The sequence below is a fragment of the Diplotaxodon limnothrissa genome, linkage group LG11, assembly GCF_057381915.1.
Source record: "Diplotaxodon limnothrissa isolate DT_005_m linkage group LG11, D_limnothrissa_male_GT1.1, whole genome shotgun sequence".
Taxonomy (NCBI): domain Eukaryota; kingdom Metazoa; phylum Chordata; class Actinopteri; order Cichliformes; family Cichlidae; genus Diplotaxodon; species Diplotaxodon limnothrissa.
This window is the reverse complement of record NC_140606.1, coordinates 32,862,489-32,924,461: the sequence shown is the minus strand read 5'-3', so window position 1 is coordinate 32,924,461 and position 61,973 is coordinate 32,862,489. Positions and strand designations below refer to the sequence as shown.

General features: G+C 39.7%; 3 protein-coding genes across 3 annotated transcripts; 1 reads left to right on the top strand and 2 right to left on the bottom strand.

Annotated features, from left to right (window-relative positions):
• Nucleotides 1-18,792: 18,792 nt before the first annotated feature.
• On the bottom strand, nucleotides 18,793-20,740 carry mcl1b (MCL1 apoptosis regulator, BCL2 family member b). The gene is made up of 3 exons (XM_085366647.1): nucleotides 20,162-20,740; nucleotides 19,685-19,935; nucleotides 18,793-19,560 (listed from the first exon to the last, which is right to left on the bottom strand). The coding sequence occupies exons 1-3, from the start codon at nucleotides 20,610-20,612 to the stop codon at nucleotides 19,444-19,446; spliced, it is 819 nt and encodes a 272-aa protein (XP_085222773.1). The 5' UTR covers nucleotides 20,613-20,740; the 3' UTR covers nucleotides 18,793-19,443.
• A 993-nt stretch (nucleotides 20,741-21,733) lies between these two features.
• ensab (endosulfine alpha b) lies at nucleotides 21,734-29,610 on the bottom strand. The gene is made up of 3 exons (XM_085366646.1): nucleotides 29,395-29,610; nucleotides 26,677-26,799; nucleotides 21,734-25,364 (listed from the first exon to the last, which is right to left on the bottom strand). Exons 1-3 carry the CDS (start codon nucleotides 29,608-29,610, stop codon nucleotides 25,194-25,196), a joined length of 510 nt encoding a protein of 169 aa, XP_085222772.1. The 3' UTR covers nucleotides 21,734-25,193.
• Nucleotides 29,611-30,341: 731 nt separating this feature from the next.
• Nucleotides 30,342-38,173, top strand: hormad1 (HORMA domain containing 1). Its single transcript, XM_085365858.1, has 14 exons — nucleotides 30,342-30,374; nucleotides 32,048-32,183; nucleotides 32,293-32,356; nucleotides 33,055-33,091; nucleotides 33,239-33,259; nucleotides 33,457-33,483; nucleotides 33,797-33,864; nucleotides 34,333-34,484; nucleotides 35,242-35,399; nucleotides 35,535-35,615; nucleotides 36,065-36,125; nucleotides 36,362-36,414; nucleotides 37,155-37,238; nucleotides 38,084-38,173. Exons 1-14 carry the CDS (start codon nucleotides 30,342-30,344, stop codon nucleotides 38,171-38,173), a joined length of 1,065 nt encoding a protein of 354 aa, XP_085221984.1.
• Nucleotides 38,174-61,973: the final 23,800 nt, after the last annotated feature.

The following is a 61,973-nucleotide window of genomic DNA, read 5'->3' as shown; positions in this document are numbered from 1 at the left end:
AGTGGCAACCATCTGCCGGATAACTGGAGGGAAACAGAACAAAAGATAACTATGTAAAAGAGGCAGAGATTATAATAACCAATTAAATGCAGAGTGGGATATAAACACACACGGGAGAGAGAAAATAAGTAGGACGTGAAGAAGGAACGCTTGGTGCATCATGGGAAGCACGCAAAACCCTAGGCCTAATGCAGTATAACAAATGATCAGATGATTCAGGATCACCTGATCCAGCCCCGACTATGTGTTTCATCAAAAAGGAAAGTTTTAAGCTTCAGCTTAAAAGTGCAGAGAGAGTGCATGTCCAGCCAGCTTCCAGTTTGTCCAAATTCAAACTGGAAGCTGAAAGCTGAAGCATTTGCCTTCCATTCTACTTTTAAATATCTTAGGAACCACAAGTAAGCCCACAGTCTGAGAGCATCGTGCTCTATTGGGGAACAATGCGGTCTTTAAGATAAGATGGGGCCTGATCATTTTTAAAAACATGTGCTTGTACAATGAATACTGAACTTGAGCTGACTGTTACTGTGATTTGGTGCTATATGAATAAAACTGAATTGCATTGAGCTGGCATTAGAACCTGGTTAGCTTTGTCTTCTTTAGCTGATGTGAGAGGAGAATAGCAAGAATTTTCACAGTTCACCAAAATTAGACCACAGAAGATATTTTCTTGGCACAAAACTACATCATTTACACACCATCGGCTACCTCTGACCATGTCTATGACTTTATGACCACAGTCAAAGCAGCCATCTTCTGATGGCTAATTTCAGCATTGTGATGTACCAGGTCACAAAGCTCAAATTATACAAGACTTGCTCCTTAAATGAGGTTATTGTACTCAAATGGCCTCCACACTGATCAGATTTCAGACAGAGTATCTGTGGAATGTGGTGGAATGGAAGATTTGTAACACAGATGTGCAGCCGACAGATCTGCAGCAATGACGTGAAGTTATCGTGTAAATATGGGAAAAGATCTGAGGAATGTTTCAAGCACTTTGTTAAATCTATGCCACGAAGAACGCAGTACTAAAGACAACAAGAACTCCAACCTGGATAAACAAACATGGTGTAACCAAGTGAAGTGTCTCTTACATTTTATTGTGGCAGCAGCCTCTCTTGGACAAGGTGAATGTTGTGTATGTCAACCATCTACCAAACATGGATTAGAACTTTCCTTTCAAACCTATAGTTAATATTATTTTTGCTATGAACATTCTGCCTTATTAGTCTAACCAAAGTTCTTCTGTATATTCCAGGGTGCCGTTTTCAAGATTGTAGATTGTGGTGGGTTAAATATCACACGTGAAAATGTTGCCCTTCTCATTAAAGAGGCACATTTCCTAAATGTGAACCTTTTCATTCAAGGCTGAGCTCATTGTTGAAGCAAACAAATATAGAACTGCAAACAGCGTCTGCACAAACACCACGATCAGATGACATATAATATAGCCCATGGCAAACAAGTGGCATGTGTATATGCACATTTCGCGCTGGTGTATACCTGATATCGCCTGAGTTTTCAATGCTTTTCTTTCTCCATTACTGTTCATTAGATACGCAATGAAATCAATCATGGTCAGGCCAGGTCCTGTGTCCTTGGTTTTATGAAGTGCTTTTTAAAGACAGAAAAGCTTAAATGTTAACCTGGTAAACATAATCAACTTGCTTTATATTCAGACTTTAGACCTTCATTGCAATCTTAAGGTTTGCTTGTGGTAACACATGAATTACCACAACTTCCCGATAAAGAAATTATTCACAGTACTTTTTGAAAAATGTGTTTTTCTAAAAAAAAAATATCTCCTCTTTTTTGGTGAAAGTGTATAATAAAGTAAAGACCAATCTTTAGCAGCAAGTCAGTGGTGGTATTGACATATTGTTCCACTGTTATTGGCTTACATTTGCTTAGTATTATAATCACACCACCCACGCAGTAATTTCCGTTTGATGCCACGCTTACCCAATCTATCAGATTTCTATCTTGATAAGTTTCTACCTTATTTAGCAAAGCATTTTTAAGAAAGATTTAAGCAAACACCTTCCCAGCTACATTTGGCCATTCAAATGAAGTGTAGCAAATATAACACTGTATTCTCGTTGCTTGGACAGAGGCGAGTGATAAAGTAATTTTGAACTGCAAAACCAGTACAAGCAACCTGATGCCTGGCACTGGCCACTGTATTGCAAGCGTGACATGCAGCAAATTAAAGTTGAGCTGGCCTTAACATTTTCAGCTCTGCAATGATGCAGTAAAGCATCAACCATATGTTCATATGTTTGTGCACACAATGTAGCTGGCCACACTCTGCTGTTGTGTGCAGTACAGGAGCTTAGCCTAAACCAGTCTTGTACAGTCTAGCTAAAGTTGACATTCATGACCAACGGTGGTAAGGAGCTGGATGGACACAGATCAAGTGTCCTCAAGTCTGCTACCAAGGTACGTAAGCAATGCCTCCATGAGTGGTCTCAACTGACCGCCAATGTTCCCAGACAAACAAGACCACGGGTGATGTCAAAAAAGACTTAGCAACAGTGTAGCCACACTTGGCTTAATAAGCTTTCAGACTGCAGTAAACAATAGATTTGCTGGGGACTATCTTCAGCTGTGGATTATTACATGTTTCATGAGTCAAAGTAAACTACACTAAGTGTTTGTGCGTCACCTATTATAACATTGTGGACGTCTGATGAATTAAAAGTTTGGAACATTGATGAGAATCTGTTGCAAAGAATGAGATGATATGCATCAGTTTGGTCAGGTTACTGCTGGTTGTACTCTTCTTATGGAATTTTGTAATAATTGGGAAAATATCCCCAACTCAGTTCTGATTAGAAGAAACTTCATACAGTTCACGTTGTTGTTTATGAACACATTTGATCTTCAGCTAAACCGCTTTTCTGGTTTGGACTTTGATTGAATTCGTAGGATTTGTATAGTAAAACTGGATTAAGGCATTGGAGGAATGCGCATGTATATATAAAAATTCTTAAATCAATTTGATAAGCATTCATGGCAGAATTAAGCGGATTATGTTTTTAAATTGTGTTTTCCACAACACAATGACCAATCTTTTCTTTGTCTTTATGAAATGACAGCCTACCAACACAGGGATCAACACTTTACCAAGCAGCTTTTTTCTGGTAATGTGAAGGCGACAGGCTCGAGCTAGCAGACCTCTCTTTTTGTCTTTGGTTATCAGCTGAGCTTGTATTTTGTCTGTGAAGTAATCCCTCGTATCGTCATGTATGGGGGAGGATGAAAGACTTTAGACCTGACCCAAATTCACAGAAAGTCCTTGAGACATAACAATGGCAAAGCCTACAGCAAAAGCCCCTAATTATCGTTTTTGTAAGTGCGTAGGTATTCTCTGAGGCATGTAACTGGGGAACTATGCACTGAAAACAGTAATTTAATTCTCTTAGTAAAACATTTAACAGAACTTGGACTCTAACTATTTTATATGCTACAACTACTAAGTTATTTAAACCCCATGTTGTTCTGTATACTATAAACTTTATTTAAAAAAAACAAAAACAAATAAAACCTCCACAACTTTAAGGTTAAAAGTAGAGAGGGTGTCCAACTCCTGAATACAAATTGGGGGTTGGTTCAAGAGCAGAAGCACCTGATAGCTGAAGGCTCTGCCTCCGATTCTACTTTTGTAAACTCCAGAAACCGCAAGTAAGCCTGCAATCTGGGAGCAAAGTGTTCTGATGGGATAATATGATACTATGTAGTAGAGCTGGGCGATATGAGATTTTTTCATATCACGATATGTTTTTTTCATTTCAGGCGATAACGATATCTTTAACGATATAAGCCAAATAACTATATTTGTAAGATTTAAATGTGCCGTTGCTCACAAGTAAAATGTGAAATAATCAGCAGCTTGTTTTTATTTAAATATTTATTTCCCATAATAAGTTCAACAGGGTAGATGTACTTAAGGAACGTGAGACTTTTTCAGATAAATAAAGGCAAATATTGCAAACTACACAAAAGGCAGCCGCTAAAGCGTTTAAGTTTCAAAATAGAACAAACGAAACAGACTACTAAATTGTCAATTCCACTTAGAAACAAAATATTAATTCTAAAAATAAATCTTAGTTTGTTTTAAAGAAGAACAGACAAAACTGACTAACTTTTGTCAATATCAAATAAACTGAGAACTAAAAGGAAATTCTCAATCTCTCCTTGTTGTATAGCTTAGCTTTTCAAACAGTTTTAACAGTTACTTTAGTCTGACAAAAGCCGAATGACGAATTAGCGCTTCCAGTCAGAGACTGAGGCTACGTCCACATGTACACGGGTATTTTTGAAAACGGAGATTTTCCGTTTTCGTTTTAAAAAATAATCCCGTCCACACATAAAGGCAGAAATTAAGGAAAACGCTGCTATGAACATGCCAAAGCAGCAGGTGGCGCTAGATTCCTAACCGTGCAGAAATGTTGGCCAATCAGAAGTCTAGAAGCCTCGGTGGGAAAAAGTAAACAAAGCTGGGGCATAGAAGCAGAACCGAGTCGTATGTGTGGAGGGACAGTAACTGTGTGTATATGTAAGCATTTAAACACTGCAGAGAGTAGAATTAACAGTATTGTAGAAATTCATTTCACCGAAACAATAACGTGGCGCACAGTGTGACGCATGCACCAGTTTATTGTATTTCCAGACTTGCTTTCGGCACAATTTACAGTGCACGCTACTCTGTTTTTTGTCAGACTTGAAATAGCCGAAATACCTTCACACTACGGAACTTCTATGGCTCTTCCGTTCGACAATCTCTCCGGCATTGGAACCATCATCTGTTTTTTCTTCGGTCACGCTCGGTTGATTTTTCTAGTCGGCACACTCATTTCCTCCATTACGCGCTGGCTCCATTACCTGCTGGCTGCTTCCCAAACAAACACACGTGCGGCTTGGCACTTGTGCTGTACGTAACAAGTCACGCGACGTGACGCTGCGGCTGCGATTAGTTCGGCTCTGCGCTACTTAATTTGGATTGGCTGACCTTTTTTTTTTTTTTTTTTTTTAAGAGGACAAGAGCGGCGAGGTCTATCGCGATAGCTTAATTTCTCTATCGAGTAAAAGTTATATCGCGATACATATCGTTATCGTTCTATCGCCCAGCTCTACTATGCGTGATCATTCAAAAAGTGGATTTAACAGGGAGCTAATGAAGTGAAACTAATAGTACCAACACAAAGTCATTTTAATGATTTCTGCTTATCTTGACTTTGATTGCCCCATATTTTAGCTGCAAAGTTCAGCTTATTCCAGTACACAAGTTGCATGCATCTTTTCACTGAAACTTCAAACATACCCTCTTGTCTTTAAGTTAAATTACAGGTGAACTGAGAAAATGAAAGACTCTTTGGTAAAGAAACTTCTATTACTTACACTTTATCTTTGCTTAAAAACAGTCACTCTAAGCAATCTAACACACCCTAACCTCAGAATTATCTTAGTTGTTAGTCTTCAAGGATAAGTTATATAGTGGGTAATATAAGTGGACAATATAAGGTTTCAGAAAAATGTGTGGAATCATATTACAGTACTCTTACTAGTAAACATATCTAATGTTGCAAAGGAATGAAGGCATAACACTTCTGTTTTTAAACCTGTCCTGTTGCAATAGGGCTAGTTTAAGATGCTGTGGTGTTAAGAGAGGCATTGGGCTACCAACATATAGTGACTTAGCTAGAACTGTAGTCACAACCAGTGGTAATTTAGCACATACAATAGACTACTTGATACTCTAGCATCATATATTTCAACCTTTCCCCATGGGTGCGTCCAAATAAAAAAACGTTACTGTTAGGTAATGCACAACTCAGATCTCTGGAGGACATTGCAGTGAATTAATTCCTGCTACAGATATGCAAAAGAAACCGCGTAATGAGAAAATTTACTGTCTCTAGTACAGAATATTGGACAACATCTACAATTTCTTTTTGTTTCTATGAGAAGTTACACAGCAGATTTAAAAAAAAAAAAAAAAAAAAATAGGCAACACTGAATTTGGGAGTCTCCAAATCTTCTAGGAAAAGGTTAAGAAAATATATAAAAGTAATGTTATTCGTTATAGCCTAGCTAAATACACTTCATTTTGAACACCATGATTTCATTATCAGTTAGAACCCATTAACCAACTTCCACATATCAAAGTCAAATTAGTGGTTGGGCTGGAGCCTATCACAGTTACCATTGGGCAAAAGGCAGATCACAGTCCTGACAGGCCGACAGTCTTCAGCAGGGTTAACACAGAGAGGCAGAAAACTCTTCACATTCTAGAATTATCGACTGAAAAGGCTAGCTCCCACACCACCACACCAAAAACAAATAGATGACAAAGAATCTATGGATTTCCTTCTTAACAATTGGCCAAAAAAAAAAAAAGAAGTATCTATGAGTATGCCTACTAGTGAAAAACGGAACAATCCAGACTGCCACAGTCATAGGCCAGCTGATACTATTGAGACAAGGGACTTTATAAAACATTATAGAAGTGAGAAATACCTTCCATACTTAAAATTCTAAGTAAACTACACAAATATGGTACTAGAAATCTACCAGGAAGCTTACATGTAGCTCTTGTGCTAAGCCTTCTGCCCAGACTGCCCTATTGTGCCATATGACTGGGACCACTAATGAATGAATGATGCGTCAGTCAAGCTTAGCTCATGACATTAAAGTATGACTCATTTTTGTCTCCTATGCAGCAGTAATATTTGCTAGTCCAACTGAAAATCTGTGGGTTTGCTTGAGAAGTAAATTTAAATCTCAGACACCGGAGATTCATTTGCAAAGGGTCTGTGTTGAATCTTTTTGCTGACCAAGTGCTGAAACAAGAAAAGTGGATGTATAAATCCTGCTGACAAAAGAGACACGTGTTTCAAAGCACTCATCCTTTCAGCAAGAAGAATCATGGAAAAAAAATTCATGTGATACAAAGACGCATGATCCCATATTTTCAGTGGTGAAATGGTAGTAAGTCATATGAATTATGTTCAGCACAGAGGTTCTCGAAAATGACCACATAAATGGATAACTATCAGGAGCATACTGTGTTTTTTTTTAATAAACACAATAACCTCCATTCATCTGGGATCAGTGGCTTTTAAACATTGAGCTCCAGAGATTGTTGTGAGGAATGTTAAAAGCTGCAGATCTCAATAAACAACCAGCGGCAAACATGCAGTTTCCCAAAAAAAGGTGAAGGCAGGGTGGGGGCGCCAACAACCTGTAACCAACACTGACCACCTGACCTCCACCCACCAGTGATATCATCATCACACCTTGGAACATTCAGGTTAAACAAGTTCAGACATGTCACAGTTTGACCCCAAAATACCAGAAGTCAATGGAAAGAGACGCCTTGCAGCCAAGTCACGATGCTTCTGAAAACAGAATGCAGGGCAAAATCTACTTCTGCCACAGGTCATAAGAGTTCAGTGACTAAGAAGGAAACATGATGCAATTCTCAGGTGGCTGTCACCCCCTGTTATTTTTCCCTTACAACTGTATCATCAACACAAACACAGAAAACATCATGAAAGTAACCGATAACATAAAAACTGCATGTATGAAGGTTCTCAGTCATCCAGGTCATCGTAATTTAAGGAGCTTGGAAAGAAAAGCGCTGGTCTGCTTTAAGTTTCCTTGAAGACGTTTCACCTCTCATCCGAGAAGTTTATTCAGTTCTAAGAGCAATTGGTGGAGAATCCCAGATTTTAAGCCCTATGGGAGTGTCCCCAAGAGGGTCATAGACCCCTTATTGATATTGATCCTCTAATTTACTGAGTAAATCACATGATAGGGTGAGACTAGGCTTCACAATGGGTTCAAGTGAAACCTTGGCTGATTGTGACCCAAACCCGTTTTCACACCTTGGCTCGTGTGATTAGGTAGAGGCTCAACAGGGGATCCATGACCCTCTTGGGGACACTTCCATAGGGCTTAAAATCTGGGACAATCCACCAATTGCTCTTAGAACTGAAGAAGCTTCTTGGATGAGAGGAGAAACATCTTTAAGTCCACACACTTTTCTTTCCAGGCTCCTTATAAAAACTAAATCCAAAACCAGATTTTATCAGGTGACACCAATCTGCACTTAAGAGTCTTTAGATTTATTATATCCCCTCACTGTCCAAACTCTTACGATAAATCTTCTGTTTATTATGATTATAACGTAATTTAGTTTTGCTTTCATTTTCATTCTGACTTTGAACTTGAATATTTTGCATGAATGCAGAGCTGGACGGGATTGCATTTTCTCGTTCTCTTTGCAAAATGTCATTGTAAGAATATAGATCATTGTACATTCTTCCTAGACCAGGTTCCCAACCAGACAATATCACCAACTTACATGGAGCCCCCAAAAGCTTCCACGAATTACTTTTTTTCTAGACTAACTGCATGTTTTTTCTGTCAATTTACAACTTTAAATATTCTTTATTGACTAAGATAGTTCCTGCATCATGTGTTAGGTTTGTGTGTGTATCTTATAGGCAGGCTGGCTCTGTGTCAATATCCAGCTGAATAGCTATGCTCAAATGGTACATGTTAAAAAATAAAGTTGTTTTTTGTGAAATTACCATATATGGAGATAAATGTTGACATAATTCCAGTATTGTACTTACAGTTCTAAACTCAGATGACTGCACAGAGTTGGGAGTCAGTAAGGACATAGTTGGAAATTTTGACCTTGGGCCACACTGATGGGTTAATCTAACCACTTCCATTTCTCAGGTCACTTTATTGTGTCAAACTTACGAAATCATGTTACTATAGAACTCCAACGTAACCCATGTCTCAACAGCATATTTGTACATTGGGCTACCAGACTATATCACAGCAGAAGACAAACTGTAACTTCAAAAAAGCAGTCAGAAAGTTATTTTTCTGCCTTTGTGCTCCTTTAAGCCCGTGCAAAGTAAATTCAGAGTAAAGTTTTTGTTGTTAAAAAAATATAAGAAGTATAAGAAAAGACACTGCCATCTCAAGGCTTAATAAATAGTTACTGATTGACAAGCACAGGCTTCTGTGGCTTGCTATTTATTCCTCAATGCGCTGCAATTTCCTTCCTGTTGGTAACATGCTGGGAACATTGCTGGGAACATCCCACCCTTCCAGACAGAATGTGACTCTTGTTACCAAACTGTTCTATCCTTGGAATAGAACAAAACACAACAAGCTTCCAATGACTTCACTCAGGGTCAAAGACTGGCTGTAGAGTACAAAATGTGCTGAGAAAAAGCCTAGAGTTAAGCTTCAGCTTGAGGAAATAAATGAAAATGTGCCACAACCAGCCAATAGCACGTTGTTGTTGGTTTTTTCTTTTTCTTAAAGGACTATTTATCTTTAAAGACGCATTATCTGTGCTCACAGGATTTCCTTCAGGCAGAATAAAGAATAAAGTCTTAAGAGGTTATTCCATTGACAGTTATCACACGTGTGTTTGCATCAAGGTCCCTGATGAAGGCCAATAGCTGGTGATTTGAACTAATTCAGACACCTTGGAAGTAGTTGAAGTTAAGCTAGAAACTTCTACACAGTTCCAAAAACAAAGAACAGGCTTCATACACCTTTTTCAGGGTCAAATTCAAGCACTTCTTAAGCACTTTCAAGGTCCCTTTGCAAGCTTTTCCAGCACATTGATGCTTCTTTCCTGTGTGACAAGAAATAGGAGATGTTTGTTTTTTAAGTTAATTCCCAATTAAACCGTTTTATTGCTAACTACATTGCTGTCTGTATTATTGCTGAAGTCCTAAATGATCACCTTTAAAGTGTTTGTGCTAATAACATCATGTACAGTCAGACAGGCATGGAGAACAGCACTGACTGGGAGAGGCTTTGAATAGATCACATCGTTCAATTCAACATATAAGACTTTAAGAAAATTTACAAGTATCTACTTAAAATCTATTGAATTTATCATCCGTCATATTATCACGTACAATTCCAATGTATTTTGTTCATCTCCCTTAAATAAACAGGCAGCTTTAAAGTATGAAATATTCATATACAAATACACATAAATGTGGGGCTGATTGTGCCCCACAGGCTTCAGTGTGAGCTTGAAGACATTCATAATGTTTAAGTAGTTTAATGTGTAGGTGCTGGCCAGAAACACATTTTGAATGAAAGCCGGGGAACTTTGGTAGCACAGAAACAAGTGGCTATTCTTTGTGACCATATGGATCGGTCCCTCATATTACCATTATTTCACCCAAAGGCACCAAGTTAATACTCAAAAAAGCTGCAGCAATACACACAAATATAAACAGTACTTGGTGACAACTTTGCTTTTAGCCTTTAACCCTCTGGGGTCCAGGGTATAATTGGCCGTTTTTGACTATATTTCATCTTTGGCAAGATAGAGTTTTTAATCTGTTATTTTCTCATTTCGACATACTGTATCAGCACAATTTATCTAAATTCAGACAATTTAAAATACGAGTAGAAAGTGATATTTTTGACTGTAAAAACCACAAGCATGTTTAACACATCATTTTCATAAATTCAAATGCAAACAGAAATTGTACATTTTTAAATAAATTGTCAGTTTTGCAAACAACAAAGTTATATGGTACTATTTACCTAAAAATGCAGCCAAGGCTCAGTTTTTTACAACTACTTAAAACTACTTTACAAAAGAAGCAGCTGTTCTGCATCAGATAAGAAGGCACAAAAATTATTTATGCAACTCCAAAAAAATAGTTTGTGTTCACTATAATACAGATGAGAACAGCACAGGGATAAACCTGCAGGTCTGACAGCAGGTGTGTCACTCAGCGTTTACACTGCAATCTGCTTTTGGTGGCTTTTTTGCAGCAACTGTGACGTTCACTAGTAGAACTGACACAAAAAACAAAACACGACTACACTACACACTAACTACACAAGACAACACACTAACTTGAGACTCCAAACACGGCAAACCTCACAAAATCACATATCAAAACTCTCTCTCTCTCTTTCGCTCACTCACCCTCTCTCGCTGGTCACTCCTAAAACTTCCCCCTCTTCCCAAACAACCAGATGCCACATGTTGCCATATCATTTTTTGATTGGTCGACATCAATCAGGATGGAGTGTTTTTTCTTTTTTCACTCACAGGCAAAACGTGTTTGCTAGCGCTCTCCTTAGAAAATATGTTTTTACCGTTTCTTCCCGGAGTAAACGCCACTGTTTTATTCAGAAAAAACCAAACACCGGTTTTACGTGGCCTATGAACACAATTTAACAACTGGTATACAGTTTGAAGTTCGCACTTTCAACCCAAGTTGAAATGGAGACTCTGGGTCCGTCGACCCCAGAGGGTTAATTAGAAAGCCTAAGTTGGCCAGTTATGTATCGGGCTAATGTTTAAAGCTTTCACTTGAGTAAATTAACTCATATCACTGCTAAGTAATGTTAGCTAAGTTCACAGCGTATTCCATAACAGCGCTGCCATACTGCATCACACTAAGTGTATTTCAATCATTTCTACAGCGAGTTTGATAGCAAAATAATAATCATAATTTAAAAAAAAAATATAGCATGTGTAACGTACGCGTACTGGAAAATTATTTACTAGCACTCACCTATCATGCGACTGGAGAGCGCAAACTCCGCCATTATCGTTTTCTGACATCACAACAGCAACCTACAGCTATGTTAGCGCACTCATCCCCGACTGGCCGAGGGAGGGGCGGGGTCACACGTTGAAACAGACACAAGGCAGCCAGGCGGGGAAAATTTCCTTTTACATTTTGCGACTCATTTTATATCTATCTGATTAGGGCTGGGTATCGTCACTGATTTCTAGAATCGATTCAATTCCGATTCACAAGGTCCCGAATCGATTCGATCCACGATTCGATTTAATTCGATTTAATTCGATTCGATTTAAATCTGGGAAATTTTGACAGTCAGAAATATTATAATTCAGATCAGTACATTTACATATTTTTGTATCTATAAAAAGGAAGCTGACACTCGCAAGACTTTATCAAAGGTGTGAGCATCACAGCAGATGCTTTTGTGTCAAAGTAGCTGAAGATAAAACACAGAAAAACATGAAGGTGGTTTTCCTGGCCTGGGATTTTATAAAAATATTCTGCAGTACATCAAAAACGAAAGAAAACCATTAATCAACATATGAACATCACCTCTGAAGTTACAGCGGTTTTATTAGAGACACGGTTAAGCGTTTTGCATTTTGAATAATTTTAAAAAGTTTAAATTTATTCAGTATTGAACAGCAGAAATGAGGTTTTCTTTTCGGAAGAATGTAAAAGGGAAAAAAACAGCGGCTGACAGCGCTGTAAACAACAGTAGACTTGTGTAACAAGCAAGCGAATAATGAAGAAAGGGAAACTGTTCTTGAAGTACAGAGAGAGAGAGAGAGAGAGGGAGGGAGAGAGAGAGAGCGGTGGAAGCAAAACAGTAAAAGTCAGAGTGAATTCATGACGATGTTTATGTGAAGCGTTTGGATCTTCTTCTGCTGCTGGTTCGGTCAATATTGTTTGGAGAGAGATCAAACTAACAGCTTTAGAATCGGCTCATAAAGGGCGTGAACACAAAGCGCGGACCCGCCGACAGATCAGAATCAGCGAGCTGTCGGCTTTCAGCCCCGACCGTGAGAAAGGCGACATCTCACTGATTCTGATCCGCAGGTCGCGCTGTGTGTTTAAGTCTATGTGCAGAATCCGTGTACCTGCTCTCATTTACTGTCTTAACTGTTTGGTGGTTCTTGAAATTTTGTGAGATGTCACCAGAGATTCTGGCATTTCGGGCAAAATAAATTTATATTAAAAAAATCGATTCAGGATTTTAATGAATCGATTTTACGTTATCCAAGCCAGAATCGATTTTAATCGATGAATCGATTATAAAAACCCACCCCTATATCTGATAGGAAAACTATTAAATCAGATAGTTGTTTGTGGTGAATGAAATACAGCTACACTTTCAAGCACTTTTAAGCACCACATCTGAAATTCAAGCACTTTTCATACCTTGAAAAGACAACATTAACAACATTTTCAAGGATTTCAAGCACCCGTACGAACCCTGAAAGAAACCTGTATGAGCCGATAAAGTTAGATGTTCAGTGCTGTTCCCAAAGCAAGTTGTAAGATGTTTAATTTAAATGCTACTTAATATTACTAACAAAGAAAACTGACACTAAGAGCTGTTACAATTTGAAAAGTCGATGCAAATCTTATTGCTAGCAAATAGTGAAGTTGGGTAATACCAAATGCTTTTGTTACATTCTGGAAAATCAGACAACTAATCAGGTTAATTGACAATAGGTTTGCAATGTGATTGGGTATTGGATAGTCAATCGTCAGTAGCACTTCAGTGTAAAATTACACAGAAATGGCAGCCAAACTATTGCTGAAGAAATTATAAGAAAGCTTGATTACAGTATTAGAGTTGAGGCTGTGCTGAAGAATGAAGATGGTCAGATGTTGACTTTCAAGTTTGTTAGAGTTGTACAAATTCTGTTTTAGGCTTATATACTGCATTTCCATGTAAATTTCAGTCAATCACACCCCATTTCCCTAGCAAAATATAAAGAGGGCTGGCACAAAACATGTGCACAGTATTGTGTATAAACAAGATCTAGGATCACTGGTGCCTTCTCTGGGCCTGAACTCATTTAAGATGGCGTTAATGAAGTGGAAAACTATCTCAGTTTTTTGATCTTGATCAGAACTGAAGAAGCTTCTCGGATGAGAGGTGAAACGTCTTCAAGCAACTTAAAGAAGTCCAGACACTTTTCTTTGCAAGCTCCTTTGACTATCTCAGTTTTGTTAACAGCATCTTAACGAGCAGAGAGACAAGGGACAATGTGTTCTGTTTAGAAGCTAACATCAAATAATAGCATCCATAATGATGGGGCACTAGTACACATTGCACAAGCAACTTAAACATCTTAATGCTGAGTAGCACATACAGGATTTAAGAGGAATGCATACTGCCATCTTCCTTACATCTTGTTCAAGGAAGGCCTTACTTATTTCAGCAAGATGTTCTACATCTACATGTTACAACAGCTTTGCTCCATAAGGTAATACCGTGTGGTTGCTAAACCGGCCTGCCTGTAGTCCAAACTTCTCACGCACTGGAAACATATGACCAAAGTAGGTGACACAAAATATTACTGTTGTGCAAGTGACATCCAATATAAAGCAAGAATGGGAAAAGAAATACAAGAAATGGTCAGTTCACAAATGACTTTTGTCAAAAGAAGAAGTGATGCAACACGATGGGAAATGCTCATCTCCATGATTGGACTTTTGTTTTTAAAATGTGCATATATTAAACAAACCACAGTAATTCAGATTAAAAATTTTATATGATTACCGACCCTTTCTCCGACTTTTGCTACACTACATGTCACATGTCTAATTTTTCTGAGTAGTGTATGAAGAAATGAAGGATGGATAAGACTTTTGCACATTACTGTAGAAGTGACTCCAAATGTTAAGCAGTCTTCCAGCTTCTCCACAGCAGCCATCGTGGACATTTTTCACAATGTTATGATGCTTATTGCTTACAAATGAAACCAAGAAAAACTAATAAAAATAATAATAATTATTATTATAAGACTTTGTGTGAACAGCCTACAATAAGCTATCTTAAAGCAAACACTCACTAAAAGAGAAGAGTGCATTTATTTCTATGGAGAATCCTAAACTTGCTTGGCAACTTAATTTGGAAACAAATGCATCATTTTCCTGTAGTTTGCATATCTTTGCGTACTAGACAGTGGTAGGCCTTAGCTATTTATAACATCACAAACTAGACGCCTATATCAAAATTACAGAGAACCTAGGCAGAGAACTAAAACTGATCCTGAAGTGATCTAGTCTGCCAAACAATATAAAATTTACTAATTTAAATAAATGTCATTAATAAGACTACTATAATAAGTGTTTTTTGTTTGTTTTTTTAAAGAAAAAGGTATGAACACAGTTTAAACGTACAGGGTGTCAAAAGAAAACTGAGGACTGCAGTAGAAACTGACAAGAGTCCAGCCTGTATGTCATAACTGCCAACACGGATAAGCCGATAATACTGCACTATGGTCATCAGTCAAGTCAAAGAATAAAGTTTCAGGAGGAGAGATGACTCCACTCAGGAAGGAACATGACACGTCACCCAGTGGATCCAATTTGATCTGAGATAAGTATCACCTCACCAAGAAGAGATTGATGTTCAAAGGTTCAGGCTGAGCCATTGACGAATGCAAACCACACAACCTCTGGTCTGCAATTATTATTTAAAAACAAACACACTTCTATTTAAAGACATTGTTTCCTTTATCTACATCCCGAAATAGCCGCTTCCAACAACAATGCTAAAAAGGCTTTGGAAATGCATGGGAGCAAGACATATCTATGAACAGTTCCTACCACAGAACACACAAGTATGATTAGACAGGAGAAAAATAGAATTTTAAAGCTGAAAACCCAAAGACAAACAATATGGCAATCTGACACAGCAGTAGATGGCTCATTTATATTTGAATGCTTAATTAACAAAAAGCAACAATGGACGGAGAAATGCCAAATGGGAAGTCAGAATGAGTGGGACTTACTTCTGAACTGGAGTGGCTTTATTCTGTTTCCAGACCAGGTACACCGAATCAGCTAATTACTTAAGCTGAGCTTTACAATGGTGCATTCAGGAATACCTAGGAAGACTGAGATATTAGCCACAGGCAGGGGCTTTCACAGATTCTGATACATCCTTCAAGTTCTTTTTGTTGTTGTTGCAACTGTTGTATAGTATCTCCTCTTAACAATACCACATTAAAAAAAAGGACTGCAGCCACGTTTCTACTTTCTGACACTCAAGGTGGCAGGTATCCACTGGGTGTAAGGTGAACTGAAGTCAACCATCTTATCATAAAAAGAAGAAGAAAAAAAAAAAAGATAGTGTGATGTAGTGAAGTCCAGTATCATGGAACCATTGTGGTGCAAAACAATCGCTAATGAACAGTCATATGAATAAAGTTGTTCATAAATTTGTTAAATTTGTCTGTAAATCTATAGAACTGTAATTTGTCCTTAAAGTTTTGCAATGTCATCTAAGTAGCACTGAGTTGCAATGTGGACTATATGACACAAAGTGGTTTCAATATTTTCATGGCAGGTTTCTTGCACAACGAGCACATAACAGATCATATGTACTCTTTGCTTCTGTTTGTTTCATTTATTTTTTACAGACTGTTGACATCCATTTATAAGTAACTGAGCATGAATGAAAGGCTTGTGTGAGTTATAACAAGGACAGGTTTGTAGCTGCTTTTATCAGAGAGAATGTGCATGCACATGTCTGCTTTTTGCATAAATGGCATTCAACAGGCGTTTCTCTTCTGGGCAAACCAGTTATAGGTACAGATTCCAAAGAAGCGTGGGACACTAGTGTCAGCAGAGATAAAGGCTGTGAACGGGCCCCAGCCACCAAAAGTAACAGAGTGAATGTTTAGCTTTAATGTCTGCAAAATGTAGTGTAGAAACTAGGATTTGATCTAGCACTCAATACAGGCCATTTACATTTTATTTAAACTTGTTTAGCTCAAAGGAACTCCTGCCATTAAAGGAGAGCCATCAGCTGATACTTTGCACAGTTATTTAAACAGGTTCTCTTCAAGTCAAGCACAGACTTAGTCAAAGGTTTAATTAAAGTTTCCTCTCAAACCTTAAAGTAAACAGTGCAAGCCTCTAATTCTGCACCAGTGAAGCAGCTCTGAACTCTTGTTTTGTCTCTTTGTGGCTAGTAGGGCATGCAAGCACTTAACTTTTTAATCTAACAAATTTTGCTCCCCTTTTACGCAGTGTTAAAGCAAACTGCGAAAACTGGGCCTATCTTTGTATCTCAGGGTCAGAGTTCTCAGAATTCTACAGTGTGCAGCGTCGTTAAAGATTAACTTCTGCGTCAGCTGACTTCTCAGAAACACTGCTTATTTTAAAATCAAGGGGCGGGCTGTTGCTATGAGGAAGTAGAGCAACTTAACCAATACCATCTTTGCCAGGTCCTCAGGCTCATGTTTCAAAATTGCAAAAGAAACACTTGAGCAACTGAAATGGGTTTGACTTGAAACCAAAACTGTTTTCTGAAGTTTACTTTTGAATATCTCTGATGGGAGTTAAGGCAGACTGCCTTATCAGAGGCACTATAAAACAAAAACCTAATGAGCTGCAGACCAAAATCACTAGTTTTAAATGTCAAAGGGGGGTATATTGACTGATATCCAGAAGAGTTCTGCAGTCTGAGTAAAGACAGATTAGGCCCAACCATTTTATCTCTCTGCGTGGGTAGTTTCTGTGATGGTATGTGCAGACAAAGGTTTCTAAACCACTCCTCAAACTATCCCACGAAAGGAATTCAAGCTGATGTGTTGGAGTGAGCCTTTTCAGTTTACAGCTTCACTATTGTATCTGAACGTAACTAATGCAGCTGGAAAATTAAAAAGTTTAAGAAAAAAAAAAAACAGAAGGTATATTGTGAGACTGTCACAGAATTCATCTTACAGCTTCCCTTTGCTGCTACTGACCACCTATCCCAGTGTATAAACCACAATGACTTTGAAATTTGCAAGCGCAACACCCATTTCAGCAACTGTTTCATTTTCAGTTCAATACAAAATCTTTGTTTTTACATTTGTCTAAATTACTGGCATTTTCAGAATTGGTTTGCCAATATGTAGTGACAGTGTGCTTCCCTCTTTTTGTGCACACCACTTTTGCTCTTTTATATCAGATCTTCCACTTCTTACCGCTGGAAAACAGCTTTAGTCCTTCAGAAGGAGAAATACACACACACACACACACACACTCTCCCTCTTCCTAGTTACCAGTCTCAAGGTTGTTTAAAGATTGTGTGCGTCACACTGCAGAGCTTTCTTTTCTGCATACCCAGTCCATTCGGGTATTGCGCAAACTTCTCTATGAAATTACCTCAGCCTTAATTCCCTATTGTCTACCAGTCTGTTCTTCACAGTTAACTACAGGGGTAACCTGGGTGGTAGATAACATTAGCCACAGGAGAAGACTAGGGTAGGCCTGCTGTGGATCATCACCATGGCGAGACACACTCCATTTCTTCCTGAGACCTGAGTGAGTGTTTGTTCTGTAACCCGAGACAACAGGAGGATCTGAACAAACATGGGTGAAGCCACGCATCAGGATTGCTTTCAACAAAACAGCAGCAGAACACCGTAGAAGTCAAGTGTACTTTAGAAACCTCCTGGATGGCAAAGACTTTAAAGATGTGTGCAGTTAAAAGACAAACTAGAATAAACTGCATCAACGCATGAAAATATACCCAGACATTAAAAATGCAAAGACCCAATCAAATGTGCCATATGTGATAAGTCACTAGTCTCTAGGTAGCTAAAAACACAGGAAGTAGACAATGTTATGTAATTTCAGGATGTTATGAACTCCTTTAGCCTAGTTTCACAATCTGCTTGTTGAATTCAGTTATTGTGCACCAGCTCTTTGCAGATAATTTGCTACAGATGCACCTAGAAGTGTGGATGCAGCTGAGCACTTAGTGTGAGGAAGGTGCTGCTGCAGCCTAAAATTTCTAGGAAATGGCAGCCATTGTGCTGCATTTGGGTTGTGGTGTGACTGTATAAAGGCTAACAAATGTGTAGGTGTCAACTTTACTGCACAGGCCTAAATAAGCAGCATTAGAACTAACGAGCATAGATTTAACCAACTTCCTGCTTTTGCGAATTTCCTTTTTAAGCAAAGAGTGTGAAAAGGCCAAACTATGTAAATTAAATATCTTTAATTGATCTGTACAGGGTTGTAGCTTACAGCTGGATCATAGACTGCTTTCTGTTCAAGCACATAGCCTCAGCCTCCCCCCACCCCCCCCAACTGTTCTTAGTCCTTGTTCAGCTTTTCAACAGATTCAAAATTTCCAGAATCCTTTTACAGTCAAAAGTCCATGTTGTTGGTCTTGTCTCCTAGTGCAGTTCCAGCATTTTCATAATCAGGAAGTACTGCCACACTCATGCAAATCCACCTCCTCCAGCACTCTCTTGACTTCAGATATCCTCAAAAGATTGTAGAAGATCTGAATGGATTTTGGAAACTGGAATCATGCAGGTTTCGCTTCCTAGTTTTGATCTGGGTCATTCTTACAAACCACTGCCACCAAAGCATTATACAACAAAATATAGTGAGTAAACAATCATTTAAAAAAGACTAGCAAAAAAGGAAAAAAAATGTCTTTTTCCTTTTTATTATGACATCTTTTAGCAAAAATAGACTTCTGAATTAAATAATGTATTTCTGAAACATTTTTTCCTTTTGTCCATTCCACCTCCCGAAAGCGGTTTGAAAAGGTGTCCAATGGGGAAGGAAAAAAAAAAGAAAAAAAGAAAAGGAAAAAAAAAAAAAGGTTGCTGCTCAGTGTCCACCAAATTCACCTGATCAACAGGGCCAGTGTTGCCCCAATACCAGCAAATCCAGCAAAGGCCATGAGTGTGTGCCTGACTATCGACTCAGGGTCTGCTACTCGAAAGAACTCCACAAAGCCATCCTGGAAAGGAAAAAGAAAGATGGGGTAAGAAAGAGGCAGATTATGTTCACTGGGCACAAAATACTTTCTGGGACAATAAAAGGAAGTTATGCAGTTATTTTCCCCCAATCATGTCACTACTCACCCATGCATTGTTTTTTACAATCCAGTCTCGCTGTTCAGACAGCAGGTATGCAGAAATCTCTTGGCTCACTAGCGCCACGTAGTTGTCCCTGCCCTTTTCCTTCAGGTGCTGAGAGACCACTGCCCCGAAGGCCATAAAGCTGACAATACGACCCCAGTTGGTCGTGTGGTCTCCAAAGAGGCTCTTCGCTACAGCACCGACAAATGACATATCCTCGTCTCTTTCATCCAATGACAATTTATTAATCATTCCTGCGAAAAGAAAATTAGACTAGATCAGAAAATCGAAGTCACTTATTTTAAGTCGAAGTTTAGTGAAATGTGTAAATTCTATTTTAGTATATTAGCAGTTTGGTCTCGGTTTAAAAATTGCAAGCTTGTGGTGACTTGAAGCAGTTAAAAGGCAGCCTGTGAGTGAAGCAGACAAACGCTCTGAAAGGTCTTTGTGCAAAATCCGCACAGACTGGTTTCAACTTACCGTTGTAAGCGTATCTGTGCTTTTCTAATACGTCCGCAACAACTCTTTTCATCGTCTTTAGTGCTTTGGTTTCTTTTCGTTGAGGCTGAGAAAGTCCAATAAAGTCACCCAAAAAACTGTGAATAAGGAGTTTCGTTTCTCTCTCCAGCTGCTCGTCGGATTCACTGTCCGAATGAAACTCCGGGGTGCTCGGCAACGAACCGTCTTCCTCCCGGTCCCGGATAGCTTTTGTTTTATACCCGTTTGTTGAGGTTACCTCGAGGTTGTCCGGCCGTTTGGGGGTACCATTGGACACAATCCCATTGCTAGAGTCTTTAGAGGAGCCTGTGGCGTTCTGCGGAGAGGAATTTCCCGATCCGTAGTGCATTGGTCCCTCCAAGACTCCATTTTGAGGAATAAGATATTCCATTAAGGTGCACTGGTTCCTTTTCAACATCATATAGTTGGCCATCTTGTTAACTTCAAACGAACACCAAACTGTTACACGAAAAATACTTCGACAAGAAAATCGGCGTTAGGCTATATTTGACAAAAAGCTAGCTTCTTGCCTAACGCTTCATCTCTGGCATTTTCTCTCGAGCGGAAGTAACGCACTGAAAACGGTTGAGTCCGCCTTTTATAGTCCTCACTGACGCACGACGTAGGCGTGGAAAAATTTCCAGTTTAAACCGTGTTAGGCATTGTCATAAACACTCCCAAAATTAATTCTAAAAATTTATAATAACAATACAACTGAAAACACGCACAGAGGTTATAATTAAAACTCTGTTGTTATGTCCTCATTATTAATTATTTTCCTACGCTTGGCAACATAACAACAAAAAAAATAATAATGATAAAGCAAAGTAAAATATTTTAAACTCAAAGCAAAACACAATTTAATTTAACTAATAATAATAAAGTAGTTTAAGACTTTATGGTTAAAATATAATGTTAAAATTATAGTGTATTGGATTATCTTCTGACAGATGTGTTGCACTGTAGAGGGACATTCACCTAGGTAGGAAGTGACACCATTACACTCCTTTGATATCACTCCAACACTAATCTACCAATAAAGGAGTATAGGAAACCATCATCTTAAATCTCCGAGCTCCATAACGTGCCATTGATTTACAACAACCCTATCCTCACATAAGCAGAAGTGCATTTGATCTATGACAGAATGCCAATGTTGACACATTTCCTTAAGTTAAAGAACTGTCTTTGCTTTGCCAATGTCAAAATATATCCTAATTAGTAGCTTTCATCACCTTTCATGTTATATGCTGGTATAACAGAAACACCTAGAATTTTCCATCCTGGCTTGTCTCTCACACCTGCATGATTATGCCTCCCCCTAGTGTTAAATGAAAGCTTGCGCCTCCTATGCGTTTGTGTGTCTGAGAATGCTTCTTCCTTCTTCTGTTTTTTTTAAACCCAGAACATTCCGGGTTTTGCGCCTCATCCCAAGATTTCTTCTGTTGACCATGCAAGAAATCTTAGGATTTAATCAGCAGCTAATTCATCTGTTTAACATGTAACAAGGATGAACAACTGAACTCATAAAACAAAACCCCACAAAAGCACCTTATTAATGTAAAAGTTTATTTCAAATACTGACAAAAATCCTCTCACCTACTTCCACACAACTTAAACATTCCAAGTACCCTTGTACTTCTGAAGTCTTAAAATCATTCCTGTATTCTCCAGTCATCCTGTTTATCATGTAAACCCTTTTTTTTCTTGGAAGCAAGGGTGCATCTGATTTCCCTGCAGTCTTGGGCCAGGATGAAATATACTAATTATGCATTAAGAGAACACAAGAAAAAAAAATATTACTTGCAAAACAAGAAAACAGATAAGGTAAAAGCAGCACAAAAGTACTTCAGAGCACACAGCCTGTTAATTATTTTATACATTCTGGCACATATTTATCATAGCTGAACAAGAGACACCCTGTGTGTTGGGTATGAAACATACCCAGCTATTTCCTCTTGTTGCACTGCTCCTTGCAAAGCCAAACATCAAGTAGCATTCAAGAACATCTCTCCACTGTTGTTTCATAACATCACAGCATATTAACCTTTTCTTTATTTAACCTGGGCTTACTTCTTGAAGCAGAAATAATGTAGGCTTTTTAAACACAACACAATAGTCTGTTCTTATCAAAGTGACAAAGCAGCTCAGAATTTTAAGATCTGGCTAGACCACACATTTGTTCCAAACCAACGATGCATTTATACATACATTTTTTGGAATCTGCACTTAAGTTGAAGTTTAACATAGTTAACATGTAACCAGTTTTTGCCACAGGAGCTTTATGACTCTTGAAGTGAGATGCTTAAAGAGTCAGACTGGCAGAATCAAGAGGACAGATGTTCTTTACAGGGTATGCTCTCTTAGATTTGTCATTGACTGAATCAGCAGCATTTACACATATTTCCATTTGATACAGATTCACATAGCCTCTGCGATACAATAAGATACAGCAGAAGTAGTGTTAAACAGAAAGGAGAGAGGAACCATTGAATCAGAAATAGCTTGGGCTATGAAAGAGTGGAACGCAAGTGGGAAACAACAAAAATAATTTCCTGTTTAAGTCTATTTACAACAGCTGGAACAGAGAAAAGCAGTGCATTCATACACCACCACAACAACAAGCATATATGCACAAGTCAGTCCTCTTTCACCCACTGCAACTTTGACACATTTTAAAGTCTCATTGAAAAATAAGTGAGGTCGAGAACGTGATGGTGCATGCACCCTGTTACCTAGCCTACGTGGTGGAGTGTGCGTTTGTGAAGGTTCCCTGAAGCAGTAATTTACACTGATTCTCAGTGAGTGCCGGCATCCAGTTCAGATTCTTGACTGTGCGAAGGGCGCACATTCAAAGTATAGAGATTTAGCGATCGTTCCATTGACCTGTTTCAGAAGCTGAATCACGATAACAGGTGGGATTACCCCCTCACCATGTGTTATAAAATCTCTCTCTGCTTCGCAAGTGTTGGCGCTCCTGCAGATATGCCCTGTTCCACTTTAAGCCCGTGATGATGCGTTATAGAGCTGCACTTATCAGGTTGCCTGTCGTTTACCCTCTAACACCCCTGAGATCAAACATCCATATGAGTAGTGTGAGTTTTGGAGAGAATAAACTTCTACGACGTGCTGGTAGTAATGTAGGGCAATACTCCAGCTGAGATTTTAGTGAAGTAGTTGAACTTTTTTTAAACTAAGGTTAGTGTTTCATTATGTGAACTGCAGTGAAAGGAGGTCAGCTGTTAAGGGAACCACTATGAGATACTGTTCATTCTTAAGTATTAAAACATTCTCTTACATGAAATTAGAAATCACTGTCAGAATTAGGTTTTTTTTCATAGTCAACCCTTAAATACTAAAAAAAATTTACTTTACATATGGCCTTGAAAGACACAAGTATGACTGCAACGACTCTGGGTACTTTTTGTCATCTCAATGAGACTTTTGTGGCTGGATACAAAACCTTTAGAAGTGCTTGCATCAGTGCTTCAAAAATAGCCAGAAAGATATGTGGAAGCCACATCACTCCTTACATCTCTAGCCAGATCAGTGTGGGCTCAAAGCTGCCTCATCACATTGCAATGTAAGCAGGATGATTGGATAGTAACAGTCACATTGAAAAGACAAGTGTATCCACAGCCTCTGGGCTTGCAATGTGGAATTCGGCTCAGTTGTTAAAGCAAAGAATATCCAAGCCAGAAATCCTAGGGTGTAATCCCAACTGAGTTGATTTAGCACTACCATTTCTCTCAGGCATGCTAGCCGGTTCAGTCCTTAAAGCGCTAAGCTTATCACGAGTTACGTGCTTGTTTGAGTATTATTTACAGAAGCATATACACTATGCAGGGTGCTTCCCCCCCAACAAATCTTTTAGGCTCATAGTTAGCACATATCTTGATGCATCTCAACAGCAACCACACAAAGGCTGAGCTCATAGGCTGGCAGGGTTCCCAGCCTTTAAAAATAATACCAGGATATACTCAACTGGCTCCCACCCTGGGCAGCAAACAGGAGCGTGTGTACATGGATTGTCAGAATAGCATAAAGCAAAGCAAGTAAAGAAGTGTGACTGTGGACATTTCAGGACTTTAGGTGGTTGTTTTGATCACTTACTAAGCAGCTGCTCCACTCCTGTTACAAAAGCATGTTAATTTTTTTTTTTTTTTTTTTTGTTACATATTACAAACATGCAGCCATGTTTTTTTTAAATGAGAGAAACAGGAGCAAAAGGTGTAGGAAATAAAAGCAACAGAAGCACACAGACAGAGAAAAAAGTGTTTCAAATCCCTGCCTGGATGAGCTGCAGCAGTTGTCGTCAGATTATATTTGACTGAAGTGACTGAAGGGGTGAGATGCAAGGAAACTTCCACTCATTTCCCAATAGGGTGTTAGTGAATGCCAAGTATCCCTTAAGCTGCCCCTCACAGATTTGGTAAGCAAGCAATTATTCACATATATCTTCCAAACCCTCCCGCTGAAGCTAGCTACCAGCATAGAAAGGGAAGATGAAGCTCAAAGAACACATTGTGATCATGGTTTCTAACTCCCGTACACACATTATTTTGGTGTCATTCAGGATGCAAAAATGAAAAAAAAAAAAAAAATACTATACAGAATACAAAGTGCATTAACTCATCCCATCCTACCCCTGCCCGATGACACACACACCTACTGTAATGCATCTTGGAACACTGAAAACCAAGATATAAGGGAGGCGGTAGCGCAGAGTGCACAGAGGGGGCAGAGCTGTGCATTGTGGGAAGGCAGAGAAGGCTATGACCTTGTGGGCCGCCTAAACCTCCGTCCCTCCCATCCCGCCCCACCCACATATAAGCAAATGGAGTTTTAACTTATACAACTCTGCCCGATATGTTAAAGCCAGTGGTGCATGGGGATGTAAAAGGAAGAGAGGGGAGTGGATGGACATATTGGGGACACAGGTGAAGTGGAGGAGGGATGCTTGCTGGGAATCCCGGGGGGGAAGGGGGGGAGGGTGCTTCTTGAATGACAAAGGCTAGCCAGCTAGCTTGCTGGTCACCAAGGAGGACTTCCTCTGGGGTAGATCTTGTGGCGTGGGAATGTGGTCACCAGTTACCAGATTCTTGTCAGGCCCTGCCACAGGAAGCTGTTTGTTCTTCATCTTGGCCTTGGCCATGTTGTAGTCACCCGAATCAAAGTACTTTTGCTGCGTGAAAAGAGAGAGCAGAGGTGCTACAAAGTTTAGCGACATGCTAAATACTGAGAACAGTGCTTACATATTTGTACAAAGGGTTATTGCTGATTGCACTAGTGCTATAGAAAACTTTCCAAATGTATTCCTGTGTAACAGATGGAGGAAAATTCATACTCATCTTTAGCAGCCTGAGTTTAACTACCATATTTTTTTAATGCTGAACACCACAATCATACCCATAAACCAGAACAGCTTTAAAAACCGGTTTTGTGTGTGCCTAATAAAATTTGAAACAATGCTAACTGAATGTAGCTTTAAGACCCAGCCGCATCATCTTCTACCTCCTTCCAAATTGCCTTTTATAAAATGAGGATACAGTCACCATATAAGCTGTAATCATTATAAAGCATGCTTTGCATTTCCTTCTTTAATATTGTTCCTTACTATAAATTTAACAGTGTTCAGTTTAACAGCTAAAGAGAACTAGAACCAGCACAATAACAAATATGTCGATAGTGCTCACACATCAGAGAAGATACCACAGTGGTAATGCTATTCTCTTTAATCAAATCATATGCTTATGTTTCAACATTTAAAAAATTTAAGTATGAGATTACCTACCTCCTCAGTCTCTGATAGTGTTTATTATCTTATGATAAAACGCTTTTCCCTCTGAATGTCTTGGCTACTCCTACTCCTACCCATGTTTCCCAGAATGACTTTCAACAACCTCTAGAGGTGGAAGCATATAGAGCATGTGCAGGTGGAGAGAGACATACAATTTTAAATCCGGGAAAAGTGAGATTGGAGTTAAAGTTTCCTTTGGGTGCTCTGTTCTGCAGTTCAAAATACAAATTAAAGTTACTCTGTCACACAAGCTGTACTGCACGTGCCATCAATCTAGCAGCTTTGTATTCCAGTCTATTGAGGATGGAGAAATTATTTTTCTCTTCGTTTCAATTAATTTACCCTTGTAGCACTGATGAATCAACAACTCAATGGTGGTTCTAGGTAGAGCCTTGATTCTTTGGTTTCTAAGGTGAGCATAAACTTTATCAGTTAGGTTTTTAGATCGCTGATATCTTTATTAAAAATTAAAGATATGTTCACTGCAATTACATTCAAATTGTTCGTTGTTCAATAATAGTAACAGCAGCTTGACCATACCAAAACAACAGCTATCCTTTTTCAATTTTACGTGGGGTGCAGGTGTTTAATGACTTGTTTTCTGAGAAGCTCTCATTAACGCACAGTCCTGTTTTTCCACTGCTGTTGCGGCTGCTGCTGTCTCTGATCGCATCATAGGCAAACTATAGTAACTCACTCCTTTTTGTAGTCTCTTCATCAGGAAGTCTGACCCACCGGGTCTCTGGCCCAGACCAGGATATTTGGCCTTCAGCTTCGCCTCTTCTGCTTTAACTGGGTTTGCATTTTTCTCTTGAGAGTCCTGTAGAGACAAAAAAAAGGTTTAACCCTCTTGTTTTGCAGAAAAACAGGGATCCTTTAAAATGTCGGTGGATGCAGCTTCAGAAAAGTTCACAACTAGAACAGCTGGTCATGTGATAGCCACTCACTTCTGGCCACCCTGCAATTCTACAACTTTTTCCACAAAGACTACAAGTTTACTGTGGAGCACAGGACCAGTACATTAAAAACACCTAAAAGTAATGCTGTGAAAGGGATTCAAAAGCATGACAGTGACTAGCGGAAACTTCATATACTCCATGATAGCATGAGTCACAGCATGACTGTCCTCCTCTTACAGTCTCTCATAACACCATAATGCCTGAGAGGAAACTTGGTACGACCAGGGACCTTAAGAATGAATGCTGAATGATTTTAGAAGCTTATGATAGTAACAAACAACTAAAGCTCTATTGGAAAGTTGTGTTGCTAAAGATCTTGTGACCAAAATATTGTTTATGCATATATTAAAAATAAAACTAGAATGTATAAAGCTGAAATCTCAAAATTACTATAAAACTAAACGCTGTAACAGAGTCCATTATTTATAGTAACTGAATTCTGCAACTTTCCATTTTTTAAACAAGACACAAAATCTATGCTATTAATTGCTAAATCCTATTGTGATCTTGTGCTCAACTGTGTTTCTGGTAATAGTAACTACTATGTTATGTAGTCATACATTTAGAGAAAATCTGAAAATTTGGGTCAAGAAATAACAACATGACCGGGCTGTCCAAACAATGCTAGGCTTAGATTGCTGAAGCCTACAGTGGGAATTCTGAAACAATGGAAGGGCTTGTGCTGATGCCTCTGCCGAATACTAGTAAAACTAGTCAGACATTGCCATTCAAGTACCCGACAGGTAGATACTGAAGCTACTAATCTGGGGCACCACCCTGTGCACACAGCAGGAGTCAAGCGCTTGACTCCATGTTAAAACTATTTCAGAAAACAGGCTAGTGCAAGACTATAATGGACAAACTCCAAAGGGCATTTAGACATTCCTTATAAACACACCTCAAGTGAGCTGCACAGCATAGACCTACTTCCACTATAGAGACAAGATAGGGCACTCAGCCTATAAAGCTTGCTGGGGCAGGGATAAAATGTGACCCAGGACACAGAAGCCGATGAACAGATTCCCTTGGGGGGGTGGGGGTGGAGGAGGTGTTGCACAGAGTGTGCTGATTCACTTGGGTCCATGAAGAGAAATTTATGAGGTACTATATTTGGTTTTGATGCAGGGAAACTGCAGATTCCAACACAGTCTTTGTGTACACAGTGGAACTGGGGAATATTTAGTTACAGTATAACTAAATATTCCCCTCAGGAAGGACTGTCTTTTTTTGTTCACTTAAAGCAACAGACAGGGTTAAAAGTCCTGTTTATAAGGTTTGCTTAAACTACTGGAAAAGCTTAAATGCACAGGCTGTGTCGCCATACGAAGAGATGAAATATTAAAATAATATTTCCTTTTGTGGCATCAGCTTAATTCACACAGAATCTCAGTAACAAAAACTCATGATTCAAATTGAGTTATGACAATATCAACAGTCATAAAGCAACATCTGTCACTGCAATACAAACAATTTCTATTCCCTTCAACTTTATGATTAGTAGGGCATGAACAGTAATGCACGGTTATAAACAGAAATCAACAAGTTTGCCAAGCAAAGTCTGAATTTTTAACTTCCTACCTTGTAAAGGCTGGGCAACGTTTAGTTTCCACTTTTCATTAGTTTTCTCGTATTGAGTAACGCAATTTAGATATGTGAATAATAAAAACAAAGTTAAAAGTACTTAAAATGAGAAAACTAGACTTTACATTATAACCTCTGCTTTATAGTGTTAGGACTGAACATCTTTCTTGTAAAGATAATAGATACTGACATTAATGTTAGCATCCACCACGGGTGTTTATCTTGTTATTTCTGCCCCACTGTTGGTACAGTGTAAATAAACTTAACGAGTGTCAACACTAATCTAACAGATACTGACATAAGAATGTTTGGCAAACCCTCGATCCTAATAATGGACTACATGGCATCGCTGCTGTGCTTATGGCATAGTATGGAAATGCGGAAGCACTGCAGCTGGTTGTCACAGTCAGTGCAAGACCACCAGGAATCCAGAAACTGCTAGCCATTCAGGAAAGACAGTTTTCTATTCGACTTTAGCGCAGTTATCTTTACTTACTCAGTGTGCACTGAGTGAAATTACCCAGTCATGCCTTTATCTGGAGACCGCAGGCCACACATTTAGTGTGTAAACCCCCCCTCGGGTACAGACCAATGAGGCCTGAGCTGCTGTGGACTCGCCAGCCAATGACACCAAGCAAGGGACAAAACAAAGTGACACACAAGCAAGGTGCTTCTATGCTATGGCAGCTACAACTAAACCACTTCCATTATACAGAGCAGCTCATATCGGCTGTACGCATCTTCCAGGTCTTCCCCGGTGCATTGGTGCAGCGCTAAGCTTACTGCAAACACTTATGCTAACTGATGCTAGCCACTGCTTAGTTAGCATGCTCTGAGGTTAGCTAACAACATCAAGATAGCAGGCAGAAACCCACCTGTTTTTCGTCCTCGTAGTCCACCTGAGTATCCGAGTCCAGGTTTTCTGACGACATTTTGTGAGTGTGGAGGACACGCAGGTGTCTCGTCGGTTGCTGGACCAACTCAAAGAGATGATTATTCAAGGTACCGTTTTGTGTACCTGTACTGGATCTAATCCTGCTTTTCTGAACACGACTGCTCTCCAACAAAAATGGCGTAACGACATATGACATCACCGTTAGGGCCGGCGTTTCCCTTGTAACTAACAAATACAGTAACCAATAGAAGTGGAGTAATATCCCACACGAAGCCAATAAGATTACGTTGAATGTGTCCCGGCTGTGATTGACAACCGGTTGGCCAATGAAATTACAAAGTGAAGACGGAGGCGATGCGGGGGCCGCGCTGCATCAACACAAATCACCACAAAAAACATATTTGGGGTAAAACGTTAGTTTTCAGTTAACGTTTGACATATCAAATCAAAATTATAACAATAAAAAAACAAAACAAAAAGCGGTAGACAAAAGGCTCTGAAGCCCTCTTTGTTTTTAGTTTTTATCTCCCTACTCTGTGATTGGCTCCCTGGTGGTGAACCTGTTGCTGCCATTGATTTCTACAGGTTGCTGCCCGTTAAACATTTAGCGGGAACCTTTATAATAGCTAACACCAAAAGGTTAGCTTTTATTTCCTAGTTCCCCAGAACGACTGTACCGTGTGTTTCTGGTTATTGTTCCCATGTAATTACAAGAGCATAATCTATAGAATAACTTCACGGTAGGTCAAAGTAGTGTGCTAGAGACAAGTAGAGGGCTACATCAGCTAGAAACTAGAAGGTCAGCTAGCTAGTTGCGATTTACAGTAAGTACAGTTTTCTGAGTAGACTCCTATCTGTCCTCAAATTTTCTCTCTTTGCTTTGCTTTTTTTTTATTTTAAATTTTGTTGTTATTTTTCACCAAAGGTATGGCGTGTGCACAGCAAGTGAGAACATCACAGGTAAAATACATTACTCATATGATTTTATTGTGATGTAATCCTGCAAACACTAAGTTGCTTAGCTAGCAGGCAGTTTCCTTTTTTTCCAACGGCAGTTTTTAGTTTTGTAAAAAGTAGTTTTTGTATTAACAATGGATCACTATTAGTGCAAGAGCCAAGGCGTCAACATTATTGAAATAATGTGGAATCACCTTTAGTGGGAATGGAACAAAAGGAAGCCAACATCCAAAGCAGAGCTTTGAATGTCCTTCAAGAAGTGATTCATTCATGTATGGTTTTACTGCAGTAGCAGTGTGTTTGGGATTATTGTTATGCTGAAAGATAAGATAAGATAACTCGTTATTGTCATTGCACAGTCATACATAGTACAGTAGTACAATGAAATTGGAAAACTGTCCTACGTCGGCACTACATATAACACAACACAACACGATATGACACATCACAACGCAACAGAAACACAACACAGTATATTAACTTAGTAATAAAAAAGAAGAAGAAGAAGAAGTGTATGTGTACTGCACACTGTTATTATTGCAACTTGTTATAAATATAAATATTATTATTGTTATTGTTATTGTTTTTACCGTTGTTACCTCCCCCCCAAAAAAGTCCAGGGAGGTAGCCAATCAGGTCAGCTATTTGCATTGATTAGGGCTATTGCCCTCTTGTAAAAGCTGTCCTTGAGTCTGTGTGCTGTGGTGTAGCTGGAGAACCATACAACGATGCAATATGTCAGCACACTTTCAATGGAGCAGCGGTAGAAGACGGTCAGCAGCTCCTTCTTCAGGTCCATTTTTCTGAGGATTCTCAGAAAAATGAAGCTGTTGTCAATCAGATGCTTTCCAGCTGCTACTGCATGGTGGATCAAATCTAATGTTACTTTTTTGCATTCATAATTACACTTTTGACAAGCTATCCAGTATCACTGACCCCAATCCATAACAGAGCCTCCACTGTGTTTTACAGATGGCTGTAGACACTCAGTGCTGTACCTCTCTCCTGACCTCTGTACATATTAATGTTGATTTGCAACAACATTTTCATATTTGGATTAATTATTTCATTTGAACTGTTGTCAATAATCTTCAGTCCAATTCTTTTGTAATGTGGCATACCTCAGCCTTTTCTTGCTATTTCAGTCCGTAAGAATGGCTTCTTAAAAGCCACTATTCTAGTGAGACTATTTATAATGAGACTTAAGACTTTTGAAGGACATGGTACAGATACTGAAAGCCAATAAAACTGCTGTAGATAGTTTTTAAGGCTTGCCATCTTTGTCCATCACTTTTCCAGTTTTCTAAGATTTCATTGTAAGAACACACGGCACACTATGCTGAGATATGAGATATACTAACAGTAGAGTCACTTGGTTTGTGATAAAAGTATTGTTTGTCATGCATGTTTCATAAGTAATTATTTAAGTTGCATCATGGGTGAAATAACATCAGTGCTTTTTTTTCCAAATATCAACAGACTTACACAGAAACAAATTGTGGCACTAATATTGAGGTCCACAAAGATTAGAAAAATTCTGTTTGTGTATGTATTAAATAAGGTGCTATAGCTGAAACGCAGCTGTTGGAGGGCAGGATTTCTAATAATTGTGTTACCTGTCATGACTAAGCAGTGCTGAGTCTGATTAATTTGTTTCACTCATACAGAGCACTCAGCTGTTTCCTAATCAGATTGCCTCGGAGCAGCAGTCATTGGTTGTTATGAAGAAGCTTCTGGCCATTGCAGTATCTGGCATCACATACCTCAGGGGCATTTTCCCGGGGAAAGCCTATGGGAAAAAATATGTGGAAGGTTAGATTACATATGAACCTAATTTGACTGTACATCCTATTAGCTTTCAAGTTCACTTACCTGGAAAAAGTTCCATAGAACATTCACGCGTTCTATTTTTTCTTTTTAGATCAGCAAGTGATGATCCTCAGAGAGGAGCACAGCTGTCCTGGTGCCACTCAGATTCTTCAGTGGTAAATTACAGCAGCTTGACATTTGCTAGCAAGAGCTGTTTATTAGGGTCACTAAAGCCAAATAGACACCATCTTGTGGAGTCATATCAACTGCTCCATTGTGATGTACCAGTTTTGATTTTGTCTTCCAGTGTTATCCCTTTGACAAAATCTGTTCATAGACAAACCCCTACAGAGGTACTTTATGATAGTTCTCGTTTTAGTAGGTGTCACCAGAACTATGTTTTACCATAGGTAGACAAACAGACCTACAAGGTAAAAATAAGACCATCATATCTTTTGTGGTTGGTCAAAAATTGAACTTGATTGAACTTGGTGAAGTTGAAATGATATTCTTGATCTGTTTTCATCAAGAAGATATTTACATGCAGTGAACAAATATAATCTAATTAGTGCAATAGACAATTATGCTTCATAAATAAAACGTTCTAGCTCTTAGGGTCATGGAAAATGAGATGAGAAGTATATTGTTATGTTACACGCAACAGTTTCAAGTGTGTAACAGTGTAAATAAGGGACAGGTTGTTGAAGAAATTAGTTTTTTTTTTATTTCTTTTAAATTTACATTACAATTAAATTAATGCCAGTTTGTTAATCAAGAAATAATTTCAGTGGCTCCTTGTTCTTGTTTCATTTTTTGTGCTTAATTTTAATTATTATTTTTTCTATGGATCATAATTGTTTTTAATTTCCACCAGGATGCAAGGATGTTTTGATGCCATCGAAAAGAAATACGTAAGTCACATTTGACCTTTATCAGTCAGAAGATTTGTAATGTACACATACGTTAGGGGAGATTTAAAAAAATAAATTGTAATTTCCACTTTTTTTTGTATCAGAGCAACTAATGCAGTCAAAATGTTGTTTTTTCTTCCTCACCAGCTTCGGACAGTCATTATATCTGTGAGTATTTTGCTAATACTTGAATGTGTGTTCTTGAATAATGACTCTTTGTATTAAAACCAGTTAGGGTCAGCCTGGAAAAGCGAGTGTATCTAACACATGAGCAACTAAATGTCGGAAGAGCTGTAATGTTTTAGATAATTTAGTCTTATATTCTATGCGGTACTGATGTTTGTCCATTTGGCCTTATTTTTTAGATTTATACCGACCCAGAGAACCCACAGGTAAATATCAGGTTATCTTTTTGCAATATTCACTGTTTAACAATTTGAAGGCTGCTCCAGTCTACAGTCTGCATGCCTAAGTATCTATGGGCAAGATACTGAACCCAAGGTTGCTGTCCCATGTGTTCATTGGGGTATGAATGTGTGTGACCGTTAGATGGAAAGAAACTGGTTGTAGAAACAAGTTCTTGTATTATTGGGTGAATGAGGCACTTTGAGTAGAGTAGAAAAGTGATATATAAGAAGTGGTCCATTTTCCGTTTACTGTCTCCATAGTGATTACCTATAACATCTGGCATGTCGTCTTTTTCAGAAAGTGACCGAGTTTTACCACTTTAGGATCCAGTACTCTGCAGCAGGGGCACACATGGATTTTGAAAGGTGGGGTGTGTTTATGCTTACAGATTACACTCACGTATGAGAAATTAACTTGAGTTTCTGTTTTAATTGTTACCTAGTCAATCTTTGAATTTGCCTGTCTTTCTTCGGGCCAGAAGTTGCTTGAAAGTTGGAGAAAAGAAGTGAGGAGCTTAAAGAGTTTTATGTATGAGTAAAACTTAAACCCAAGGTGATATGTCTGTTATTGTGTCAATAAATCGAAGCCTTGAAAGAATGATTACTATATCATTGTATCAGCACTGGGCTACAACTGAATTAAAGGGTGGAGCTCTTAACATCTCTCCAACTGCATCATCTTTGAAATGTGACTTCAGAGTGACTGGCTTATGTTAGACCACCCCAAGAAACTATATACCCTTTACCTGCCAGTGTAATGATTGTCTGGCAGAGCAGCTGAAGTAGCGGGCCCTTTTATGCTCATTTTTCTTCTTGCTTGACTTTCTTGATCAGCAATAACAACATCAAAGTCTCATCAATGTCATGTGGAAACACCAGGAAAGCCATCATCCTGCTGGTGAGGAAGCTCTACACTGTGATGCAGTACCTGGGCCCTCTGCCAGAAAATGTCTACCTCAACATGAAGCTGGCTTACTATGACGATGGTAACACTCACATCAAAATTAATGATTAGCATTAATTATATAGAACCCACATTTTTTTAAGGCTTTGAACATTTTTATTATTATTTTTTTATTAATTCATTATACCAATCACAATAAAGACTCTTAAATCCAGTGTTTTAGGTGGTGCTGCTTGATGTCTCATACGTGCCCCAGCTTTGATCTTTTTTGGCAGTTATTCAACAATGGTGATGTGCTTTTCTGTTTTTTGAAAAGTAGACAAAAAGAGATGAAGGTCTGGGTTTAGATGATTCATACGCAGGAAAAACAGAAAATTTTTCAGTGTGTTGTTACGATTTGCATATTTTCCTCAAATGGTGTCCAAGTGAATATTAACATATTAACAACAGTTCATTAACTTTTTTGTTTTTTTTACTGCCACTAAGTTTCTACACATACTCACACATTATATATCTATTCAGCTAATGCAAGTATCTAATCACACAATAACATAGTGAGAAACCCAGCCCATGCGCCAGACAGCAGTTGAGAGTACCCAGCCCTCTTGGAGTCACTGGATGGGGTGCTGGAGAGTGCTCCATCCAGAAACTTCATTGTTTCGCAGAGAGACTGTAACACTCATATGGGCAATAACAATGTGACTTGGAAGAACTGCCTGCCCTGACTTTGAATGTGGCATGGTCATTGGTTCAAAACAGGCTGGTCTGCGTATTTGAAAAAGCTGCTGATTTTCCCTTTCACTGTTGCTTCACTCTGTGTTTGCTTTTTTATTTTCCAGTTACTCCTCAGGCATACCAACCACCCGGCTTTAGGGAGGCTGACTGTGACACTATGGAGTTTGAACAGGAACCTGTCAAACTGACCATGGGGGAGGTGGTCAGCCCCTACCATACCTTAAAGTTTGACATGGCAACAGAAAGACACAGGCTAGAGCAGGTTAATTGAGAGAACTGTAAGATAAAGGGATAGAAAGTGATAAAAGACATTAAAATGCATATAAAGGTTTTTGTCTTTCTTTTTCATGAGGTTTATGTTAAATGTGCAGCTTTTTCATATTAGCCCTTCTGAGAGCTCAATAAGGCATATTCTTTAATTATTCAGGTGGAGGAAAAGTGGGTCTTGAAGATAGATGAAGAAGATGCCATCACCCAGGTCAGTGGACAAATACTTGGTTTTTTTAGCCCATTAAGTGATTTATGTTGTTTACAGTATTATTTATCCTGCGTAATAGCACATTATCATTTTAGACACAATAGTCTTTACAATGGCCAAAAAAGCATTGCTAAATGTGTTTTATTTACATAACCCTGGTAAATCAACATGATGTGTATAACTCGTTGTCATTTTTATAGCAGATTTTACAAATTTTCCTGCTTTTTTTCCTCGAAAATGTGCTCTACATATTCATTTTATGTTAGAATGAAGTATGTTCTTGAGATCATTGTCCAATGCACTGAAGTAGTAGCTTCACTACTAACATACAAAGTGGGAAGTACCTAAATGATGCAAAAACCGGTGAGTCAGTGTCAGCATTTTGTCATTGTGGTAAGTTTTGACATTTTCCAGTCATGATGTTCAGTAAAGCTGTTGTAACCCCATAGAGTGAAGACCCTAAATGTGTGGAGGAGGCTCAAAAGGAGAACACAATCCTGGAGAACACTGGTAAAAATCTGTAAACATAAAACAGTCTAAAACAAAGCAATAACTGAAAGTCTCCCATCTTATTTTGTTAAACTTATTTTCAGGATGTCTCAGTTAATAAACTGAAAAATCTTAAACTGAAAGATGTAGAATAAATATTATTGCTAGACTCTGTTAGTAGTCTTGACTAAATATGATAATAATAACTCAAGCTGAACTAAAACAATCTTAAGGTATTTGTGTTTTATGAATTCTAGAGGTGCAGGTGAGCTGTCATGAGGAGATCAATACTTGTGAGGAAGTCACAGAGGTATGTGTGACTCACTGATGATGCTCAACACATTGTGAACAGGTGACATTTAAAAATATATGACGACTTGGCCGTTAAAATGCACTATATCTGTTACATATGCCTGTGGTTTGTAGCTTTGTTGTTGTTTGTTGCATCGACTCAAAATATAAAAGCCAAACCAAAGAAAAACTTCTTTTGAGAAGTTATAGGAGAAATTATAATATTTTGTATCTGAGCATTCTGAATATTGATATTCTAGCGTTTTTTGGGAGCTGAAACTAAAAAAGTGTTTCAAGAACTGTTTTGTAAAATTGACTGGTTAACTGATGTGGAGGTTTATGGCGAGGTGAGGCTTATCCCCTAATGTTTCCATGACAGATAGAAAAAATAAAAATAAAGATCTGGATTTGATTCCAAATGTTGATCTTGTAGCTGTTCATCGAAACTCTTACTATGAGGTCCAAAGAGATACAAGTTAAGGAAACCATTTATGAGACTCAATAAAAGGAATGAAACAGTTAATGCATTATTTTTGTGAATCCTTGAGTTAAAGCTGAAAGTCTGCACTATTTACAAAAAAACAGTGTTATTATCCAGAAATGTGGGGGGTTAACTTTGCCTTCAAGAGCGCTATAAATGCTAATACTAAAAAGTTAAGGACCTCTAATCTGTTCAAAACGCAAAAATGCTGACGGCAGCCGAGTGCCTCAAGTGTACTTAATAATCACTGGCTTTAAGGATCATCTCTCCTCTGTCAGATGGACACTCTGGTGAAGAAGACTTCTTATATGGAGGTGGGGACGAAAAGGACCAGGAGTGGAAGGATCATCAAGCCAACTATGGTCAGTCTAACATTTAAAACCTATTAGCTACAGGTCCTCGCCTCACTCTATTACAGCTTGACAACCCCCTCCACACTAAAACACTTTGTAACTGTGCAGAAATTGAAATTGTACTTATGAAACTCTCTAGAGTTTGTAACATTTTGAACAGTGGAAGACTAGTTGCCTTTTTTAAGGCAGCAATTACCATATTATCATGTAAACCTGATGTCTTAATCAGGCACATCTTTGAAATATATAATAGATATGGGCCCAATAAGGTCATCTCTGCTCATTTAGGATGTAATGGTCTTCAAGCACAAAAAGTAAGCACAAAATCAGGCATGAAAATGGTCATGTAGCTGCTTAAGTAGCATTGCTAACATCTTCTGTAATTCTGTAATAATGAAAACTCTTTTTATTATACAGACTTTTGTAGATTTTGCAAGGTTGGAAAAGTAAAGTGTGTTTCTCTACGTTTGTCAGCAGGAGACAAACCTAAGCATGCATGGGCAACAAACAGACTGTAGTTAAATAAATGAAAATAATTTGGTAGTTTATCCAAAACTACTACCTGTTGTCAAAAGAAATGTAAATGTGGGTGGAAACATGTCCTCACATGACCTATCACTCGGTTCGTAAAAACACGATTTGATTTGTTTGATAATACTGCAGTATTCGTGCATAACCAAGATGTGTTCTGCAGATTTAGGATTAATAAGTGGAAAATGCGTAGGAACCGTTTGTTCCACAGATGAGTCAACACTGGTCGCTTTGGTTTCTCAGAGTGGGATGGTGCCTGTCAGTAGACACATAAAGCCGTGCTTTACTAAATGTCAAATGCATGTTTCTTCTGCTGTTTTCAGGCTTCTCAGTTTCCCACCAGTCAGGAAACGCCGTCCACCGACTTGCCTACGAAGAAACGTAAGTTTAGCGAGCCTAAAGAACGCTACTGACATCACAGCCTACTGTTAATCCAGCAGTGATGTTTTTTCTTTTTTGAATTTCGATTTTGATCACAAGTTCCACAGTTTGATTTTTAGAACGTGTTACTGACTTTTTTTGGCGATGTTTCAGAAACATTTTGAGGTTGTGCCATTACTGTCCGATGGTTAGGTTTGTTGTTTGAATGACATAGTGATCTGAAATACATTGTTAAATGATGTTCATCAGTAATGTTGGAATACCTATGCCCAAAACAGTGTTTGTTACTTTTTAATGGTTGTTTGTTTTATTGTAACCATTATATATGCCCTATGTATAAATCAGTTTGCAAACTTTAATTAAATAGAAAGAGGGCATCAAAGTATAACCTGTGTTTTCAACTTGTTAGTGGAAAGGGGGACAAGGTACTACAAATTTGGCTGTAAATTATAAAAATGAGTTTTTACACATAGATATTTTTGCTGTATTTCTAAGTTTGTGCATTTATTTGCTCCATAGTGTAAGGGTTTATACATTTTCCACTGGAGTGACAGAGCTCCAGTTTAATGAAATATGCAGCACTACCTGCTGTGTCAATATCTTATGAATAAAATAGGGCATTTAAATTTTTTCAGATGATACATTTTTCATTATTAGGTGTCATAAAAACACTGTGGTCATTTCTTGATTTGGGAAAAGATGATGTACTCAACCACTAAAGCTTAAGCACTGAACACTTTCAACCCATCTCTGAAAGAATGTTTAAAAAAACCCTGCCTGCCTCTTGGAAAAACAAAACCTCAGTCTTTGAATAGACCCTGAAATGCCACCATTTGCATGCGAGGTGCCTTAAATGAAGCTGTTAAGTGAAAGTGGATTATATCTGTACACAGTGACCTTTGGGCCCAGATAAGGGCCCATCAGCAGCCTCCCGCCCTGCAAGCTGTGTGTTTTTAATCTATTGTTTTTCCCAGAGAGAGGGACATTTGCTGATAGACTGCCTTAACCCACTGCAGATCAATACTGCAGGAAGCCTTTGTGATGCATATCCAAGCAGCCTGCCCCCTCTCCCCACGTCTGCAGCAGGCCAGAGTGGAGAAAGAGAGACTCCATCAAATCAGCCCTCACTTCCTAACTCAGGCATTGTCTTGGTCGTCACATTTATTTCATAGTCTTTGTGTTTTATGGGCATTTCTGAAAACAGAGAAGCATAAAGCAGAATGGACTGGGAAATCCATGGTGGACAATACCCACTCACCGATGCGTTGGTGCTCTTTATGAGCTGTGAAATGAATCAGGGTTACCTAACCTCTCAGCCTGACTTTAGTGCCCTTTTCAGCATTTTTATTATTTTAACAGCAGGAGATTCTCTTGCTGTTGATAAGTGATGAAATGCCTTGACAACAAAGGCTTCTTTACAGGTGTTTTCATGTATTGTTGATAAACAGTATCTCAGTTATAGTAGAGATATTGTTACAAAGAAAAAATGCCTCAAGGCCTGGAAAATATAATGGCCTGACAAATAAAAATATTGAGAAATTATCTTCACTCAAAGGGGTTAACCTCTGGTGATTCAAGACTTTAATGCTTAGAGACGCAGACACTGTTCACATTTTTGTTAAAATTGTAAGAATGATATAAGGCCATGCTTTAAGGGTTGGTCAGTGTTCCTGTTAGGCACGTTCCAAATATCTAATGATAAAGGGTGGAAAAGAAATCTAAATTGCATTTTTACTTAGATATCAGATGAAACCATCAATCCTTCATTTGATCCTGGGACTCTACATCATTTCTGTACACACACGTCCCACAGAAATGAATTCTGAAATTAAATTCAGAGACACACGTCCAGTGGCCAGTGTTAACAGATCAATCACCTGGTCAAACAGCAGGAGGGGCCCACCGGATGGCTCTGCAAACCAATCACAAATGTGGGTTCGGATTGTCTAAGTCGATAGCTCTGGTCCATGGCTGCTTATGTACGGTCAAGGCAAGACACACTGACAGGCTGATGGACAGACAGCCGCAGTCCATCCCAGGGCTCCATATAGATTAAAGCCAGCTTCTGTGGGCCTATAGTGGCGTTGCAGTGATTGTGCCTGCAGGGCCTATAGGCCCCAAGGGGAGGCTGGGCTTTACAGCAATGGGGGAGGAGCACAGGATGGAGTGGACATCCAGCCCAGGGACCGTGACCCTTTTGACCTTGCCAGAAGGGCAGCAAATGTTTCCGAGCTGATTAGTGCTTCCCCAGCAGAGTGCCCTGCTCACAGTTAACCCCTTGGAATCAGATAGTTGGCAGAGATATTGGATGAAATCCAGAAAACATGTCATTCACGTATCTTCTGGAAAACCACATAAAACAGTGAACCATATCTCAATGTATTCTTGATCACTATAATTAATGTTACTATTAATACTATTACTATTGCTTCGCAGTATTTTTTCTTTGCCTTATTTTACTGCCTTTCACCGATTCTCCTTGAAAATTTTGAACTTTGAATTTCCGAATTTGAAAGAGAGTTGCAAACAGGACTTTCCAGACAGTTTTATTGGTTAATATGATTAAAAATGTATCTTAATATATATTATTGAAATAATTCCTTCTGCATAATAAGTAGAAACTCACGTGCATTCTGCTAAAGCAAAGCAATTTTATAAAATGTAAGATAAAAAGACATTAAAACAAATTTAAGAAACTGAAACAATTAAAAATGCAGATCACTTTGATTTTAAAGTGTTACAAATAGATATAAATAAGCAAATACTCAAAACAACTTTACAAGATGTAAAAAAAAAACCAACAGCCTTAATTTAAAAATGTATTAGTGTTGCACATGTTTACATGAATCTCATGTTCATTCTCCCACAGTCTGAAGTAATTCAGTAAAAGGACGAGATGTCCTTTTCCTGTTTTCCTTATGTGTGGCAGAAGGGCAGCGTTGCTGGGTAAACACTGCCCTTCTGCCATAAATAAGATAAACATTACAGGTACAGTGCGGTGGAAAGGATCATCCAATAATAATTTAATCTGATAAATGATAGTATGTAACAACATTGAAAAAGTTTACATACATATAACCAGGTAACCATATAGACCAACAGTCTCACCATAAAAAGAGTGGACAAATTTAAAAGCAGGAATGATGTATGCTGAATGTCCACAAGGGGGTGATAAGTAGCCATGGACTCTGCTGTACGTATGAGGCCTACATAGATAACTCTGTGCCCTGTGTCTTGGCAGAAAAGCATCTTCTCTCTCATGCACGCCTTAATCAGCTCATGCAGTTTTGCTGCCACACTGTAGACAATTTAAAAAGCATGCGATCCTACTGAACAGCCAGCACAAGGCTATTCAACTTGTCTTTTGAGAGATACTGCAGTGGAGTCAACAGTATTGATCCAAATAAGGAATAATAAAAGGAGGGGAGGATGAGAGCAGGTGGTAGTGGGCCAGCAGATTCAGGGATTTAGTTGCACACCGTGTTTGTATGGTCAACGCTGCTGAGCAGCGAGGGGACCAGTACCTACTCGAAACAGATGCTCAAAGCAATGGGATGTGCCCCCATTGTGATCAGAGTGGACAGCTGAATTGTTTATCACCAAAGGGTCCTTTTCTTCAGTGGAAGACCCGTGCACAATGGAGCCCCCACCGTACTGACATACTGAGGATTTCTGCAGGGTGAAGCATAGAGGTGGGGGGTGAGTAGTTTGTGTGCATTGAGTAATAGGGGGTTTGTAGGGTGAGCCTCTGCCCGTACCCCCTTTTTTCTTTCACTGTGCTCAGATGGACCTCTCTGTGGCCCCCCATCTACTCCATAAAGCCCCCCTAAAGCTACCGCAGGGCAGGGGTTTAAATGTCACGCTTGGCCATCAGAGCGCCCAGCCCCCGGCTCGTGTCTCCTGGGGGAAGCACGCCAAGAGACAGGGTGAGGGAGAGAGGAAAGCTTAGGAGAGGGAGACACTTGCCCTTGCCCCATTGTCCATTATGATAGGCGTGAGCTGGTAACTGACTCCAAATCAAGTGTATCCTCTCACCACGTGCCCTAGCCGTGTCCTGCTTCTGCTCAAACACAAAGGCCCTCTGTGTTTTTATTTTTTCAGCCATCCATAGGTGAATAGCTGCTTTGGTCATGGTATGTCTGAACGAGCAGCTTAAAGGAGGCTGCAGAGTCTAAATTCAGCTGGCCAACGGACTGAATGATAAACACAGTTTGTCACCCCGAGATGCTCGAGATCCATCCACATTGCACTCTGGTGAGCTCTAACATAGCAAGAATCAATGCTAACTTTTTGCGTTCAGTCACACAAGAGGGACTTCAAAACGTTAAAGTGAGTGAAGGGGGTGTGGGGTGACAAAGTGTCAAGCTGAAATACAAGTACAGGACGAAATATACGAGCTGCTGGCCAACTTTATCCCGGCCCAAGGTCCTGGCCCATACCTTATACACACACAAGATTGAGTGTTTTATGTATCTATTTGTTCTAAATAGTGGCACACTTGACCTTGAGGCAAGATGTGTGTGGTTGCAGCTTGGCCCGGGAATCATCCCTCCTGTCAGAGACGGGAGGGAGTGACCTTGAACTGCCGAGGCACAGGCGTAGCTGAGTGCACAAACTCATTTAACTCCTGGGTTTGTTATCGACATGCTGTAATCGTTAACATTATGGATGATGAATAACTACTGACTGCCTTATACCTACGCAATATGTTGCCGTGCCATGCAGACTTGGACCAGCTAGGGGCCCACAGTGGCATTCGTGATGGTCAGGTGACTAAAGGCCCACATCACTTAGAGGTGTTTTTCTACCCACTTACAGCGACAGCTCATCAGGAGAGCCAGCAAAGCACACCAAGGTGCTTAAGGACATAGATCACTTCTGCGCTTTACGCTTTTCTCTCATATATATGTATATGTATATATATATATATAATTATTTATTTATTTTTTAGCACACATACCCCGATGTGTACTCAGGAACACTTAACCTCTAGCATCGGCTGTTCAGGCATCTGCAGTGGATTTTTTTTTTCTCTGAGTCTGTATTGATCGTTCTAAATGGTTGAATTTACTGTAGTTTCTGAAAAAACTCAGAAAACAGACAAAGAAATTATTATGGTCAACATTGCCACAGCTGGGGGCATGAATTTTACATTTTTAAGCAAGTTAATTAATGTAGAAGTCATTTGTGAAATGAGCACAGAATAAAAACACTATAGAACATTGAGTTCATTTTTTTTTAGAGCTGGAGTGATAGCAGTGTGGTCTCTGATCACCAGATGTTCACAGGAACTAAAGTAAAAAACTAAAAGTTCCTTTGGGCATTCTTATTTGCATCTCCCCCGCATCTGATGAATTTATCTTAATTTTGAATTAGATTAAAAGATCAGCCAGACACAATTCTGAAGTAAGTCTGTCAGCATTTTAACCTGTTAACAAGCTATAAGGACAAAAAAAGCAGATGTCAATTTTAAGCGAGGATGCTCTACATTAAAACAGAATCTAAAATATTCTTTCAATAAAAATTCTAGAAGCAATCAATCAACAATAGTCTCTCGTAGTCTATCAATATGACAATATGTTTGTTTAAAAAACAAAGAAGAAAACAAAAAATGATGGACAGAAAACCTTTTTCATTACTAGTTAAACAGATAAGGAAACTTCATGTACTTTATGGTAACACTGACTTGTAAATGCTTTGTTAATGTCGCATAAATTTTGTTTGTTAGCACACTGTGTCACATTTGCAACATAAAGATAGTATTGTATATGGTTATATTTTGTATCCTTACCTGAGCTCACCTTTTTCAGAAAAATAGACCCGTTCACTTAAAATCAGCAAGTGGAGCAAAACAAAAAATACATAAATAAAACAAAAAACCCAACAAAACAGCTGCTATTTCAATGAGAATAGAATCTTTTGTGTGTCACACATTATTCAGAACAACATATGTATTTGTCAAGCATTTTAAGAGGTAAATGTTGCTCTTTCTTGCATCACATACATATTGTGTAGTGCTCAAATGTCATGTGTTTGAGTAAGAATAATCTCATTTCAAGCCCTAATTATAATTGCAGGTTTGTTCTGGTACATTTCACAATAACTTTTATCAAAATTAAATAAAAAATGTACTACATGATGCAATACCTTGTGCAAAAAACATAAAATAAAATTGTGCTAAAAATTTCTGAAATTGTACTTGTCAAACTCACTGTACAGTGAAATACCAAATGCAAAACCAGGTCACTGCTGTCAGGCAGCTTTTCACAAGTTGCTCAGAAGTTTTCTGTGGCACTGAATGCACCTTTCATATACAATAACTCAGTTTTAACACTAAGCCCTCAGTTTGACCACACACAATCTGCCAGAGGATACAAGAAAAAGTTTGGGATTTTTTCTTCTCTCTCTCTGTGGCCTTAGGAGTTTGACTTTTGCCCTGCCAGTGTTTTCCTGCTCTCCAGGCTTTGAGAGCTTTTCATCTCACCAAGGTGCAAGGGCAGCCACTTCTCTCCACTCCCAGCCCCTTCCCTCCCGTCCAACATGGACGTACACATGCGGATTTCCAATTCAGCTATAGTGTGAGATTAGCAGCTCCACCACCCCAAGGCTGGCTTAAGACAGGAGGGCAGACATCCAGCAGTGTTGGTGGGATGCATGCGGGGGAGCAGATCCCACAAGACTTGTTTGAGGCCACTGTGGATTCGATGGATGAATCCTCAAAACACTCATGTGGTTGTTTAGGCTGAGCTGTGTTCTGAAGTGTCAATTTGTTGTCAACTTGATGACCTCACATATAGCTAACTCTCCACTGCGTGGGGAAAAGACATTTAAAGATATGTTATGTTGAAGAAAGCTATTTGATCTGTGGGCTTTTTTTGTTTTCTTTACTACAAAAACCAATAAAGCTGCGTGATTTTTGTTTTTAATTATTGAGGTAATGAATTGATCCATATAACATGATCATGCACGCCGCCTTATTGTTGTATAGGCACAATGGTGCTGTAGGCGCTCTTTTTTTTTTAAACAAAATTTAACATATTTTCTGATATGTTTCTAATTGTGCCAGATGAACTGTAGCAAACCAGATCAGGAAACAAAACATGCGTAAAAGAATGGTAAAAGTTTTCAATAAATGCACACAAAGGTAGTAATTTTAATATACTTTTTTTTTGTTTATTGAACTTACCCTGCACCCTTAAGAACAAAATAGACCTTATTTATTTGACAGTATTACCATGACCTGCAATTGCACATTATTCTGAAATGCTTTTGGCAAAATTCAGCAGACTTACATGGAGATCTATATTAGTCAAAAAGTGATTGGACACCCAGGCCATTTGGCCACAAACCTCCTGCAAAACCCATCAGATGGAGCAGGCATCCGGTAGCAATAGCACCCATTACAACTGACCCGTAACATGTGGCCCAACTACAACTAAATTGTGGCTGAATTATTGATACAGTGGCGTCGGCCGCTTTGCAAGTGGGGGCATGAAAGGAAGCCAACATGGGAATGGTCTGCTAATTTTATATGGGAGCCTCAGGGCACATTCCTACCACTGAAGACCAAACATATTGACATATGTGTGTAGGGGGAGAGACTGTATATAAGTGCAACTTGGTTCGAAAGGAGAAAAATGGACAATATGACCCTCCATATAGGCTCAACCTCATCCACATGTATTAAGTCTTCAATTTTTTTTGTAAATATGGCTATAAAATGTGAAACTTTGAGAGGTGAAGTGGTGCATGAAAGGAGGACTTGACTGGTGGAGTAAAATATATGCAATGTCCTTTACACTTTTGCTCTCCTGCTTTTCAGATTTCTTCCTAAACTCATTACATCTAAACTGCCTGTTTCACATTCATTTGTCAGTGTAATATCAATACTGTACTGAGAAATGGTGAGTTGAATGATGAGTGATGTATGGGATCATGTCATTTAGAAGGGTGGGCCAAGGGGGGGTGTGGGCTGTTTGTAGCTAAGCCAAGGTGGTTGACCATCAGTGAGCTGACCGGCTAATTTCTCCAGAAGTGCCAAAAGCCTTTGTGTTCTCAGTGCACTTTTATTTCCACCTTTCTTGGAATTGTGATGACCGTGCCTCGGGGCGACAGAGACACCTTGAGGAGTGCCCACCTTTAAATTTACTGCTCCATGACTTCAACCATGACCCCTCGCTTGAGGGATCCCTCAGGCGAGATTTAAACGAGCTCCCCCAGGTCTGCAGAGGCTCCTCTATTCATCGTCACGTTTTTAAAGACATGAATTGGACCTCTCTGATGGTTGATAGTAAAACTTAATTTAAATGAAAAAAAGATTTCAGTAAATTGAAATAAAAAACATGCGGGTAAATGCAGCATGACACGTATGTGAAAATAGTCTGCCAGAGAGAAGTAAAAGGTAGAATTTGAAGTGACTGTGACAGAAGGACAGGAGGAATGTTGAGGTTTTCTACAACTTTCTGTCTTTCTTGTTTGCTTGCTTATTTGTTTTGGTAGGAATTTTCAGTTTCCTTAATACAAATACAGCTCCACAGTATTTACATTTCATCAGACTCCAGGCATTTTTCTCTTGATTTGATTTTTTTTTCAACTCATCTTTCCTATTAAATATGATCGCTTACATTTTTACAATTCTGCCTCTCTCTCTCTCTCTATGCTGTTTTTTTTGGGGTGTTTTTGCTATTATGGAGGGCGAATGGTGAGAAAACCATACAATATACAGGCTATTGATCCACGCCCATCACTGCAGAAAAAAAGTCGGTACAGGGGGTGGGGGAACGTAGGGGGACTGGACACAGCGATCGATAACCTACTCTATCAGCCGTTTCCATGGCAACCGGTCGAGCAAGGACAGAGGGTTGCCATGCATTTTGCACCTGTCTATTTCCTATACCTATCGTGATAATGAAAATGTCAGAAAAACGAATGCAAAGGTGACGAGGGGCTCCTGTCTGGTGTCAACTTTCACAATTAAAAAAATTACATAAAGGTTAAAAGCTTGCTGGAAATCAGTGGTGAAAAATGGCAGTGAGGATAGTGGTTCTGTGGAGATTTAGGTGACCGTCCTTATGGGGGTTGAAGGACGCTCGAAGGCAAAGTAGGTTGCGGCATGTTGGGTACAAATCCAGGTTCCTTGTTCTGTGTTATTTTCAGAAGAAGACGTACAAATGACAGTTTGAAAATGGCAATTGTTTCCTGACACTGGAGACTTGGCCTCTTTTGTTGTTGACCCCAATTTGGAGGTCGAGCAGGCATGATCAATGTGGTGGTCATTAGCTCGCCATGAGCAACTGTTGACGCAACAGCAGAGAATTATGGCGTGGTAGATACTGAAAAGGACTGAGAAGTGAAGACAGGCAGGAGGGTGGGAGTGGTGCTGTGGCCAAGGTTAGCCCGAGCTTTCTTCAGATCAAAACCCAGCAGGCTGAGCCAGACAGACTGTCAGGAGAACTTGACACCCAGGCGATCACTGAGTCTCTGTCTTTCTGACCATCGCAGGCACTGAACTTCTAACCCCGATTGAACCACAGGCTCCAGAGCCATGGCGCTGAGATGGGTTAGCCCTTAGAGAAGGGAATAGATATCATGATCTAGGGCCCGTGTCGATCATATACTGTATTGATCGCCAATTGCAACTACTGCTGAAAATGCAGGATTGAGAAGGAGAGAGCAAGAGACAGAGTGGGAGGGAAGGCAATCAGCTGTGGCTTCTTGCTACGCTCAGTGCTCCTGTTTCTGGCTGTTGCGGTTGCTGACATTGCTGCATAGGAGGAGATGGTGGTTCCTGAGAGTGTTGTATGAAATGCATACGGCTCGTGCATTTCTTTGAAGACTGCCCTGTTTTACAAGTGTATTCTGGTATTTTCATTGAGGGAGAAGTCATGAATGACAAATCACAAACTGCTGCGGATTTGCTTGAATGACAGCATAGAGAAACTCGAGCGTGAGCACAGCATGCTGGTGTGTAGAAGGCAGCACTGCTGTGGACAACACAGCGGTTGTCCTCTAGCACCAGAGGCATTCTGTGTTTTGTGAGCTGTGACAGCGAACTATTGACAGGCACGTGGCTCAACACTGTTGTTCAGGGACCACTGGCTACTGAGCTGACCTTTGACACCCCATCCATGCGCTAGCCTTCATTGTTAGGGGTAGAGGAAGTGGGAGTAAAGGGGAAATAGATGACCCTTGGGCTCCAAATGTTTGGATCCTCCTTCCCCCACAGCTTCACCCCTCCCATCCCAACACTATCCATCCCTCCCCCTTGCCTTACCCCTCTTCCCCCACACACTCCACCTTATGCCGATCAATGACAGTTTCATGTGGCTTCTCTGGGCTTGCAGTGACGTGTGTCCTATTGATTTATCGACATTACTCCAGGCAAGCAAACCCAGAAGCCCCCTCTCTCAGTAGGCAGCCAGACTCCAACCCAGCAGAGGCGTACCTCCCTCTGCGCCGGGTGAGCCCGTGCCAAGTCATCCAACTGTACCAGTATCTGGAAGCAGCAGCGCATTAGTTGCAAACAACTGAACAGTATTCTAGTCTGACTGCATGTGTGCGTATGTCACTGAGAATGCTTTTAAGCATCACCCCTCCCTTTCCCAGTCTAGTTTCAGCCTGTCCCCCCTCTTCTCCTCTGCCCTCCATGAGACATGTAATAGGGACAATGAGTGAGACACCCTGGCACTCACAAATGCATTTACTGTCGCCTCCAATTTCCAGAGGCGACTATTCCACTTTTATGGTTAAAAGGTTCTTTTCTTTCGTCCGTGTCAATGTCATGCCTATGTGGTCATCATCCTTGTGGCTATTGCTCTCATCTCCCCTTTTTGCTGTCTTTTACTGAGGGGGGAGGCTCAGACCAGCCCACCCTTTTACACTCTTCCCCACCCCCCTGACTCTCCTGTGTCCAGTGTATTCAGGGAGGGGAGTGTAAGAGGGCATCTGGACACTCCCTGTGGCCTGGCTAGCCGGTGATGTGGGGGGTTTTCAGAGGGGAGGTGATCCAACACCATTAGGCTAGGACTGTGGCGATGGCAGCTGGCCCCAAAAAAAAGGAAGAGGAGGGGGGTCAGGGGCAGCTAAGAGATCAGTGACCTGGCCACAGTGTCCAGCTGGGGGGGTCATTTCACAGTCCACCTCCAGCCACGTGCTGGATGACCATCTGGGGATCTGGCAAACCCCACAACAGAGGTAGAATCATCTTCTTAGTTGCAGAGATGGACAACAACAAAAGTCAAGAAATCTGTCAGCCTAATCCGGAGTGAGGTGGGAGGGAGCACTGCAGCTGCCTGTTGTTGTTTAGTATTAAGTGTGCAGAACTACTTTTTAATGCAATAGGGTTGAATGTTTGCACTTCCAAGAACTTTAGTCTTTGCGAATAAATGCAAACAGATTATTTACTGCTTGAAGTGTTACTTGTTTTTCAATATATTTTTCTGATTTTCTTAACAAAGGAATTTCAGATATGAGTTATATCAGTATCACACATTTCCAGACACCACAAATAACTTGCATTGTCTAGCAAATCGTTTCCAAAAATTTTGTTTTTCATCCCAATAGAAACGAACAAAAAGCAGCAAAACTTCGCATCAAAATAGCTCCAACCATTCTACGTTTTGAAATTAATTATTCTTTCATTTGATGCGACATTCATGAGTTTACATTGTCAAAATTAGTAAAGATAACTATAGTTCAGATATCTTTGAGAAACGGGAGGTGTCACACAGGACCCCAGATGGACCACCGGATTCTCTTTTAGCTAAGCTGCTCAGTTTGATGACTCTGATCAGAGAGCAGCAGATGAGCACCGGTTTCTTGTCATTTCTAACCTGACCCCTCCTTCTTTGTCTCCACCCCTTCTGTCTTCTGCTTCCAAGCTCTGTCCTCCCCCATCTTTTCATCGTCTTCTCCTTCTCCCAGAGCCCTCTGTCTTCGAACTGTTTAAGGTGATCGAATTTTCCCCATCCTCCCAACGTGGTCAGAGGGGATCAAAGGTTGCTGACCCCAGTCTGATTGTAAAGATTTCAGTGAGGAAACTCCATCATAAATAGAAGTCCTGCTAAACAGATCTGACCTTCTAGATGTTTTTATGAGCTTAAAAAAATCACATTTTTTGATTTTAGTGGGGACCTTGTAATCCCTTTAACATTTATCATTGTTCTGCTAATGAAAGTGATCTTTGTGTTCATGTCTGATAGGCTTCTAATTAGATTCACATAGACCCATGTGGAAATGATCCAAAAGATGAGCCAAGGGAGTATTGGAGTGGTGGAGTTATTGCTCTCAGAAACACCAAAGTGCCACAATGTGCTGAAAGAAATTCATAAATGTGGTGGCGGAGTGGGGTGAGCTGCAACTGTGCACCAATGTAATCTTTGGTCAGCACTTCTTCACGGCCAATACCATGAAAGGAGAGAAATGCTCCTCTGAAATTTGATTAATTGCTGTCTCTCCGCCTCTCAATCCAAACATTGGTGGAAATGGAGGCCAGTTGACAGGACAGATACATCAGCCTCGGGACCTGCAAGCCCCTGGCAAGCAGAGGCATTTCTTATCCTGTAACAGGATATCCACGTACACTGAGGTGTGGAAAAGTGAGAACTGCATCGTCTTCATTTGGCCATAACAAGGGAGAGAGGGAGGAAGATTGTGAGGAGGGAAGGTATGGGGAGGAGGGGGGACAGCCAGCCAGCCAGGCAGGCAGGCAGCTCTCTAGGTTGGGCTGAGGCGTATCGATTGATTTCCCAATAGCCTCTGGTCCATGAGCAGCGAACTCTGGCCCCGGTTGCTAGGTGACCACACCATCCAAGATGGAGAGCAGGGTGATGAAGGGTGACAGCAGCTCTGAGGGTCAGTGGGGCCACTGGTCATTCTGCAGCCCCTCTGGGACACTCCGGACATGCAGATAATGCAATGAAATTGGACCTCAGCTTGCAGCGAAACTCGGGCAAAGCAGAAATATAGAAAAACAATATCAGAGCACAGTGTTGTTGTGTGGCATATTTGTTGTGCTCGGCTGTGATCGATGCTCGGTCAACATGTACTGTATCATTGCACGCACGTTGCCATATGCACGTTTATGACATACATTAAAACAGAGTACAATTGGAAAGCAGCTGTTAGATCAGTTTTTTATGAGGTTTCAGGTTTCACGTCACAGCATCTTCTGCAAAAATAGATTCCCTGAAAAATATTTATGGCACCCGTGTGATTTCAAAACGGCCGTTGACCATATATGAAAATATTGATTTGGAAAACAAAGGGCTATTCAGATAGTCATTGTCTAAAACATATTGCCTAAATTTGAAAATGGAGGTTATTGTCTTCTTGCAGTCACAGTGAAAGTACACCACAGTTCTCATTACAGAGCCAAAGCTATTTACTGAAATGTACAATTTACAAGCAGAAGAGGTCGAGAAATTTATTGTCATGGTTCTGCCAATATAAATATGCAGCACAGAGTTCCTTTTGTCCGGAGTGAAATTTTTTATGCATTGTCGTTGTAGGCTTAAATGCAGTTTATAATATAAAGTGCTTTTCCTTTCTGCAGACTGATTATAGGCGTGCAAGTAGAATGTTTTACAGCTTTTTATTCCAACTGTGGTTTATGATAAGACATCTTACATGAACATGTGTTTTTACTTATATAGTCTTCTGTTTTAAATAATCAGTCAGCGAAAGCTTCAATTTAAAAGCATTATAAATCTTCGTCAAATGCAGGCTACACACAAATGGCAAACAGTACAAAAGAAAAATACTGTAAACATGAACTGACCATAATCTATATCACATATTCCACAATGATACATGATACCGTAACGCTTTTCTACATATCGATTGTTCCACTGCGCGAGTGAAAAATGATATGGAGGTAAAAGAGAAGAAGAAGAAGCAGAAGTAGGAGGAGGAGGAAAAGAAGAAGCACGGGGGGTGGAGGGGTGGGGGGATAAACTGGGAGACAAATGTAAAAGGATCTACCTCACACTGTAAGCTTTGCACTGAGACAGAAGTTACCAGAAGGCAAAAAAGCAGCACAGAAGGGGGTGGGAGGTTTGTGTGTGTACTTGTGTGTGTGTCGGGGTGAGGGTCATGGGGAGAAACCCATTCAGTCAGCCCTGAAAGGCCACCTTGCATTCTTGCAGTTGCCTGTGTTGTTCCTGTATGAAGGATTTCCCTTCATCCTGTGCCATGCCTCTAATGTCCTCCTCAGAAGGAGCCTGAGTTTTTTCATGTCTGTTGGAGTTCCATATCCTGAGGAGGGAGGACTTATGTGTCTTTGTGTGCGCGCTTGTGTATTTTCCTTCCTGCTATCTATTAATAATATTGGGGAGAGAGACAGGGAGATAGAAGTGGATGTTTGCTTTGGTATAAGGCGAGATGTTTCTCTGTTTGCAGCCCTAAGCTGTGTGAGTATTCAGCTCTTAAATATTCCCTTCCCTTGTGATTTCAAACTATCTTGTGCCCTAAAGGGATGCATGGACCTCCCTGGCCAAATATCCACATACCTTTAACAGCAACTGGCAACTGACTTTTTTTTAAATGGGAGAATTTAGGGCTTGGTGGCTGGAGACAGAGTTAAAGATGAGAACAAATGGAACAGAGCAAAAGTACAGTGCTGGATATAAAGGCAGCCATTTATTAGGAGAGATTGGTACCTTAAAGCTTCAAAACTCAAAAACTGTAATAAGTGAAAAGCATGAAAAGTTCAATACAAGCTAAATGTTTTAAATTATCTGCCTAAAACCTTTTTTTTCTATTCCAATCTCGTCTTTGAGAAGCATTCAGTCCTACAGTTCAGTCCACCTGCCTACAGCTGTGAATGTTTTCCAAAGCATTTTTTTCCCCTTTCATCAGGAGAAAGTTACACACTCTCGTGTTTTGTCATGTAGATCACTGTAACTTTAATGTAACGATTGAATTGCTTTCAGTTTAGTCAACTTGATCAGAATGCTTGTACTGATTTTAAAATGACGATGCTTGTTTGTATGGCGTGTATTTGGGAGTTCATGCCAGGTTTCATGGTGAAAAATCAGAACAGCTGCTCTTTCAGAATTGATTGACATAACAGGTCTTTTGACTTTACCTCCAAATTGCTGATACGTGATCAGGGCTTTTTCTTATTAAAAGAACAACTTTGCTTGGTGCATGTATAACCAGCCTTTAAAAAAATTATGATATGCATGACCATTTTCTCATCCACCATCACTCTGTACGCTCCAAAAGCATATGTCTGAAGAGTTAATTTACAGGTGGAAGAATAGTGTTTGATAGCACCGAGTGTGGGGCTTGGGGTGCGGCTGAGTGCATGTTATGTGTGTTTATAGCAGTGCAGCTCAACTTTACTGTCTGAGTTAGTTTGTTTAAGGATCAGGCAAAAGGGCTATGACTCTAAAAGTCACTGCTTTGAGCTGACCCTCTAACCTGAATTTATCTGTCACAATCACTAATGTGACTCTGAGACTAGCAAAAGGCCTCACTCTTAACAACCAAATGATTCTACAAAAAAAAGTCCTGCATCAAAGGTATTTGAGCATTTCTTTAACTTCTTTGTCAGCTGCACTCGAATCACTATCAGTGTACGTCCCAACATCTGATTACTCACACATGAGAAGAGTTTTGACATAATTTTAGGTCAGGCTTTGCTGTTTATTAATGTGCCTTCTAAATAAAATGACTTGAATAAATTACCATTAAGGGCCTCTGCACCCAAGAGAGTCCTGCAGTTGTGTGTCCGTGTGTGCGTGTTGATCCGTATGTGTGCGTGTGTGTTTAGCAGCACAGAGCGAGGGGGAGGTGGATGGAGATCGTATCAATCGCCAAGCCAGGCCATTGAATGTATTGATTAGTTACCTTTCTTATTAACATGCTGATTAAAGAGAGAAGAGAGAGAGAGAGGGAGAGGGAGTGAAAGAGAGGCAGATGAGGCTGCACACACACACGCACTCCTTCCCTCAGCTCGGATGGACGGAGAGGAAGCAGCAGCCGATGCCGGGGAAAAGAAAAGGATGCAGAGTGGATTTAACAGCCGAGCAGGGAAGGAAAATCAGGGAATAATTGGGAAGAGGAGGAGAGAGGGAAGCGAGGAGCGGATGCAAGAGAAGAGGAGGAGGGTGAGGAAGAGGAGGAGGTGGTGGCAGTGGTGAGGGGGTGGAAGTAAAAGGGAGGGGGGGGGTGGTGGTGGGGGGGAACCTGACTGGAAAAACCAGGAAAAAGAGAGAAACCCTGCTGCCTTTGATCCCCCACCAAGTTACACTGGCTGGATAGGCTGACACACAGTTTTCAGCTGGTAGACACACACTTTTACACCCACACACACTCTCACAAGCTTATACACACACACCTGAAAGCTAGCGTAGACACACACTCACACACCCTTAGAGACTGACAGGCCTTGGCAAACGCATGCATTACCGCAGCCGAAAATAGCTGCGAGTTTTTATGTGATCAATATGTAGATGCTTTTTAAAAGGTATTTTTTATCTGTTAGTGACCATGTTAAGCAGCATGCAACAAGGGATTTCTTAAGATGCACACCAAGGTTGCCTGAGAAAGGGCGTGTTTTATTCCGATAGGGACCAGAAGGTGTGAAGGGCAAGATGGAGGAAGAGAGGGAGGGATGAAAAACAGGATGCAAACTTGTTTATGTGTATGTTTGTGTGGAGGCATTTGAGTTGGTGTGTCTGCTTGTTTCTCAGTAATTTTGCATGTAAGAGAAGAACGTGGGTTTCAGTGTTTCACCAGGGAGCCGACTCTCATTAGAAATGGACATGTGCATGTTGTCTCATTTAGAAAAATAGCTCAGGCTGTTTGCCGCATACAGTAATATGGTGACATTTTCGGTAATGTGTATTTTGTGCAGTGTTGCTGTGAATGTATACCTGCAGCTTACAGTGCTAACAATCCAGGCCCAGAAATGCATGTGTGTATTATACATTAGGCCATGTGTTGTTCTTGCGTCTTGTTTTTCTTTAGCATGCGTGATCTTTGTGTGGAATCTTTTTAAAATTCACTCAAAGTATGTGTCTCTCGGCCCTGGCATTAATCTGATCTCCAATCAGAAAACAAGTGGAAAATGACAACAAAACAAATCCACTGACTGAGACCAAACTCTTTTTTTTTAACATTATTTGGTTGCCTAATTACTAAAGTATATTATTTTATTTTTTATTGGAAGGGAAAAGGGTTGAAAATGACCTTCACAGTCCTTTCCCCCTACAAATGTTATTTTTTTCTTCTTTTTTCCTTTTTTTTGGGGGGGGTAAGTGTGAGTGGGTTTGATTAATTTTGCAAATGATATTCATGTACATTCATGTGACATCTTATTGGCCTCCACTTAACACTCAAGCCCCAGAAAAATAAATTGGATTAATTATTACTAAACCCCTGCACTTTCAGCAACAACACCTATATGCAATTAAAGCTTAGACAAAAAAAAATTGTAGATGTAAAACACAGTTACAATTTAACATATTTGTCTCAGTATAAGGTGATGAACATGAAAACATAATTTCTGACCGACCTGCACAGTTAAAGCACCAAATTTAAATCATTTTTCAAAACTTTGTGAAAACGTCTGAGTGCAGGGCTTCGTTTACTTCCACTGCTCCCCGACTAACAATGGAAAGCGCTAATTGTTTAACTTTTACGAACTTGTAATGAGCACTGACTCAGAAATAGACACGTGCACAGAGAAGGGGGGGGGGGGGGGGGAATAAACTCAGACAAGTTGCAACTTATCGACCTTTGCACCCCCTTGAGCTCCATTTTGCATAAACACTTTTTCTTTTCTCCCCTCGCGGACGGGGGCCAGCAGATAATTTCATTTACATAAAGAATGCAGAGCCAATTACAGAGGGACATATTTGCATTTTATATGAAAAATAGTTGTAGGGCAAATAGGAGGCTGTTTAAAATGCACGGATCGATATTAACTGATGTGCGCTCACACACACACACAAACACACGCACACACCTACACTTTATCCCTTACAACTTCACAAAATAAAAGCTTTTATCTTCCCATAAATAAAAAAAAATTATAAAAAGTCCGAGAGATGTTTTAAACACCTTGATATGCTGTTCGAAGGGAAAATATAACAAATGAAATCATTTAATTTCTCCTCATGTTTTCTTTGCTTTTTGCAAGTTTTGTAGATTTTTTTCTTTTCTGTAGTGCATTATTGGCTCGTGAGCACAGGAGGCGAACTCAGTGAATTAAACGAGTGAATTTGCATTAATCCAGATATGATCGATAATAACATTATTCACGCTGCGAAGTCAAGTTCCACATCACGGTGTACACGATCATTACTGCAACTAAACCTGCAAATAATAGACGAAAATAATGTGATTATCATTCATTCACTTGCTCAAACTTTCCAGCAGCAGCTCCAGTAGGCTATTTTACATTTTCGACCTGATGGAGGATGGGGCCAGGTGGACTCCACTCTGTGTCGAAAAAATAGATTTTTATTTATTTATTTAGGGGGTTTTTTTGTTAAACATATTTCTATAGCGTGAGGCATCTGTTTTGAGCTGTAGGCTAACTTAACCACCGCTGAATATGGTGTGAGAATAAATATCTATTATAAATAATATAGTATAATATTAGGCTTTATTCATTTTGCTGTAATATTTAGTGTGAAATCGAGTGTTCATATTCAGTTAACAGTGTGTGTGTTTGTGTGTGTGTGTGTGTGTGTGTTTTTTTTTTATCAGGCCATACACTGATAAATTGTAGGCCTGCATCATGAAAACATATTTGCCTGCAGCTTATTCTTGTTTGTTTCAACCCCCCTTAAAACAGCGTATGTGAAAAGGCCATAAAAGGATCACCCAGCATCATATTGATCACATTTTCTCATATTGGTGAACAGATCAAATGCTGAAATCATTTTTAACTTCATAATGAGCCACATGTATGTTGCGCAGAATCAGTCTTGCAGGTTAATGAGTGCGTCATTCATTCAGCTTGTCTGATAACCAGCTAAATGTGTTGAGTCAATATGGTGGTTACATCTGTGCTCATTTCTACCATTATTATCATCAGGTATATTTTGTTCATTTTCTTCCCATTCAGGTCTCATCTAGCCATACTTATTTAGTTATTGATTATTCACATTGTGATCTGTGTAACGCCAGGTCTCGTGGTAATAATTGATTCTATCGATCAGTTAGGGATGGGAAAGGGGAGAAAAGGCAACAACAGGGGCAAAGGAAGAGAAAAACAGCGCACTGTCAAAGTGATAAAATATTATTATTCACTAGTGAAAGTTTTATTTGTAAATTATAACAGGGTAAATTTCACTGAGCTCGTGTGATGTCAAAATTAAATGTTTTTGTTTGTTTATTTTGCAGACGCAAATTGTTACATTTTATTTATTAATTTTTTCCCCTTTGTCTTTTCTAGTTTTCAAGTTATAACTTAGTTATTATGTGCTTTAAAAAATACAAACATTGTCAGGCACCTTAGTAAAAACCGGTTAAATAATAAACATTTTTAGAAAATAATATAAGGAAAGTTGTTGCTTTAATTACATTTGTTAACTCTTTACAAAGTCAGTCTAAAGATGTGCATGACAAGAGCATTAAAACTAAGTCTCAGTCGGCACAAAAACGTCAAAGTTTGATTAATAAGTTTTAAATGTCTGCTTTAAAACTTCTATCTGACACAAAAAAATCAAATAACAGTGCTACCAAAATTTCTGAAGTCAATTTAATAGATAGTTTTTTGTCTACATATGGAAAAACCATTATTATTATTATTTTTCTTTTTAAATATTTCCGCTGGTAAATAATGCCAGGTATCTAATAATAAAAACCATCTTTGGCAGCATAAGGAATTTATTACTTTATTAACAACTGTAGTTGTGATTTTTTTAATCGTCTCGTGAAAGCCATATTTGCGTGTCTTGCAGAGGAACAGGTGATATTTGTTTTTTCACGGTCGCCCTTTTCTAATGATTTCCATCACATAGAAAATCCCCCACTCCCACATATTTGTCTCACATGGTTTTAGTTTGGATCATATATAAACTAGTTGTAAATAAATGTGCGACGTTTATAGCAAACCCTTCATGGCACATTGTCATTGTCAAGCAAAATAGAAGTGACAGGTAACGGGGGGCGGTGAAATGAGTGAGAAAGTTAGACTTGATGAATGTATATGTGTGAATGTGATGAACAAAACCAACATTACTGATGGAAACTTCAGGTATGAAAACTGAGCTTTTCACACCTGAAGCTTTTTTTTGTAATATCCCTGATGAACTTTGTTTCCAGTACGCGTGTTTATGAAGTTGTTTTTTGTCACAAAAAAGATGAAAACTTGTCCACTGTATATTTTTCTTTCAAAATAAGACATGGGGGAATATTAACTGTTCTGTAAGTTTTCTTACATATGACAATAAATAACTTGAAAATCAACTTGTGTTTTGTGTTCATTGTGTAGCGTATGCGTGCTGCGAGCTGAAGTGTTTACACACCCACGCAACACTCAAGATTGTAGATGCCACATATACCAGCCATTATCGCGCGCGCGCGTGTATGTGCGCTTGCGTGATTAAATGACGCATGGGTGTGTAGATGAGATGAAAACAAACTAATCTAATATGAGAATGAAACCTTGAATCTTCCACCTCATCATCAACAAGAGATTTTTAAGGATGCATGAATATATGAAATATATATTAATGTCTATGTTTGCAACTGAACAGGCAAAATCTCTTGACTTAAGTCACCAGAATGAGAAGGATGCTGCTTTTTGTCGTTTAATTCTTCAGAATAAATTCCTTTTCCCTGAAACAGGCTGCATAAAATCGTCAATTTGGGTGCTTATTTTTTTCTTTTTCACGGCTGCAAAGAGAGCGTCAATATCTCATTCAAAACTGCAACCCTGCACGTGCGCTTCATCCATTATGATTTACCCATAAGTGATCACGTTTACTCGGTGATTAACCAGAAGATTTGAGAAGGGAGTGTAAGTTGCAGGATGAAAACAAAAACGTTGCTGTATTTTTCTCCTACAGATCAGTGTGGTGGATGTTTGCAGGCCGTCGTGTCCAGCATTCATAGCACGTCCATATCTGCAGACATTTTTTTTCCTAATAAAATATGAATTTATGAATCTTGACAAACCAGATGCTGGAAATTCATCTGCTCGGGAGAAGCTGTCTCTCTCTCTCACACCGTCCTTAATCAGTGCAACAGAAAATCAGCCGCTTCTGTTCCTTTGACTGATTCTGTTTATTTTCTGCTGCATGCATGGTCATTTTAAGGTCAGGACAATGTCCTTTGACCCCCTGACCTTCCTGCTATTGCATGTTTGTTTTATTGGCGATGGAGGACTGCAGTCATATGTGTCTTTAATGAAACTTCAGCTAAACGGTTGCAATCTAAAAAGGCTCAGCATTGGATTTAGATTAAAAAGTCTTTCCCCACCCACCGTATCTATAAAGCAGGCCTTCCTTTGATAAGAGCTGCAGTTAATACTCAAACAGAGCATCCTTCGGTATATTTATTGCCTGTATTGTAATGGGGAAGTTGGGCATCCACCGTTTCTTTTCCCAAGTCCTTCTGAGGGCATCAGCTAAATGGCTGAAATGTAAATGTTTTGGCTGCAGTGTTGCTGATCCTGCTGCCGCTCTCATTGTGAGGAAAGTGACTCTCAGAGCATCAGCTAAATGCCTAAAATGGAAATACGCTTATTATCTGTGATCAAAAGATTTGAAGCTTGAATAAATCAGATAAATCAGGTGGATAGAAATGCATTTTTTTCATCAGAACTCATTAGGCATAAGACAGAAATATGAGGCTTTTTCAGCATTGTTATGACTGTATGTGGCTAACTTCAAAACCCAGTGTTGACAAACCCACACCCTGAACATCCTGCTGTGTGTCAGTTTCCCCTCTAGGCCCGCTGCGTAAAAGTTGGGGCGTTTTGCAGCTCGGGTGTCGGCCTGCTTTCTCGGGTTTTCCAGCCACAGCAGGTGAACTTTCACCCCGACCTCCGAGAGGACCTTTTATTTTCGTTCTGTAGCCGTTGACCATTTTTACCTCCAGCTACTTGCCATCCATACACGCATCCCTTCGTGCTTGCTGTGCGCGGGGCGGATCGATAGGGCAGCATCTGCTCCAGGAAGCCCGCGGTCCCACACCGCGCACCGCTTCGCTGTTTCCAAACGCCAGAACTGCTCATCTCTGAAAATTAAACTGACAGACAGATATGATTAGTATGCGCTCTGCCTCCCTGCTTCTGTCTGTCTCCCTGTTTCTCTCTGAGGCCGATTCGCGCGCAAACATGCACGCTCAGGTCTCGCCACACAGACCAGATGTAATTTGCGCATATTGTATGCGCATGCAGGCACTCTCATGTAAACACACAAGTTGCACAAGCCACACCATAAGTGCACAGAGCCATGTATGCAGGCGCGCATTAGCGCGCTCCCACACACAAAACGAGAATAAACTAAAAAACAAACAAAACAAAAAACAAACAGAAAACCAGGTATTGTAAGATGCTAAATTTACACACGCACGCGCTCTCCGTATTCCGGGCCTGCATTATATGTGTCTACGTGGTGCTGCGACAGCAGCAGGTCGTGGGGCTTCTGGAAAAAAGGGTCGCATTGATCTTCTTTAGGGACTTTCCAGATTGAAGTGTTGGCAGTGTGAGTGAATGGAGGCGCGTGCTGAGTGCTGATTAAGAGCTGAGCAAAACACGAGCGCCACTTGACACCATTGTTTTCCTGAGAGGTAGGATTTACATTAAACCAACACAAGATATTGAGACCAAAAGCACAAATCATTTTCTATTAATAGTTTATAAAGAAAATAATAAAAACAAATAAATTGTGGCATGGGTTGAATTTTATACACAACACACTGCTAAATGAGATATGTTTATATTATTTATTTATTTCTTTTTTTTAATATTTATTTCTATTTTTCCCCTCAGTTAGTGAAGTGACTCATATAACTACATATTCACTAAAAGGGCCTCCTGTTCTGCACATATACTTGAAATTATATTAGGGGGGAAAGCACAACCTTTGACAAAATCATGACATTAATAAATGAAAATAGCATTAATAATAATTTCAAAAACAAAAGGCTCGCGTGTTAGCTAGCGTGGTCTCTTTCCGTCTTCGTGATATATTATTTCATACTGACAAAAGGAGCAACAGCATTACTTGTTACATAAAAAGGACAGAATGACATTAGCTGCAGCCAGTGAAATCAATTGATCAGACGCGATAAACAGGCGAGCGCAGCAGAATGACCAGGCTGTGCGCACATAATTCATAAGTTGTGCTTGCAATCAGCTGAAGAAGGCTTAACCTGTGGGGTTATGAGAAAGAGAGCATCTCCACCTCAACGCTTCCCCCGCCTCGTCACACCCACACCCTCTCCCCTCCTCCCCCCGGAGAGAAAGGGTTAATTGGAGTAGGAATTTCATCGCACATCTGTCAGATTTTTAAGGCCGTGACGCACTGAAAGCAGAGAGTCAATGTGAGCAAGGGGGAGGAGGAGGAGGAGGAGAAGGAGAAAGAGTTGGTGGTGAGATCGATGAAGTGGCAGGCAGAGGGAAGAGGAGGAGGAGGAGGAAAATCTCACGAGATAATGAAAGAACAAGAAGAGAGCTGCTAGTGTAGAGCAACAAACGAGGCTAGAACGGGACATTTTTTGGAGTGAAAACCAAAGACTGGGAGAAAAACAAGGACGGAAAGACCGAGAGAGGCTCGTTTGTGACCGCAGATGGTTTGTGGTGTCTGGTTTTAGTGAATGTTACACCCCGGGGCGCAGCGGACCAATTGTGTGAATCTGCAGGCT

Coding starts and splice junctions, on each gene's coding strand:
- mcl1b (XM_085366647.1), bottom strand. CDS start 20,612: ATGGCCAACTATATGATGTTGAAAAGGAACCAGTGCACCTTAATGGAA. Junction 19,936..20,161: donor GCACAGATACGCTTACAACG/GTAAGTTGAAAC, acceptor TTCTTTTCGCAG/GAATGATTAATAAATTGTCA. Junction 19,561..19,684: donor TTGTAAAAAACAATGCATGG/GTGAGTAGTGAC, acceptor TTTCCTTTCCAG/GATGGCTTTGTGGAGTTCTT.
- ensab (XM_085366646.1), bottom strand. CDS start 29,610: ATGTCATATGTCGTTACGCCATTTTTGTTGGAGAGCAGTCGTGTTCAG. Junction 26,800..29,394: donor ACTACGAGGACGAAAAACAG/GTGGGTTTCTGC, acceptor TTGTCTCTACAG/GACTCTCAAGAGAAAAATGC. Junction 25,365..26,676: donor TGAAGAGACTACAAAAAGGA/GTGAGTTACTAT, acceptor CTTTTCACGCAG/CAAAAGTACTTTGATTCGGG.
- hormad1 (XM_085365858.1), top strand. CDS start 30,342: ATGGCGTGTGCACAGCAAGTGAGAACATCACAG. Junction 30,375..32,047: donor AGCAAGTGAGAACATCACAG/GTAAAATACATT, acceptor CAGAGCACTCAG/CTGTTTCCTAATCAGATTGC. Junction 33,484..33,796: donor CCGACCCAGAGAACCCACAG/GTAAATATCAGG, acceptor CGTCTTTTTCAG/AAAGTGACCGAGTTTTACCA.